Here is a 72,089-nt window from a genome sequence, read left to right as displayed (position 1 = left end):
AACATTTACCAAGCCCTGAAAGAAAATGGATGCCAACCAAGAATCTTATACCCAGCAAAACGTACTTTCAAATTTGTCGATGAGATAAAATCCTTCCACGATAAACAAAAGCTAAAGGAATTTACTAAAAGAAAGCCGGCATTACAGAACATTCTCAGCAAAATATTCCATGAGGAAGAGATGAAAAACAACAATGTAAATCAGCAACGGGAGGAACTAGCCCAAAGGAATAGCCAAATAAAGGAGAAACCAAATCATGTCAAAAAACAAAAATGAGTCAAATGACTAGGAATACAAATCATATCTCAATAATAACCCTGAATGTTAATGGCCTGAACTCATCAATCAAAAGACATAGACTGGCAGATTGGATTAAAAAGAAAAATCCAACAATATGCTGCCTGCAAGAGACCCATCTCATAGAAAGAGATACCCATAGACTAAAGGTGAAAGGATGGGAAAAAACATACCATGCACACGGACACAGCAAAAAAGCTGGAGTATCCATCCTCATTTCAGATAATGTGGACTTTAAGTCAAAACTAGTCAGAAGGGATAAAGAAGGACATTACATACTGCTTAAGGGAAGCATAAATCAGCAAGACATGACAATCATAAATATCTATGCCCCGAACATCGGCTCATCCATGTACGTCAAACAAATCCTTCTCAATTCCAGAAATCAAATAGACAACGACACAATAATACTAGGTTATTTTAACACACCTCTCTCACTGCTGGATAGATTGTCCAAACAAAAATTGAATAAAGAAACCATAGATCTCAACAACACAATCAACAATTTAGACTTAACCGACTTATATAGAATATACCATCCAACAAAGAACGAATACACTTTCTTCTCAGCAGCACATGGATCCTTCTCTAAAATAGACCATGTCTTATGCCACAAAGCTACTGTTAGCAAATACAAGAAGATAGAGATACTACCTTGTACTCTATCAGATCATAATGGATTGAAATTAGAAATAAATGACAGAATAAAAAACAGAAACTTCTCCAATACTTGGAGATTAAATAATACACTATTATACGATGAATGGATAACAGAAGACATCAGGAGGGAAATAAAAAAATTCTTAGAAGTAAATGAGAAAAAAGACACATCATATCAAAATCTCTGGGACACTATGAGAGCAGTACTGAGAGGAAGATTTATTTCATGGGGCACATTCAACAAAAGAAGTAGAAATCAACAAATAAATGACTTAACACTACAGCTCAAAGCCCTAGAAAAGGAAGAGCAGACCAACACCAAAAGTAGTAGAAGACAGGAAATAGTTAAAATCAGAGCCGAAATCAACAACATTGAAACAAAAGAAACAATCGGAAAAATTAACAAAATAAATAGTTGGTTCTTTGAAAAAATAAACAAAATTGATAAACCCTTAGCCACACTAACAAAGCGAAAGAGGGAGAAAACTCAAATTACTAAAATTTGGAATGAACAAGGAAATATCACAATAGACACGAGTGAAGTACAAAACATAATTAGAAGCTATTTTGAAAATTTATACTCCAACAAAACAGAAAACCTCGAAGACATCAACAAGTTTCTAGAGACATATGAATTACCTAAACTGAACGAGGAAGACATACACAATTTAAATAAATCAATTTCAAGCAATGAAATAAAAGAGGTCATCAAAAGCCTACCAACAAAGAAAAGTCCTGGGCCAGATGGATTCTCAGTCGAGTTCTACAAAACCTTTAAAGAAGAGCTCATTCCAATACTTCTCAAACTATTCCATAAAATAGAAGAGGAGGGAGCCCTCCCAAACTCATTCTAAGAAGCCAATATCACCCTGATACCTAAACCAGACAGAGACACATCGAGGAAAGAAAATTTCAGACCAATATCCTTAATGAACATCAACGCAAAAATTCTCAACAAAATTTTAGCAAATCGCATACAAAAATATATTAAAAAGATAGTGCACCACGATCAACTGGGTTTTATCTCAGGAATGCAAGGTTGGTTCAACATCCGGAAATCAATAAATGTCATTCACCATATCAACAGACTAAAAGTTAAGAATCACATGATTATTTCAATAGATGCAGAAAAAGCATTGGATAAAATACAGCATCCCTTCATGCTCAAAACACTAGTAAAAATTGGGGTAGTGGGATCATTCCTTAACATTGTGAAGGCCATCTATGCTAAGCCCATGGCCAATATCATTCTAAATGGTGAAAAACTGAAAGCATTCCCCATAAAAACTGGAACAAGGCAGGGATGCCCTCTTTCACCACTTCTATTCAACATTGTTCTTGAGACTCTAGCCAGAGCAATTAGACAAACCAAAGAAATTAAAGGGATACGAATTGGAAAAGAGGAACTCAAACTATCCCTGTTCGCTGATGACATGATTATATATTTAGAGGAACCTGGAAATTCCACCAGAAAACTCTTAGAACTCATAAGTGAATTCAGTAAAGTAGCAGGTTACAAATCAATGCTCATAAATCCAATGCATTTTTATACATAAGTGATGAATCTTCAGAAAGAGAAATTAGGAAAACTACCCCATTCACAATAGCATCGAAAAAAATAAAATACTTGGGAATCAATCTCACAAAAGAGGTGAAAGACCTCTACAATGAGAACACTAAAGAAAGAAATTAAAGAAAACCTTAGAAAATGGAAAGATCTCCCATGTTGTTGGATAGGAAGAATTAATATTGTCAAAATGGCCATACTACTAAAAGTGCTATATAGATTCAATGCAATTCCAATTAAAATCCCAATGATGTACCTTACAGAAATAGAGCAAGCAATTATGAAATTCATCTGGAAGAATAAGAAACCCAGAATAGCTAAAGCAATCCTCAGTAGAAAGAGCGAAGCAGGGGGTATCACAATACCAGATCTTCAACTCTATTACAAAGCAATAGTAACAAAAACGGCATGGTATAGGTAGATCAATGGTACAGAATAGAGGACACGGACACAAACCCAAATAAATACAATTTTCTCATACTAGACAAAGGGGCCAAAAATATGCAATGGAGAAAAGATAGCCTCTTCAACAAATGGGGCTGGGAAAACTGGAAAACCATATGCAACAGAATTAAATTAAACCCTTATCTCTCACCCTGCACAAAACTAAACTCAAAATGGATTAAGGACCTCGGAATCAGACCAGAGACCCTGCATCTTATAGAAGAAAAAGTAGGCCCAAACCTTCAACTTGATGGCTTAGGAGCAGACTTCCTTAACAGGACTCCCATAGCCCAAGAAATAAAAGCAAGAATCAATCACTGGGATAGATTCAAACTAAAAAGCTTTCTCTCAGCAAAGGAAACTATCAGTAATGTGAAGAGAGAGCCTACAGAGTGGGAGAATATCTTTGCCAATCATACTTCAGATAGAGCACTAATATCCCAAATCTATAAAGAACTCAAAAAACTCTACACCAAGAATACAAATAATCCAATCAACAAATGGGCTAAGGAAATGAGCAGACACTTCACAGAAGAAGATGTACAAGCAATCAACAGATATATGAAAAAATGTTCAACCTCTCTAGTAATAAGAGAAATGCAAATCAAAATTACCCTAAGATTTCATCTCACCCCAATTAGAATGGCAATTATCAAGAACATAAGCAACAATAGGTGTTGGCGAGGATGTGGGGAAAAAGGTACACTCATACATTGCTGGTGGGGTTGCAAACTAGTGCAGCCACTCTGGAAAGCAGTATGGAGATTCCTCAGAAAGCTTGGAATGGAACCACCATTTGACCCAGCTATCCCACTCCTTGGCCTATACCCAAAGGACTTAAAATCAGCATACTACAGAGATACAGCCACATCAATGTTCATAAGTGCTCAATTCACTATAGCCAGATTGTGGAACCAACCTAGATGCCCTTCAGTTGATGAAAGGATAAAGAAACTGTGGCATATATATACAATGGAATATTACTCCGCCATGAGGAATGACAAAATTATGGCATTCGCAGACAAATGGATGAAATTGGAGGGTATCATGCTAAGTGAGATAAGCCAATCTCAAAAACTAAAGGGCGAATGATCTCGCTGATAAGCGGATGAGGACATACGGGGGCGGGGTTAGGAGGGGTTAGTGTTAGGGTTAGGGTTAAGTTTAGGGTTAGGGATAAGGAGGGTGGTAAGAATGAGGAAGAAAGGAATGTATAGAGGGAAAAGAGGGGTGGGAGAGGAGGGGGGAAGGGAAAAAATAACAGAATGAATCAAACTACATTGCCCTATGTAAATTTATGATTTTTAATAAAATTTAAAAAATATTAAAAAAAAATAAAGTGTTTGTGTATCTAAAGAAAAAAATTGACAATTTTATGACAAATCAATGAGCAGTCTATTACTAAGGAAAGGCTTCTCATCTAAATGTTTAATTATATTTGCCTCAAGGGCATAACAATTGTATAAGAAATGAGAAGTGAAAGGGAAGGAATTGGTTTCTTTAAATGTTAAATTTATTTAGTAAAAAACATAAATAGTGGAATAATTATGGAAAGAATTGCTAATTCTGTCACTTCTGTTCATATTCACACAGTGATAAATGAAATACTTGCTCTCTTTTGCTTTGTGTTTATTTGATTGAAATTTATATGAGGATTCTTTTTAAGGAACCATTGCTCTGAGGCTTCTAGAAAAAAGAATTAGCTTATGAGTCCAACTCTGCAAATTTTAGGATAGACTCTAGGGGCTGGGGGCAGAGCTCAGTGATAGAGCATGTGCTTAGCATGCCCACGGCCCTGAGTTTGATCCCCAGTACTAAAACATCAACAAAAAGCCAGCCTCTGAGATAACCCTGGGCCACGCTATTCTTTATATTCACTCTGATCTTGATAACCTCTGACCTGCACAGGTTGGTAATGGCCATGAAGCTTCCGCTAAGTGCATCCATCTTCTAAAACTAGACAGAAAATGAAATGTAACTTTTCTACCAGTTCTCAGTTATCTGTGCGACTTAAGGGTACAGAACAGTTTGTCCTAATTCTCGTAATACTTGGGCTAACAATGAGCATTTTTACGAGGCTCTTTTTAAAATAGAGGATTTTTTTTTCTCTCTTTTGGCTGGAAACTGGAGCAATAAGCATCCCTAGCACCTAAATTGTGGTTTTGAAGCATCATTCCTAGTACAAGAAGGTTTTCTGTAGAATGAGGTATTCTAGGTCTAGGGCAAGAAAAGGACTAAGCAAGTCTGCAGCATCTTGTCATTCCATATAACCAGGAAGTTATCAAGGAAATCTAGGATTCATTCAAAGAACTCAGGAGTCAAACTGAAGAGGGTCTCACTGACCAAATATGGGTTAATTTGAGCTTCAAGACTAAGAAATGAAGGGCATTAAACTGCAACATGCTCAAATCAAAAAATTCACAATGATATTTTTTAAAAGAAGTAAATTGATTGGTTAGCTTCAAAGGATAACAGGGAATCTACTGTTTCAAAAACTAGAAAATAATAGGAAGTTATCAAGTATTGGTCATGTAGTTCTTACATGAACTGTACCACTGGGTAGTAAAAGAGGAAGCATCTCTATGACACTATTCAAGTAAGTAAAGGAAAGTAATTGCAACTTCCAATGAATTAATGGACCCAGGTCATGTTTATCAGTAGCTGCCAAAGGATAAACTCCAGGAATTATGTGCTTCCTGGTGAGGGGACATGCAACCACCTACAGCGTTACCATAGAAACCAACATGAGACCAATCAGGCCTTAGGATGAAGCTCCCAAGTTCAGGACCTAGTAAAGACATGGGAAAAAAAAAAGAAACTCATCTTCATGAAGAACGTGAAATCAGAAAAATCCAGAATGCATGAAATTCCATCATGTTACATGGCCTGAGTTCTTTAAACAGATAAATGTTCATTAAACAAAAGAGGATGAAGGAGAGCCTATAAAGGCATGTAAAAGATATACTGAAGTTTATAAAAATAGGCAAAACTAAAATATGTGTCTAGGTAGGCACATAGTAATAATAAAATTAATTTTAGAAAACCAAGTAATTACTGTTGCATTATCCATTATCTCCATGATAATGGATGGTTACTTTGGCAGCAGGGAGGCAAGCGGTGACTCAGATGGAATATGAGAAAGAGAGCTTCCAAGTGACTGGAAAAGTTCTACTTCTTGACTAGATTTTGCAGTCAATTTGTGCATTGTTCTAAATATACATTTTACTTAAATTTTTTATGTTAAAGAATCCTTTTGAATGGGTTTGAATGAAAAAGAAGAAAATAGTCTCCCACTCTTGGGCCATGTGTTAGATACTCTTAAGAAATACAAGTTCTCTCTTAGGACTCTACAGGCTGCATATCCAATAATCTGTCAGGTTCAAAAGATACTGAGATCCAACCTGACCCCATACGTGAAGGTGACATTCTTGAGCTGTCAGGCTATCATCAAAGATAAGGCTTAAAAACTGATTAGTGATCAAATATTCATCCTGAAAAGTGAGTATCTTTTATTCACTCATTGACTTATTCATTCATTCATTCATCTTTTTTTTTTAATTTTATAATGGTTAGTTTGTTTTATATACTGGAGATGTAAAGATGAAAATCCAATTAATTGAAAGAGACACAAATAAAGCATAACACTATTCATATATTCATACACACACACATTCATACATACAAGCATGCTGGAAGGTCTATAGGAACACAAAGTTAGAACTAGTCCCATATGAGGAACTCAGTTGTAGAAAACATTTTAGAGCTGGTGGTACTTGAGTTAAGTTTTTAAAAATGACTGATGCCTTGATTTTATTGCTAATATGGTACTTTAAATAATTTTTACTGATTGATCTCCAGTACCACAAAAAAATAATAATGATTTTAACTGATATTCTCATGCTCTCATTTATTTACTAAAGAAATCTTTTTTAAATGGGTACAAGGTAACCCAGTGTCCGAGGAGGGAAAAGAATTCCAGACAAGGGGAAACTATCCTTGTATTCAGGGTTAGACTGATCTCTCTCCCCTATTCCAAAACCCCATTTTAGTATCCTCCCTTGATTAAAGCATTTTTTAATGTCTTTAACAAGCATCATGAATAATTTTTCTTTAACAAATCAAGAGAAGTGACAATTTTAATCTCGGGAAGGTTGATGTTATTCTCAGGTTTATTTTCAGATGCCTTGGAGTGATGTCTTTAACATGATCTTGAAATTGTAAAAAGGGTGAGAAAAATATTTAAAACGTATGCAGAATCCAATCAGATGACAATTAAATATCTCAGAAGGCAAAGAAAGAAAAAAAATCATCTCTTGCAGAGAAGAAAATTAGCTGTAAATCTTGTGAGGGGTTAGCAGATACATCCTATGTGAGAATTAGGGAATCCAGGGAAAGATATTTCAAAACCACCCCATCTGAAGGGTATTAACATCAAAACTCAAGAGTCTGGACTGACAGGTGGTGGTAGCATCAAATTCAAAAATTCATCTCATATATTTACAGTACAAAGTCTCCCATACAGCCCAGATGCTTTTTGATACAGACTCTCTGTTAGCTAAAAAACTGACCCTATAAATTGCTGTGATGGTAACCCCCAAACTGTATGGATGTTGAATTATATTATCAACCTAAAGAAAAATTTAATAAGTATGAAAATATAAAACACAATATTAATATTTTTGTGTAAAGAAAAAAAACTCTACTTATCAGTTATTTTGGACTCCGGAGAGTTTTTCCTCTTTGATTAATTTTGTAGTTCTAATAGGAAATATGTTAATTATAGTAGATTTAGACTTGAGATTTCAAATTGAAATTTTACCAGGATTATAAGCAATACCAGAATATCTCAGGGAATTTAAGACTGAGTGTATGTATAAATTTTATGCATTAAATTTGTAAGAATTGATGAAGTGGTTGGGAAGGTTCTATTTGTTAGTGAGTCAAATGAAGTACTTGAAAAAGAAATCAAATAAAGAGCCAATAAAATTATATTTATAAAAAAATAAATCAAATATAGTAGAGACATAAATGTAGCTTAAAGTATTTTTTTAAATGTGGGCAATTATTTAAACAAACATGAAAGTGATTAAAATTACTATTTAATAAATATAACACTAGTTTTGTGCTCTAAACTAAAAGTCACAAAGAAACTATGGCCTCTGAACAATCTTCTCTGAGCCACCAAACTAACTATTTGGGCATCAAAAAATAAATTGCTTTGACAAAATGATGATGGTCTTTGTCATAAGAGCTATAGGAGAAGGAGCAATTAAATAAGTTGCCCCTGGGGTGTGCAGATGAAGATTATCAATATACATTTTGAAAGCAGATTTTATTTGCAGTGTTTATTCTTTTAAAAAATACACACTGAGTACCTGTTGTTTCCCCATAAGCCCTGACAATAAATAGACAAATGTGTGTGATCTGTATATTTTATTGGAGAAGAGAAATGATAACATAATAATAATTGATTGATCAAAGTATAACTGGCAGAATTAAAATAATGTGAGATAGTAGATAGTAACAAAGGACTACTGATGGAGTGTGTTAGTTTTTCATTGCTGTGACAAACTACCAAAGAAAAGCAACTCAGAGGAGGAAAGATTTATTTTGGCTCATGGTTTCAGAGGTTTCAGTCCATAGTCACTTGGTTCTTTTGATTCTGGGTCTGTGGTGAGACCCAACATCATGGCAGGGAAGATGTGGTAGAAAAAAACTGCTCACCTCACAGCAACTAGGAAGCAGAGAGAGAGAGAGAAGCAAGGGACAAGGCATACCCTGCAAAGGAACCCCATCCCAAGTGATGACCTACTTCCTATAACCGCGTCCTACCTGCTAAAGGCACCACCACATCCCAATGGGGTCACCAGTTGGGATCAAACCTTCAACACATGAACCTTTGGGGGATATTTCAGGTCCAGGACAGGAGATATGGTCCAAAGAAGGGAAAAATTACACTGAACCGCAATTATCCAAAAAGAGTCAATCTTTCCCAGTGGGAGAAAATGGTATCCTGTTCAGAGGGTAGGGCTCAGATAAAGGCCCTGCAATGGAAATAAGCTTTAATGAATCCGATATAAAATTTTAAAAAATGTCTTTGGTTGGTGCCTTATGGGTGAGGAATGGCTAGGAGATGAAGTCAAAGAGATTTGATCCTCCTGCCTCAGTCTCTCAAGTAGCTGGGATGACTGGCTGGCACCAGGGTACTCAACTTTAGTTAGTGACATTTAAATACAGCACTGAAAATGGGGAAAGCAGACAAAGTCAACAAAGGAGATACAGAAGGGATGGCCATCGAGGTAGGAGGAAAACTTGAAGCACATGAAATGATGGAAACCAAAAGGATAAATCTTTGAGACAGAAGCTCGTAGCTATCTGTGTAAAACACTGAGGAGAGGGTCAAAAAACAGGGAGCCGATCCCTGGAAGGAGTAGCATGGAGATCACTGGTTCCCTCCATGAAAGTAGTCCCTGAGTGGGTGGCCAGGCAGGGTAGCGTCCAAGCCAGACGGGCGTTAAGAAGAATGGATGCACGTTGATTCCATCAACTCCAAAACCCTCTTGCTCCTAACAACAAAAGCCACACATATGTCTGCAGCTCCACCAGCCATTTCTGCTATGAGCTTTGAGATTCACCCTCCTGCTGGTCAAGGGAGCCTACGGGGATCCCCTTCTTCCTCTCCTGAGCAGAAGGTCCTTCTCACTCTGCAGTCATATTGACTTCCTTTATTCTTCCATATCCGTTAAGAACAATGCTTTCTTCAGCCTTTCTAAAAAAAAACCAAAAAAACAAAACAAAAAAAAAAACTATATCTACAATACAGTTTACTAAAAAAACAAAGGGCTTAATGGGTGATATTTTGTCTATTTCTGGATTTAGTTCATAGTTGAAATATAAATGAAGATCACTGTAGTCTTGTACTTGGGTACTAAAAGACATTGACAGGCTGAGGAATCAGGAATTGTTTGAAAGACAGACACAATAAAGTGCCCTTTTAAAATGAAAATTGAGTAAATTGCAAAATCCCAGAGGTGGGGTGCAGAGAGGAAGAAGATCTGACTTTACCATTTAATACTATATTATTCAAGATGTATTACAAGTGATATGAAAATGCATTTATTTGAACTAACATGCTTATTTTACTCCTTATTAATGGTCATCTTAGTAGCTAATGCGTTCTTTCTAATAATGAGTTCTCAGTTGGAATGGATTTCTGCCAGACCAGAAGCTCATGGACCAAGTTGTTTGATCTAAAATCAGAATATTCTCACTTCAATTTAAACAAAAATTAAGGCAATATTAGAGTCATCTTACTGAAAATTAACTTCTGAGTCAGAAAAGAACATTTATAACTAGGACTGGACTGTTCTTATTATTCTATATAAACTCATGAGACACATTTTAGTGAATTATGTTACTTTCTTACATTTTTGTCTATCATGATTTTTTGGGTCTCAGTTATGGCCCTCTTTACCTCTCTATTTAGTGGAAGAGAGATACTGAGTGAGCATTTCAAGCCAGGAGAATTTAGGAAGGAATTTTTCTTGGGTTTTAGCCTAGATTAGTAGTATCCTATATTGCATTAAAGCATTATTCCCACCTGGTATGAAGTATAACTTTGTCTTTTTCTCTGTGTATTTATCATTCAGTGATAAGTAGTTATCATAGGTACAATCTGCTCAATTGACCAAATAACTTCATTTGGAAACGCATGTTTTTGGCCCAATAAAAGCATAATTTTTTAAATTCCTGAATTAGTTTTATGTTTAAATATCAACCACAACATTTAATCATACAGGTTATGTTAATGAACACAAACCATTGCCATGAAGTTCCTCAACAAATATCCATTTTATGTGAGTAAATGCTATATTACCTTTAAGTGTCTTTATTTTTCAAAGACTCTAAGTGAAGAAGCTAAATCCAGCACTTTCTATGATCACTTCCAAACTACTATAGGAAGAATAAGATTTAATGAGCAGTATTTTGGGAATGCCAAGTTGGTGGGGTGGAAACAGGATTTGATAAATAAATGACAACAATAAAAAGACTCATATCTTATCCCCAAGAGCTTTACATTTCCAAAGCACACTGTTATGATTTGGATGTGAAGTGTCTCCCAAAAGCTCATGTGTGAGAAATTCAGAGGTGAAATGATTGGATTATGAGAGCTTTAACCTAATCAGTGCATTAATCTGCTGCACTGATTAACTGGGTGGTGACTGTAGGCAGGTAGGCTGTGGCTGAAGGAGGTGTGTGTTTGGGGCATACCTTTTTTCTCTGGTGATCAGAGCTCTCTGCTTCCTGATTCCCACGTTCTGAAGTTTTCCTCCACCACACCTTTTGGCTATGATGTTCCACTTCACCTCAGGCCCAGAGCAATGGAGTGGACCTTCTGTGGACTGAGACTTTTGAAACCAAATAAACTTTCCTCCTCTAAAATTGTACTTGTCAGGTCTTTTGGTCACAGTGACGAAAAAGCTGACTAAAACACACACATAAAAAGTGTATTTCAAAGAAGAAAGACAAAGAAGATCAAACATTTTCTTTAGACTCAAGTTCAAAGCTGGGTTGAGAGGCCTGGGTGGCATTCCGGACTGAGATTCAGAGGTAAAATATTTTCTTTAAACTTTTCTTTTATCCAAGAAGAAGAGTATCCAGGCAAATAAATCTTCAATTACAACTAGTCCTTTTTTTTTTTTTTTTTTAAATATGAACTCAGCTTTTCCTTTTTGGTTTTAATATCTCTTAGATGCTAAGAAAAATTTGAATCAAGTAAATAGAGGGTCCTGCACACTAGACCGACATAATAAGAAGGTCCAGAGACCCTATATACATATGTGTGTATGTAACCGTATGTATGTAGACACATATATTTATAAACTTTATATCTCAAACTTTAAAATAGTAATATATGTATATGTATCTTCTCTGCATATTTGCGAGGTGATTCTACTGCACAACAGTTATTTTAAAATTACTTTTACGTTATAATTGCACAAGCTATTTAAAAAGCATGTTGGTATTTTTACTCCAATTTTTATATCTGTGGTTAGCCCATAGGTTTTGCTCAAAAAAGCTTTGCCCTCCTAACTAGTACCTCCCACAGATTCATAAGCATCCTTATTACATTCTCAGGACTGTGAAGTCTCAATATGAAAAAGAAATGATAGACCATTGTTTCTTGTTCTTTATACTTTCTTATGTTAACTCAAGTGTAGAATTCTCAGCGTTCATTCAGCCAGCCCTGGGAAATTGTACCCCAGTGAAACTTTCCTTCCCCATCACTTAGAATGGGTTTGTTCTAAAGACTCATCAATGACTTGGTTTTCATTGGGCTTGTAGGCAACACTAAACAAACAGAACCAGGGAACAAGTACGACAGCCACAATGGCTACTGGGAGCAACTATTTAGCACCTTTTGTTTGAATGGCGGCCCAGCAACAGTATCTCCCAAGTAGAGTTCCATATGTCATGTGTCAGTTTAAGTTTCTTCAGATATGCAAACACTCTCAAAGTGCTAATATTGTAGGAGACAATGTTGGAGTTTGCCTTCTACTCCCTATCTTTGAGGAATTACATGGCTCTAAATTTGTGCACTTTACCTGTCCTTTAACTAATACATGCTTCACAGTAAACTCTGGGAGCACTTACATTTTGTTTGGAAATAATTATTTATGCAAAAGCATTTGGTTCTATAAGCACAAAACAGGCTAAAATGCTGAAACTTTCATGTAAGGTTTTAGAAATAACTAAATCTGTTAGTTTTCTCTTGCTGCTGTAACAGAAGCACTTAATAGCCTAAATCAATGTAAATGTATTATCTGTACTTCAGGGTGGGAATCTGAAGCACACCTCATTAGGCTACACTTGAAGTCTTGGTAGCCTTGTATTTCCTTCTGGGGACGCTAGGGAAAATTTGTTTCCTGGACTTTTCCACCTCCTATGGGCTGCCCTGTTTCTAGATCAAGGTTCCCTTATTTCATATTCAAAGGAATCCTCACATGACATCTCTCAATCATCTCTTCTGCCTCTTTCTTTCATCTTTAAGAACCTCTGTGAGTGTATCAGACCAATCCAGATAAACCCGGAGTCAGCCTCCCTACTTTAAGGTCAGATAGTAAGCAAACTAAATTCCATCTGCTACTTTAATTCCTCTTTACAAAGTAACATTGCTCTTTCTCATTTTCTGGTATTAGGAGGCAGACATCTCTGGGAAGCCATTCTTCTATCACATGAACATAAATTATCCCAGCTTTATTGAGGTAAAATTGGCAGATTAAAATTGCATGTATTTACAGTGTACAAAATATGATGGTTTGCTATGAGTATGCCTTGTAAAATGATTAAATTGAGATAGATTGTAACCAGGGTCTCCTGAGCCTGTTTACACCTTAACATATATGATTCAGTTACTAGAGTTTTTTCTTTACAATAATCTTTATGTATATACAGTCCTGTTTTTAAAATGCAATAAACAGTCTGGGTAAACTGAGTCAACAATTTACAGATGACTCCTGAATTATTAGATGGAGAAGTAAACTAGATGACACTCATGGATTTCTTTGACTTTGTGAATGAGCTAAGGATTTATGGAGTCCTGCTCTTTCCATTTATTGCTTCCTCTCAGCCTACCATGGTGCTATAAGAGGCTTAATTATTTTAGTGTATAGATGGATATTGGTAAAAATAAAATCCTATGACTTTCATCAAAACTACAAGATTCCTACAAGCTAGCCTGGAGGTTTCTCTTCTCTGGATATGAGAATATAAATTTAACACAAAAAAGTTAAGGATAGATGGTCCTGACAAAAGAAAAATATACTTATTATTAAAATTTTAATAGATATAATTTTAAGACATACTCACTAAATAATTCAGCATTAAGAATTAGTCTTAGTTTCATGATGACCACTGATAAGATTTTTTAAAAGCAAGATTACTAACATAACTAATTTATTGAATTAAGAATAGATATACACTGCACTGCAAATAGATTTTTGCCATGAATTTTGGAGGATTAAAAATACTAAACAAGGGATCCAAGATGGCGGACTAGAGGGAGGCTGCATTCCTTGTCGCTCCGTAACTCCGGTTTCAAGCAGAGGACATCTGTTTCTTGGTGAGGCAGTTTTTGCTGCCTATCAATTCTCTGGTGTTTACCCCATTTGTCTGCTGTGATGACCTGCAGTCTGCCAGCATATCGACACCTTTTTTGAGTGCAGATTGCTCACTGTCAGGTGCCTATCATCCACCATTTGCCTGCCTCTCACCTGTCCATCACCTGCCTTACACCTATCCATCACCCAACGAACGAGGTTCACGGATCGTTCAACAACAGTCAGCAAACTGATTGCCCACCGCCAGTGGAGCACCAGCTGCCTGCTGTTGCCTGGAAGTTCTCTGTCACAGTACCTGCAGGTTTGATTACACGTGGCTGCCACCATTTTGAGACAACAGCCAGGCCCCATAGGATCCCTGGCCAGACTGATTGAGCCCTGTCTCCAGGATCCCTCAGCCCAACCAATCACTCCCTGCCTCTGGGGCCCTCACATCGACTTACTGCTCCCTGCCACCAGGACCCCCAGAAAAACTGATTGCGCCCTATCACCGGGACCCCAGACTGACTGATTGCACCCAGCCTCCAGGATCCCACCACCACACAAACACACCCGACCTCCAGGACCCCTGCTGGACCAACCCCATCCCGCCTCCAGGACATCCAGGTGACCACGTCCACACCCTGAGCTGCAGCTCCCAATTTGCCAACACATTTTGAAGCCAGAGCAGCCATCTTGGATAATCCTGGAAGCCATAGCTCTGATCTTTAGGTAGGGCAAATTCCATCCTGAGACACCTGCTGGAGGATTGAAGCTCATTGTCAGGTACCTCTCAGGCATCAGGTTACTGAAGGTTTCATTACTATATGACTGTTATACTGTAGATTTTCTTTTTTCTCCTTATAGAAAAAAATTAAGTTTTTATTTCTTTACTTTTCTTGCTCTCTTTTCCTTTCGTTTACCTGTTCCCTCAGAGTCTCTTTCTCCCTTTTTTACATGCTAACATTCAATTTCTCTTGATTACACTCTCACCCTTTCTATTATCTAGAACTTCTATATCTTTTCTTATCCCATTAACAGCCACATTCTACATCCCTCTGCATCCTCTTTGTTCTCCATTAGAAACTGCAGACCTTATTGCAAATCTGTTTGTTATACTGAAGATAATAATTGAACGCATTCTGTTTATTATGACAATATTGTTAATGTCCTCATAGGGGCTATTTGGTCTAGGATTGAATAGTGTCTGAATTGGGCACTGCTAATATTGATCTCCCCTTAAAGAAAAGGTTTTGGAAACCTATAGGGCCACTATAAGCCTATAGAGGGGAATCTGCAATACCCCAGATCAGCACTGCTAGAGGGGAAGATACAGGAACAACATGAAAAAACAAGGGAAGAAAATGATCCAAACAAATCTAGATTCCATATTAATAGAATCCAATGACAGTATGGTAGAAGAAATGTCAGAAAAGGAATTCAGATTATACATGATTAAGATGATTAGTAAAGTGAAGGATGAGATAAGAAAGCAAATGCAGGCAATGAATGATAATACCAATAAGCTGAAAGAGCACCTGCAGGAAGCAAAAGATCATTTCAACAAAGAGATAGAGATTCTCAAAAAAAAAAAAAAGAAAAAACAAATGGAATACTTGAAATGAAGGAAACAATAAACCAAATAAAAAACTCAATGGAAAGCATCACCAAAAGACTAGACCACTTGGAAGACAGAACTTCAGACAATGAAGACAATATATTGGATCTTGAAAATAACGTTGCCCAAAGAGAGAAGATGGTAAGAAATCATGAACAGAATCTACAAGAACTATGGGACATCATGAAAAGACCAAATTTAAGAATTATTGGGATTGAGGAAGGCACAGAGATACAAACCAAAGGAATGAACAACCTATTCAATGAAATAATATCAGAAAATTTCCCAAGCCTGAAGAATGAAATGGAAAATCAAATACAAGAGGCTTACAGAACCCCAAAGGCACAAAATCACAACAGGTCCACACCAAGGCACATTATAATGAAAATGCCTAACATTCAAAATAAAGATAGGCTTTTGAAGGCTGCAAGAGAAAAGCATCAGATTACATATAGGGGGAGACCAAGACGGATAGTAGCCGACTTCTCAACCCAGACTCTAAAAGCTAGAAGGGCCTGGAACAACATATTTCAAGCCCTGAAAGAACATGGTTGCCAACCAAGAATCCTATACCCAGCAAAACTAACCTTCAGATTTGAAGATGAAATAAAATCCTTCCATGATAAACAAAAGTTAAAAGAATTTACAAATAGAAAGCCTGCTCTACAGAATGTTCTCAACAAAATATTCCATGAGGAGAAAATGAAAAACAATAATGTAGGTCAGCAAAGGGAGGAACTACCTCAGAGAAAAACCACTCAAAGGAGAAACCAAACCACCTTAAAAACCAAAAATAAGCCAAATGACTGGGAATACAAATCATATCTCAATAATAACCCTGAATGTTAATGGCCTAAACTTATCAATCAAAAGACATAAACTGGCAGAATGGATTAAAAGGAAAGACCCAACAATATGCTGCCTGCAAGAGACTCATCTCATAGAAAAAGACATCCACAGACTAAAGGTGAAAGGATGGGAAAAAATCTACCATGCACATGGACTCAGTGAAAAATTGGGCTTTCCATCCTTACACCAGATAAAGTGGAGTTCAAGCCAAAGTTAGTCAGAAGGGATAAAGAAGGACATTTCATACTGCTTAAGGGAACCATAATCCAGGAAGCCAAAACGATAGTAAATATTTATGCCCCAAACAATGGTGCATCCCTGTACATCAAACAAATCCTCCTCAATTTCAGGAATCACATAGACCACAACACAATAATTTTGGGTTACTTTAACGCACCGCTGTCACCACTAGATAGATCTTCCAAACAAAAACCAAACAAAGAAACCATAGAACTCAATAGCACAATCAATAACCTAGAGTTAATAGACATATATAGAATATTCCATCCATCAATGAGCAGATTCATTTTCTTCTCAGCAGCGCATGGAACCTTCTCAAAAATAGACCATATGTTATGCCACAAAGCAGCCCTTAGGAAATGCAAAAAAATAGAGATACTGCCTTGTGTTCTACCAGATCATAATGGAATGAGAGTAGAAATCAATGACAAAATAAAAAAGAGAAATTACTCCAACACCTGGAAACTAAATAATGTGCTATTGAATGAAACATGGATAACAGAAAACATCAGGGAGGAGATAAAAAAAAATTCTTAACGGTCAATGAGAATGATATACAACATATCAAAATCTCTGGGACACTATGAAAGTGGTACTAACAGGAAAATTCATTGCATGGAGCACATTCCAGAAAAGAATGAAAAGTCAACAACTAAATGACCTAACATTACAGCTCAAAGCCCTAGAAAAAGAAGAACAGAATAACAGCAAAAGTAGTAGAAGACAGGAAATAATTAAAATCAGAACTGAAATCAATGAAATTGAAACAAGAGAAACAATTCAAAAAATTGACAAACAAAAGGTTGGTTCTTTGAGAAAGTAAACAAAATAGACAAACCTTTAGCCACACTAACAAAGAGAAGGAGAGAGAAAACTCAAATTACTAAAATCCGTGATGAAAAAGGAAATATCACAACAGACACCACTGAGATACATAACATAATGAGAAGCTACTTTGAAAATCTGTATTCCAACAAAATAGAATCTACCAAAGACATTGACAAATTTGTAGAGACATATGCTCCTCCCAAACTGAACCAGGAGGACTACACAATTTAAACAGATCAATATCAAGCAATGAAACAGAAGAAGCCATTAAAAACCTACCATCCAAGAAAAGCCCAGGACCAGACAGATTCTCAGCTGAGTTCTACAAGACCTTCAAAGAAGATCTCATTCCAATACTTCTCAAAGTATTCCAGGAAATAGAAAAGGAGGGTACCCTATCAAACTCATTCTATGAAGCTAATGTCACCCTCATACCCAAACCAGGAAAAGACACATCAAGGAAAGAAAATTTTAGACCAATATCCTTGATGAATACAGATGCAAAGATCCTTAACAAAATATTGGCAAACCGTATCCTAAAACATATTAAGAAAATTGTGCAGCACGATCAAGTGGGGTTCATCCCTGGAATGCAAGGATGGTTTAACATCCATAAATCAATAAACATAATCCATCATGTCAATAGACTTAAGGATAAGAATCATATGGTTATTTCAATTGAGGCTGAAAAAGCGTTTGACAAAATACAACACCCATTCATGCTCAAAACACTAGAAAAAATAGGAATAGTAGGAACATACCTGAACATTGTAAAGGCTACTTATGCTAAGCCCATGGCCAACATCATTCTTAATGGAGAAAAACTGAAACCATTCCCTTTAAAAACGGGAACAAGACAGGGATGTCCTCTTTCACCACTTCTATTCAACATTGTCCTCGAAACTCTAGCCAGAGCAATTAGACAGACTAAAGAAATTAAAGGGATACAAATAGGAAAAGAGGAACTTAAGCTGTCACTACTTGCTGATGACATGATTCTATATTTAGAGGATCCAAAAAACTCCTCCAGAAAACTTCTAGACCTCATCAATGAATTCAGCAAAATAGCAGGCTATAAAATCAACATGCATAAATCTAAAGCATTTTTATATGCAAGCAAAGAAACAACTGAAAGGGAAATGAGGAAAACAACTCCATTTGCCATAGCCTCAAAAAAAAAAATAAAATAAAATACTTGGGAATCAATCTAACCAAAGAGGTAAAAGATCTCTACAATGAAAACTACAAAACATTGAAGAAAGAAATTGAGGAAGACCTTAGAAGATGGAAAGATCTCCCATGTTCTTGGATAGGCAGAATTAATATTGTCAAAATGGCCATACTACCAAAAGTGCTATACAGATTCAATGCAATTCCAATTAACATCCTGATGATGTACCTTATAGAAATAGAGCAAGCAATCATAAAATTCATCTGGAAGAATAAGAAACCCAGAATAGCTAAAACAATCCTTAGCAGGAAGAATGAAGCAGGGGGTATCACAATACCAGAACTTCAACTATACTACAAAGCAATAGTAACAAAAACAGCATGGTATTGGTACCAAAATAGACAGGTAGATCAATGGTACAGAATAGAGGACACGGACACAAACCCAAATAAATACAATTTTCTCATACTAGACAAAGGTGCCAAAAATATGCAATTGAGAAAAGACAGCCTCTTCAACAAATGGTGCTGAGAAAACTGGAAATCTATATGCAACAGAATGAAACTAAACCCCTATCTCTCACCCTGCACAAAAATCAACTCACAATGGATCAAGGACCTTGAAATCAGACCAGACACCTTGCATCTTATAGAAGAAAAATTAGGTCCAAATCTTCAACTTGTTGGCTTAGGATCAGACTTCCTTAACAGGACTTCCACAGCACAAGAAATAAAAGCAAGAATCAATAACTGGGACAGATTCAAACTAAATAGCTCTCTCTCAGCAAAGGAAACTATCAGCAATGCGAAGAGAGAGCCTACAGAGTGGGAGAATATCTTTGTCACTCATACTTCAGATAGAGCACTAATTTTCAGAATATATAAAGAACTCAAAAACCTCTACACAAAGAATACAAATAATCCAATCAACAAATGGGCTAAGGATATGAACAGACGCTTCACAGAAGATGATCTACAAGCAATCAACAAACATATGAAAAAATGTTCACCATCTTTAGTAATAAGAGAAATGCATATCAAAACTACCCAATTAGAATGGCGATTATCAAGAATACTAGCAACAATAGGTGTTAGAGAGGATGTGGGGGAAAAAGGTACACTCATACATTGCTGGTGGGGCTGCAAATTAGTGCAGCCACTCTGGAAAGCAGTATGGAGATTCCTTAGGAAACTTGGAATGGACCCACCATTTGACCCAACTATCCCACTCCTCGGCCTATACCCAAAGGACTTAAGATCAGCACACTACAGAGATACAGCCACATCAATGTTCATAGCGGCTCAATTCACAATACCCAGACTATGGAACCAACCTAGATGTCCTTCAATTGATGAATGGATAAACTGTGGTATATATATACAATATTACTCAGCTATAAAGAATAATAAAATATGGCATTTGCAGGCAAATGGATGAAATTGGAGAATATCATGCTAAGTGAGATAAACCAATCTCAAAAATCCAAAAGGTGAATGATCTCACTGATAAGCAGATGATGACACATAATGAGGGGTGAGAGGGGGGCAAGACTGGAGGAAGGAGGGACTGTATAGAGGGAAAAGAGGAGTGGGAGGGGTGGGGGGAAGGAAAAAGTAACAGAATGAATCAAACATTATTACCCTATGTAAATGTATGATTATGCAAATGGTATGCTATTACTCCATGTACAAATAGAAACAACATGTATCCCATTTGTTTACAATAAAAATAAATTAAAATTTTAAAAAATACTAAGCAATACCAAGACACTATTTATAAATGTACATATGAATAATATGCCAAATGAGAGTCAGTTCTGGAGGATCTGTTTCTATGTATTAAAATATGTCTAGATTGACATATTCCCCACAGTCAGAATGGAGTAGTAATGGCAAGAGAACTCTCCCACCTGAGAGACACAAAAAAGCACGTGAAAGTTATGAAATAATTCTCAAGACACTAAATATCAGGTAATAAAGGGGACAATGATTCCTAAGAGAGGTAAAACAAATAAGGTGAGTATTGCAATTACCCCAACTCATCACCTTAAGAGATTCCACAGTCTATGGTTCAGGGAAAGAGAAATCACTTGCAAAGAATCCTGGGGAAATCCCCAAGGTGTGGACAAAGAACAGAGAAGGTAGGTGGATTTGCAGCTGGACTTCTTAATGTATTATGAGGTTATGACATGCAAAAGCAAAAGCTATCATAGCTGAAAAATTTAGAAGGGAGAAATGGGGGAGAAAATTGATTGTAAATGGGCTCTTACACCACACACGAAGTGGTAAGGCAAGACTCAAAGACAGGCTATGCTGAGCACGGGATATATAACATGGAATCATAAAAATTCAATTAATCCAAAAGAACCAGAAAAAGAGGAGAGCATAGGGAAACAGATGAGATGGGATAAACAGAAAACAATGGCAGGATGATAAATATAAATCTAACTACATGATAATCATATTATATGTAGTTGATCAAAACACTCCAGTTAAAAATCAGATTTTTAGACTGGATGAAAATGCAAAAGCCAACAAGAAGCTCACTTTAAATATGTAGGCACAATAGATTAAAAGTAAGAGATTGGGGTGGGGTGTAGCTCAGTGGTAGAGCATTTGCCTCATGTGTGTAAGGCCCTAGGCTCAATCTCCAGCACTGAAAAGACAATAGTAAAAGATTTCTTTAATTAAAAACAATAGACCTTGCTAAAACTAATCAAAAGAAAATGGGAGTGCTACAATAATCAGAGAAAAGATAAATTTCAAAACAAAGAATATTACTGTGGATAAAGGAGATCATTTTAAAACAATTGATTTTTCTCAATTCTCAACCACAAAAATGGAAAGTTATACTCCATAATATATCAAAATACATTCTACTGTCATGTATAACTAAAAAGGTCAAATAAAAATTTTTTTAAAATGTTTTCAATCAATAACATGAAAGTTAATGTGCCTAAAAACATACACATTTGAGTGGCTCAGAAGAAAAAGGTTGCATACCAAGTGTTGGTGAGGATAAGGAGGAGTTATCTAGAAATGTAAAATGGTCCAACCATTTTGAAAAACAGTCTGGCAGTTTCTTAATATGGCCTAACCCTTCTATAGCTAAGCAATAAGTCAAGAGAAATGAAAGCAGATGATTATACAGAGACAGGAACATAAATGTGCATAGAGGTTTTTTTTTTTTGTAACTACCAAAGCCTGGAAACAACCCCAAATGTCCAGGAACGAGGGAATGGATAAATGCATTGTGGATTTTCCATGCAACAGAATGGCACTCCTCCATAAAGGGGAATGGACTGCAAAATAATTAAGCTGAGTGAAAGAGGTAAAATTCAAAAGACAAGGAAATGAGTGCGCCCAGCATGATTCCATTCATATAAAATTGGAGGAAATATAAACTACAGAGGCAAAACGCAGGTGAATGTTTGCCCGAGGGGAGTGGGTGAGTAGAGGAGGACTCATGAAAGCTCCAGGATTGATGTATGTGGTTGGTTGGTGGCTTCGTGGACATAAACTTGTGCTAAAAGCTTCTCATATCAGACATTTTAAATATGGGAGTTGACTATGTCAATTATGCCTCAATATAGCTCTTTTCTCTTAAAAGGTCACGAATTATTTTAGTGGATCACAAAGGTTACTGTAATTGAGCGACCCGACAGTCCAAGAATATATGTGGAGGACTGGGTTTATAACTCAGTTGGTAGAATGCTTGCCTAGCATGAAAAAGGTCCTGGGTTCAATCCCCAGCACCACCTAAAAAAGAAAAAAAAGAATATATGTGGAAAGGAAAAACATCCAAACCATTGCTCTCTTGGAAATGCACCACAAACACAATGGCCCAGCGTCCATGTGCATTAAGGGCACAGGTGCTCAGTTGAGGGAGGTGAGTTGTGCCACCCTAAGGGTTAGATCATTACCCACACCACACACCCTTACACGGCATGTGTTAGCTGACTGGCCAAGATCTAGTTTGCCATGTTAAAGGTTTAACTCCACTCTTCCACACGTTGTGCCTAGAAGACAACTGGAGAACTGAGATGCAGTTATCTCATTTATTGAATCACCAAAATAGCTTTAGATTACCCCTTCTTTACAGACTTGATAACAGGAAATGTTTTAACTTTAAGTGAAGAACCTGGGATTTGAAACAATATTTGATCCCCAAATTAAAAATGAATCAGCAAAATACATGTAAACATAACAGTAATTTCATATTGAAAATGTCTGTTGCTCATTTGAAATCAGGTTGGAACAGGACTCATTGTAAAGGTGGTGAGAACAGCTTTAATAATCCTCTTTCATAATTCTACACAGATATCTTCAAAAGATTAGACATCTGGATTCTTCAGACATTCCTAAATTTAATCTCTGGACAAGACAAGAATTGTTTGGAGCCAGCAGTGCTAAGCCAAGACAGTCATATCAGTTTTAAATCAAAATTGTAATAATGCTTAGAAAATTCAAACGGCTTCTTAAAAGAACTGGAAACCTCAAGTATCACAAAAAAAAAGTTGTGGTCCCAGAGGTTATTTATTTACTTGTTTATTTACTAGCTTAAAGAACACATTGTAGATTTGTTTAAAATCTATTTTATTTGTCTAGTGCAGTTCTTTGTCCTTCTTCACACGGATTTTCCTTAAATCTTTCTACAGTTACCCTAGCTCATATTTCTACCTTTCTGTATCCTACTTCTTGTACTTTTCTTGAGCATACATTTAGCTGGGTATTAATAACTTCTGCTTGCTTTAGCCCAGTCTCTTCAATACTTTATTCAATGTGTGGTCCCAGAGTGGATGAAAGAGAGGCGGAGTGGAGAGAAACCTCACTGAGGGTTCCTGAGGGGCCAGAGCCAGTGACAAGCTCATTTCTTGGTTTCATAGAGTGTCCTCAGGGAGAACAGTGGAAGTTCCTGTGAAGCGAGGGAAGGGCATATTTACCCACTGGTTCCTGTCTTCCCTTAGCTGGAGTTCACTCCCACGGGGCTTTAACGTTCTGCACTTCTCAGCTACTCAAAAGTGGACCCGAAGCAAGTCTAGCTGCATCTCATGCCTCAATGGCAACTGAACAGTCCCAGGACACATGGAGAAATGTGCCATCGCGTTGCAACCACAAGTGCCCAGAGACAGTGGTAGCAACTGCTACTGTGGATCCTTCAGTTTACAGTGGCTGCAGCAGCAATGCTCTGCTCTGATTCCGTGGCTACAGAAGCAACACAGCAGTTTGCCACTAAGTCTGCTCCATTGGAGAGCATGGAAAGCAGATCACTCTGGCTGACCTTGGGAGCTAAGACCAGGGCCACCGCCACTGCTGTAACAAAACTCAAGGAGCTCATGCCAGTAGAGTAACTTGGAGGTACAAAAACACAGAGCGAACATTAGCTACTATTAGCCTTGCACAACTTCTTATTTTCTCTAATAAAATTCATGCTTTAAAGGACTTAAATAATCCCTTGTTTATCTTTAAACCTTTCTTTTGTCATATTATTCTTGTATGTTGACAGCAAGCTTGTGGCAAATGCTAGCTGAATTTTTACCTTGATTTAAGGTAAAAATGCAATTCGGTAAATAAGTTGAATTATGCAAGTTAGTAAATCCTAGTTAGCATATTATTTTGCCTTCACACAGAAGTTCTGAGTCAATAATGCCTTTGACTCTATGTACATTGTGTTTTAACTTTGATTCCTCATTAAGAATGCCTCAATTCTTAATTGAGAATCATTGTACTCTGTCTGATTCCACAAAATATGATTAGGGCCTAATATATTAAGTTTCATCCTTTGAATTGTTCCCATTAGGAAAATAAGTAACCTGGGTCACTCTGTGAAGCCCAGGTGTGCATGCAATATGGCCTATTCGCTTTCTGAAATGGACTAATACATTCTGCATGAGCAGAAGCTTGTAGGTGACTTACAAAAGTCACCCTCCCACACATTCTTAAATATTCCAGCAGAGTTTGCCAAACCATGACAGAAATTCAGAGAAGGAAAATATATTTATCCCATGTTCTTAAGTGTTAGCAATTAAATCCCATGTAGTGATGTTAACTAAATAGCTGTCTGTTACAGTTGAGCCAAAACAGCCAAACAAGTCGCCCCATCACCAGATGCCTGCTCAGTCAAGAGGATTCTCTGTAGCTGAGGCAGAACCAGAAGCTGCCTCTTAGCTCACCTCTGCTCGTCTTGGTAGGCTCACCTGGCAGCATGACCCTGACCCTCATCTCAAGGGGTCTTAGCACTTCGCTTTTCACAGGCTGAGGATGTTGAGCATGTTCATTTACAGTGAAGAAGCATTTAGAAAACCCAAGTGAATTGCTTGGAATCCATTCAGATTCCTCCCAGTCTCCATCTTATAAAAGTAGTCCCATCTCCTTCTGGTGTCAGCTGACATTTCTCACTTGCCTTTTGGTACCTGGACATTAAAACAAACAAACAAACAAACAAACAAAATCCAAGATGGCAGACACAGCTAATAATTCAACAGGGCACTTATTGCGTCCCCTGAAGTGACTCCACTGAAGACACAGACTTGAGGCACAGAATTCTAAGGCATCTAGAACCCAGAGCCATAGGGATGGAAGCAACATGTGCTCCAGAGAACCAAGAGTGATGGGCAGCCCCTGCTTCCACCCTTAGTTTACATATTAGTTTGCATATTAGTTTCCTAGGGCTGCTGTGAACTACTTACCACAAACTAGGTGACTTAAACAAAAATTTATTTTCTCACAGTTCAGAAGTCTAGAAGTTCAAAATTAAGGTGTTGGCAGTTTGTTCCTTCTGTATGCTCTGAGGGACAATATTTCTATTTCTCTCCCAGCTTCTGAAGGTTGCAGTCAATTCTTGGCATTTTTGGCTTGTAGCTGTCTTACTCCATTCTTACCCCATCTCCTGATGGCCTTCTTCCCTGTGTGTGCTCTTCAAAGGACACCAGTATTTAGACCTTAGACACTAACCCAGTGTGATCTCCACAACTAATTAAATCTTCAAAGACCCTACTTCCAAATAAGATCACACTCTGAGGTTCCAGGTGAACATGAAATTTGGGGGTAACATTATTTGATCTATCACATGTACTTTGCCTCTCAGGAACACAGTGGAATAGAAATATCTTCGGTCCCAAGCATATGGATGCCTTGGGTCAAATCCTGGCAGAGTATTGCCTCTTAGCTTACTCCAGTTGTATCCTCAGCACACCATGGCAAAACACCACAAGGCAGGAAGTTCCTGGGAGTGTAGTACATGATATGACCAGTGGATCCCATAGTTACAAGCCTATTGTACCTCCTTTACTTCAAGGATACCCTGATCCAGAACACATTATGTAGGATCTCAGATAAGCAAATTATATACTCCATAAGCCTTTAGGTGCTGATGCTGGTTAAGGCCCCAGGTTGGGCAGGCTCAAAATGGCTATTGTTAAGTTTCCTTGCTGAGGCTTCCAGCGGGCTTTTTAGTACATATTCAAGGTCAACACTCTGATTCGGAGTATATGCGCAAGGTTATAAATATTTGCTTGTGAGCATGCATCCACTTATGTAATTTGTTGGCAATGTGCCTTCTTTTCTGGCTTGCATATAAAAAAATGCCTGTGTAAGGACTCGGGGCTAAATGAGCTGAGGCTAGAGCTGGGGGCTGGTTAGGGGCTATTGCCACCTCCAGATAAAGAATGTCTACTATCCCAATTATGCCTTGCATCTCTTCAACTGCTGGAGCCTCGAACCTTGCCTCCTGGGTTTGAGCTTCCCACAGGACACCCGGTAAGAAGGCAGGCAAGTCCATTCCCAGAATGTGGGTCTGCTCCATTAAAAAATGAACCACAGTTTTTTCTAGAATGATTGGTCTGATCTGTCTCCCAAAAAAACAAAGCCCCATCAAGCATTCTCCTCTGTTGCTAACAGTAGACATTCAGCCGCAACGCTAACTAGATCTAGGTCAGCCTAGGTACATGGAGACAGTGCCGACCTAGCCCAGGAGACGTATGTCTCTAAACACGGACAGTTCAGCTTTCTTTAGAAACCCAGGGGCCTGCATTGTTGTTTTCCTTCGGTTCTGCCATCGCTCTAGGCAGCAATGGTGCTGTTTAATACTTCTGGCTGGAGTGAGGAGACGCGATAGTTCTATAGTTTGGATTTTTATCACAAGCCCCCCAAAGGCTTATGTGATAAAGTCTTGACCTCCAGGGTGGCACTACCGGGAGTGGCGGAACCTTTAAGAGGTAGGGCCTTGGGGGATGACTTTTAAGTCAGTAAAAGAGTGACCTTGAAAGAGACAGTGGGACTCGGAACTCCTGCTCTTTTGCAGTTTTGCTCTACCACACACCCTCACCTGTAGGCTGCCTGGCCACAGGCCCAAAGCAACAGGACCGAGTAATCGTGGACTGGAACCTCCAAAACAGTAAGGCAAAATAAGCCCTTTCTCACATGGTCCTCAGGTATTTTGTAATAGTGACAAGAAACTAACACGGGTAACGTTTTTCAGAGGTTCCACTTGGCCTTTCACAAATTCAGTGAAACCACTGGAAGCTAAAATTTGGTGAGGACTCCTTTCATTACTAAGGAAAAAAATGTTGGTTGAGATTCCACGTCCAATAGTCTTTGAAATGCCTAATGTTCCCCCTTTCCAAGGGTAGAATTACCAGAGTAAATGGCTGTAGGCTTTTTGGTAAAAAGTAAGGGACTCTGCAGGTTAGGTCCTTTTGGGCTGCCATTCCCACTGATTCACGGCCATTAGGCCCCTGACTTAGGGCAATTAGGCATTACCACTCGGTCACCTTTTTTGGGTCTATTCACACAGCGTCAGGAGCGAGCTACACACTGTAACGGTTCTTCCCTAGCAGCAGAACTGGTTTAGTTACCTACCCTAAACATTTTAGTGACACTAATCTTACCAGTGCATGTCTCTGTGGCCTTGTTACATGTCCACCGAGCCTTCTCATGCAACTTTCTCCTGGAACAGATCTTCCGGGTGGACTACCCATCTGTCCTAGTGTACCCACTTGCCTCAACCTTTTAAATCCTTTCCTCCATTTGTCACAGCAACCCTGGATGCGAATAAGCCATTGATTTCTGCACTTCTAGAAGTCATTATGGTAATGAATTCACAACACCTCCCAGGATCCTACCTACGGTGTTAAAACTTGTAATTTATTAAGATAGCTCCTTTCTTGCAATCCAAGAGAGCTGCCATCATGCTCTCCCCTGATTTTCTATCCTGATCTTAAGCATGCTAGCTTACTCCTATTTTTCCCAGTACATTCTACAAGAATTAACCAGCTCGCTCCTTTAGAGTATATTCATTTTCTTGGGTGCAGCACAATCTTAATTATTGTGACTTAAACCTAATTTAAGGTCTGGAGATTATATTAACTAATAATGGCCTGAAGATAAAGCAAGGGCTAAAAGGGGCACATGTTGCCTGAGTAAATAAACCTCTGCATTGTCATCCATCTTGGAAATAGGGTAGGAAAAGCTTGTCCTTAACTCAAAGGCACAGGCTATGAATAGACTCAAAGGTCAAGTCTGGGGAGTAAAAATCTTCAGTAACATCCATTCAGACATCTCCATATTACTTGCTGGGTGGGGCTTAGGTTTTCCTAAGCAGTGCTCTGAAAATTAGCATAACAGGTATCTTGGTTGCGAACTACCCTTGAATTACCCAGACTGTCAAGTTTTCAGCTTGGTCCTATTTCCTCAGCCCTTCTGTTTCGAGACATGAAAAGCTTTTCTCCAGCAAGCACAGGCCCTGTGGCTTTCCCACCTGGCTTTCCATTACCTGTTACTGCCTAGAGCTGTTCATTATGTTTCTCTAGAACAAGAATGGCAGAACAACAGCCATCCAAATTTGCTCCATACATCCACAATATCAGCCAGTGAGACACGACTTTCCCTTCTACCACTGCATCATCCAAATTCATTGTAAAACTGAACTTGTGCCATGGATTGTCAGTTCTCTACCTACCTCCAGTGACACAGCTATCACATAATTAGTCTCTGCTACAATTTTTCATTAGGTAAAAACTGAAGTAGTTTATAGAAAAATATTGGAATGTTTTCCAAAGTAAATTGAAAAAAACTGAGAAGAAATAAAGTATCAAAAGTTCTAAAGTGAAATATTAGATTTATTCCAAAAATGAAATTTCCTGGGTAAAGCATGTGTAATTCTACTTCTGGTATTATATTTCTGAAAAATGGCTAGGCATTCACCTTTGTCAATACATTTAGGTATTAAAACAGGGATTGTTCAAAATATATATTATGAAGAGAGATAAATGGGCCAATTGCTGAACATGCATGACTACTTACAATAACATAAGCATTTAAAGAAAATTTAGAATATAACATGACTTTCATTCTGTGGAAAGACATAAAAGGAAAAAATAACAGTCATCCATTTAACCCATTCCACTTTATAAAACCAGACACAGTGATTTTATAAGCAATGCTCCTTTAATAAAAACAGTAATTTAATTTCAAATAAATATATTACCATTTTATTCCTTTGTCCTATATATGTATGTGATTGGCAGAAACTATGAAATTATTGAAATCAGTAGCAATCTAATCCATGATACTTCATTTGCCTGGATCAATAAATGTCTTACATTTGAAACTCATTTCTCTCATACTAAAAGCCTGATTATCCGTTCCTATAAAAACGCTGTGCCCTACTCCTTAGCCTTGTGGTACTAGTAATGGAACAAGGTCAAGTGCCGGTGCTTCTGAACACCCACATGACTGCCCACGACTCGTGCCCCTGGCTCGTGTCATACACACCCACCAATGGGCAAGCAGCTCCCCTAGTTCTCTTGTTCCTCATAGTGAGCATAGCCACTGGCATAGGTCCTTCCTAAATTCAAATTAGAAAACAAATCAGATGATTCAGCATCTGAATCCTTTCCACCTTCATCGTCTTCCTCGTCATCGTCCTCTGCTTCATACTCATCATCGTCCTCGTCACGGTAGCCTGCGTCGCTGTACTTGTCAGACGAAAGGTTCTTCCAATAGGCATCATAACCAGAAGCTCCATCCCCCTCTTCAACTCCAGTCTGCCGGCCAAATCTGAGTGAGCGTGCTACAAAGGACAAATATGCATTGGCATTTCAGTTCTGAGATTCTCTACATCTATACTTTTTTCAATAAAGTATAAAACTATATGACTTTACTGCTTATTACCAAATAAGAAAGCAGTCCATATTTTCCTAATTTCATACAATACAAAATGAGTCTACAACACACAACAAATAACAAAGATTACTGTTATCATTTCATTAAATCTGGAAAAAGAAAATAAAATCAGACTAAAAGAATTCTGATATGGTAAATTAAAAATTAATGTACCCTTCATTTAGATAATCAAGTTCATCTCTGAATCATATTAATCACAGAAAACTTTGATTTTATGTCATTATGTTTTTCTTAAGAGCTATTTTATAATGCAGATACACTAGAAAACAACTTTTCTATCACAATCGGCAAAATCATCACTTTCACCTGTGTACGACTACATCTTTGATTAAACAGTGTCAGAGTCACTTAGAATTATGGTTCCATTCTGACATACTTAGTAAAGTCAAACTTGTCTTTAACAAAACATGAGCTCCTTTATTGTCAGCATGTTAGACTAGAATTGTAAGCAGTAGATTACTTTTTTACTTGTAATAGCCTTATTCCTTCATTAAAATTTTCTATAAAAACCATAATGATTATTGTATGATGTATCATGCAGTAAGCACTGTACTCAAGTACTACACACCAAAGAATAACTTCAGAATGAGTCTGACTTTCAAGAAATGAAGGTTTAAGGATTTATAGCTATCAATTATTTAATAAGGAAGCCTTAGAAAAACAGAAGTCATTCTTTTTGATCTTAAATTCCAGTATTTCTTATTGATGATGGAGGAAATCACCAAAGAGAATGTGGGTATTTTTCTTACATTAAATTAAAAAATCATACCCATCTATTTTACAAAGCTATAAAATCCCATTTGCAAGGCTGGAGGTGAGCTCAGTGGTAGAGCAATTGCCAAGTATGTGTGAGGCCCTGAGGTCTAGCCCTAGGATCCTGACCACCCCCCATCCGCCCCATGCACAAAAAAGCAAACAAACAAAAAGAAACAATTACAAGAGAAACTTACTTCCTTAAGAGAAGACAAGGGAGAAACAGCGATTTGAAAAATAAGAGAAAAAACATAAATTTTGCCTAAGCAAGAAAGTAAAACATTCCCTAAGTATCCTGAGAAGCTTACTTGACATGCTAAGATCCTTTGTTTCCTGAGTTTCATGTCCACATTTAGGGCAAGGAGGCTGTTTTCCTTTTTCCTGCTTAAACACCTTACTCCTTGTATGTTCATCGCAGAAACAAGCCTATGTAGGGAAAGTAAAAATAAGTAAATACATATAAAACGATATCACTCAGTATTACAAGGGAATTTTATTTTTGCACTTAAAAATTTTTATTAGTTCTTTTTAGTTATACATAACATTAGGATTCATTGTGTCATAATTATAAAAGCATGGAATGTAATTTGCTCTAATTCAGTCCCTAGTTCTTCCCTCTAGGGAATTTAGATACAGTTTGGTTAAGACAGAAAGATTTGAGAATTTTGTTAGGACTAGTCACACTCCTGATTTAACTTTCTAAAGGAAATGGTTTTGCCAGGACTTGTGAACCATGACGACACAATGGTGAACAATCTGTCCACCCTCACTCTACAGTCTAACTGGGGACAGTGGAGAAGCAGTTACACGACACTAAGCACTGAAAGAGAAGTGCACAGGAGGGGTACTAAGCCAGACACAGGATTCAGAAAGGCTTGCCAGTGGGCACGAAGTCTTAGCTGAGTGGATGCCTAGGTAAATGGGGGTGCAACAGGGGAAGCAAATGGAGAAGAGTGTTCCAGACAAAGGAAACTGCACAGACATCACCTAAAAGCTTGACAGTATGAAAGCTTTCAATGAACTGAACGCCTTGCTAAAACTGGAGCATAGTTGAGAGAGAAAGAGCAGGAATAAGAAATACCAGAAAAACCCTTTTTGCTGCTGTCGTTCTTACTGGTGATTGAACCCAGGGGCGCTTTACCACTGAGTTACACACAGAAACGCTGGAGACAGCGCAAGGAAACAACGCTACGATAACCGCACTTCAGTTAAACTCTTCTAAGCAGGTGCAGTTAACATTACTTAAAATACACTCCCAACCCTGGGGTTACAATGTTCTTCATAAACATAAGGTATAAAACACTGAGCCAGGACCTGGGGGACTTGTGTACCAGGGGCAATGATACTACAAGCCAAATGGATCACTATTGGAAATTCATTTAGGCCCTTTTCAACTTCAATTTCAAAATCTCAAAAATAAAAGAAACTAATTTTTATGTCATATATAGATTATTTACCATATAAATAATCCAAGGACTGGTGGAGGTATATAGGAACTACAAACAAAACCTACACTGGCTGGGTGTGGTGCACACCGTAATCACAGAGACTTAGGAAGCTCAGGCAGGAAGATTGGAAATTCAAGGCCAGTCTTAGCAACTTAGTGAGGCCCTAAACAGCTTAGAAAGACCGTTTCAAAATAAGAAATAAAAGAGGCTGGGGATGTGGCTCAATAGTTAAGCACTCCTGGGTTCAATCCCCTGTACCAAAAATAACAACAAAATCTAAATAGAAAAATCCATAAATATACCTTACAACGGAGACATGAATGCTGACCAAGACGATTGCATGAGACACCTGTGAGAGACAGATTCATCTTAAAACCCTGTCCATTATTCAGTTTTCTTCTTTTGTTCTTTATTGAATTACTACTGCTCTCACCGTACCACTCGCAGTTGCCTGTCTTTTGGATTCAAAGGCTATAACTATGTAGAGTTCCCAAGCCCCAAATAAAATAAGTCAATGTTCCCATTATACACTCTACAAAAGATGAGGATAGCTTCAAACATGCTATACACTTTAAGATGCTTTTAATCTTTGAGAGTTTCTACATACTTACAGAATTTCATACATACATACACATACATGTATACATGCACATATACATATTGTGTGTGTACTTAGATCAATGATTTATCAATCACAATTTAATAAATGTGAAATTAGCATTTCATAGCAGAATAAGACCCAAATTAAAAGAAGTGACTATTGGGAAATTTTAGTCTTTTTCTTATGATGGTAACTATGATTTAATGAGGGGGTTAAGTGCTAGGCAGCAGAGACTAATCATTTATTTGGATTTTCATTTCAATTAATCTTTCAAGATAGAAATTATCTGTGAAGATGATAACATTGGTAACCCAATCAGTAATACTGATTCTTAACTGGAAAATGCATGAGAACTATATGTGAAGGTTCAATACAGATGCCCTGGCACCCACTATACGCTTAAAAAGAGACTCCCAGGGATAACACCCGGGCACCTGTATTTTTAAAACCCCTGCAGGTACTTCTGACACACTCTGCTTCTAACAACACTGCACTCAACAGCAGGAAGAAAGTAGGGGTGGTAACCCTTGAGGCCATCCAGAAATGGCAGAGGGAGGTGGGCTGTGGTTGTTATAACCTGAAGGTGAAAATGACATTGGTATGCAAGACCAGGATTACTATAATCCTACAATGCCTGGTCAAGTCCACGAAATGAAGAACCTACTCAATCAATATGCCACTGGCATCCCTGCTGAAAATTTCAGAACTCTTTTAGTTTTTCTTCTAGGAAAAAAGCAGATACATGAATTAAAGATGGTAATAAGCAGAACAAAAACCTGACTGCCTTTCCATTAAGTTTAACATTTACACCACTCAGACTCTCAGGTATAAAGAACATCTAACATCAAAAAAAAAAGTTAAACTTACATTTAAATGTTTCCGCCTCTAAAACCTGGCAGCTGGCCTGATGCTCAAATTGATCATCTTCACACAGAAAGTTATGGCAAAAAGAACAACTAAATATCCTGCCTCCTATTGGATTAAAAAAAAGAAAACCATTGATATGAATATGATAAACTAATTTTTAAAAATTTTATCCATAAAACTTCACAGAAAAGATGGCAAGTGATTTCAGAGGTACACTAAAATTGCACAGCAATCTTTGTTCTGGTAAAAACTACAACAAAAACCAAGTACTTGAAATTGAACCATAAACATAAGCTCATATTACCTCCTGGCTACTTACATAATGCTCAAAGACACCATCTGCTCTCCTCGACTCCCCTCCCTGACTGCTTACATAAACAATACTGTTACTATTGGTATATACCACTTTTCTAATTAAATAGTAATTAGAATTTACAGTACCCTGAAAAAAAATCTTGAAAATAGCATTCTGAATGTCTAAAAATCAACCTTATTTACAACCACGCTCAGTGCCTGTACTAAGCACTCACCATGGTCCCATACACCTCGTTCACATTCAACACACTCGGCATCAGTCAGAGGGCAGGCGCAGGCATGGGTACTGAGACACTTCCTACCATGGCAAACCCAAGCTTCACAGAAGTCACATATCGCACCCTACAACCAAGGAACAAGAAAACATAATCACTGTCCTTGACCAGCTGCAACGGTTGTTTAACTAATGGCAACCATCACAACTGTACACATTTAGCATTTTATTAACCCTCAAAGATAGTGGGAAGCTTCACTAAAGAAAATATTTTACTGTTCACACCAAGTCAAAATTAAGAGTTCTCTGAAAAATTACTTCACCAACAACTACTTGCAATACACAAAACTCAGCTATAAGTCAAAAGAAAAAGAAGCAATGAGGAAACTATATACTTACCCTCATATTATTAATTAGGTAAAATGAGTTCTAATTCAAACGAAGTTGAGATCACAATTCAAGCTTTCTTGTCTATACCAAATTCCTATAACTAAATTGAATTTTTAAATACTACCAGTTCTGATCTAAGAAAAAATATTTTATCTGTATGTCATAAAATAATCCTGTAGCTTTTCTAAAATAACTGAGAAAATATTAAACCTCATTTTCTTCTATTTTTTTAAAGATAACTTACGAATTAAGACATTATAACATTTCTCTGTGGGGGAAAAATTGAAGTAAACTACATGACACTAAATTACAGTGTAAGACTCTCCAATTATATTGCAAGATAACCAATAAAAGTGTTTCAATGATATACTGACACCTACAAAATATTGAAAGCTAGAAAGAATCTTAGAATCTTAACAGAGTAGGGTCAGATGATCTTTCCTTTATTAACGAGAAATGTGAGGCCCAAGACTAAATCCAAATACCAGATCTGGGTTACAGATGATCTAAGATTTAATTCAGGTCTCCTAAACCTCAACATAATATTCTGCTATTCAAGGCTCTATAACAAAACAAAAACAAAAACAAAAACAAAACAACAAAAACAAAACAAAATAGTAACTAGTAAACAGTAAACATGAAGAATGCTTGTTGACTTATAAAACTGGATTATCAATATAGTTTTGTAAAACCTTAAAGATATGTCTTGAATCAGTCAGGGTTGTAGCAAGAAAGAGAAGGCACTTCCAAATTAGAAAACCTATGATTTTTAAAACAGATGACTTACAAATAACAGGGAAAGGTTTTGGAAAAGAAAACACCAAGGGATGATGTAGTTACCACCTCTACACCTAAATGGACAAATGAAGGGGAGGAAATGGTTACCAGAACCTGGAGAGAAAGCTCAAGGACCAGACTGCCAGGCAATAAGGAAAATGGTCTGCTTCATAGTAGAAAATTATATATTTTTGGAGAATTACCATAAATACTATAAATTTCCATAAAATTTTTCTCTGGACATGAAAATATTATTACTTTCATCACAGATTAGAATTTAAACCTAAAGCATAAAATAAAAAAACAGAATATACTAACATATTAAAAAGGAAAACATGTTTTAGTGAAAGAAAACAAAATATACCACAAAATCCATTGTTAATTAAAACAGTAAATTTCTTTACAAAATCGTATATGCAATGAAGATATTTCATGTTAAACATATGCACTTTTTTGAAATGTAATGTTTAAAAAAAAATTATCGTGGGGCTGGGGCTGTGGCTCAGCGGTAGAGCGCTTGCCTTGCATGTGTGAGGCCCTGGGTTCGATCCTCAGCACCATATAAAAATAAAATAAAGGTATTGTATCCACCTACAACTAAAAAATATATTTAAAAAAAAAATCATCGTAAATTCTTTTAGAACTCAGTTGTTATTTAACTAAAGGCTTGAACACTGGCTAAGAAAGTCTTTCAGTATAGTAAATGATATTTGTGAAGCCTGAGTAAAACCCCTTAGAAAGATACCACTGAGAAATAACTGATGGAAAACACAAGAGACAAAGCACTGCTATTTAGGAAAAAAATAACTCTCAGTCAGAATGACTTTTTCTTATTCTTAGAAACCTCCCAGTGTCAAAAGTAACAAGCAGCTTACCACCATGGCAAGGCCAGTACTGTATACGCCAGCATGCTTTATGACACAGTCTGAAGACTTCATCATGCACTTTGTTTTTCCTAGTAGGAAAAAAAACTTGCACTATTAGGACTACATAGTACATGCAATTACTCACTAATTCTTTTGATTCAGACTAATTCCCATGCAAATAATTTTAAAGCAAATGAAATGCTCATATAACTAAAAAGGTAAAATGGACACAACTGCGATCTCATTACCTGAGTTAAATCTTTTGAGATTAGAAAGGCATTAATAAATCTATAAAAATGTACTGCATGATAAATTGATTTATATAATAAATCATGCTTGTATAAAAAACTAAAATTGCAGGTTATGCTTGATAATTTAATGATCATTTTAACATTTTAAAATCTTATGAATTCTCAGATAAATGAAAACATTTTAAAAAGTCAAATCTTAAAATTAATTTTGCATTTCATAATTCACAATTTTGTTATCTTGATTTCCTGGGAAACAAAGTTAGACAATGGGACATGGGTAGAAAGAGAAACTAGAAATGAGGCAGGCAGCGGCTGCCCAACTTTTCCATGTCTAACAATAAGAATCAATAAGGGGAAAATGCACCTAAATATAGCTGTTACCCAATTCAAGCCCAGAGACACTGAAAATATGGGGAGACTTTACCTCTTAACCTTCTACAAAATATATTTTCTTCTTCCACATTAATTTGTCCTTTATGAAGTAAGGATAAAAAACCAGGCAGGAGAGTGTTCCATCTAGGCCAGTTTTCTGTTTTTCACTAATTGCAGAACTGAAGGGATGTCTTCTGCGATAGCCAGAACTGCACTTGAAATTTTCAGAGTTGTAGCCAAAGCACTACCAACTTTCTGCAGTATTATCAAATTTAAACACACATGGGGGCACATCTCAAATTGTCCCAGCATCTCATTAATGAAAGGATAGTCTTCAAATAAAGTTGGAGGGGTAAATCTAAAGTTAATAAAGTTAATCAGGTTTCTTTATTGTGGATCTTCAGAACTTTTAACATAAATATCCAATTTTATTCTAATAATTATTTCATGGTAAAAGTTTCCACCTATAATTGGAAACAGTATGTGACTTAAGAACTCTATTTCAGACATTTGGGAAAACGTGAGGAAACTGAAGAATCACATATAAATATCAAACAGAAAAAGAACTGATCAAATTAAGAACCAGGTACATGGAATAAAATTATTCCCAATAGTTTAAGAGACCAGAGAGATTTCAGGAGGAATGAGAATTCACAAAAGTGAAAAAAATGGGCACTGATGAGACTATGGTTGGTATAATTAAAAATTTAGGATCATCAGATATTACATTAAGCTAAAATCTGATCTTTTAATTTTTAAAACTTGTTGGTAACCTATTGTCTAGATTTTACCTTCACTGTTTTCTGACATTATCAAAGAAGAAAAACTAAGATGTGAAGTTTTTTGGTAGATCAAATAACCACTTTAGTTATTAATGGTAAGGTATTTACATTTTTGTAAACAATAATGATGAACCCATGGGTTCAAGCTGATTAACTGTCAACAAATATTTGATAAAAGATAGGCATTCTCAGTTATATACTTACCACACTGTGCACATATTGGTAACTTCTGTACAGAATTACAAAAATAGCAAAAGGCTCTATTCTTCTGCCGCCTTGTCATGTAAAATAAAAAATTTTAAATATATAAATTTCAGGTAAAATATCAGAGCAAATATTTTATTACATGTAGATAGAAAAGTAAATAAAATTTACCTCTGACACTTGTCACATTCCTATAAAATGTAAAAACATAACATTAATTTTTCTGCTGGCTGAAAAGTGCACATTTACTTACATTATAAAGAATCTCATTTTCCATGTTAAAACTTCAGTGGCACTACCCCAAATCCTCCAATTCCACCCTAGGTATACAAGCATCTATGCACACTCAAACAACACAGATGTGCAACAAAGGTATATTCTGGGCTACCACACTGGAAGAGGAAGTGGCATTATCACTAAAAAGGCTAAATACTATGGTGGTTTGTATTTTGATTGTTTTTAAGAAATCAAATACTACAGAATGGACACAAGAAAGAGAGAATGCAAAATAATAAAGATCACAGAATACCTACGTTTTAACTTGGCTTTAAATGCTCACCCTAACCACTTTTCAGGCCTGTTCTCTTAACAGTCAAGTCAAGTTACTATCGACCAGCCTTTCCCCAAATATGTCTTATATTCTCCCTTCTCCAGGGCTTTATTTATTCAAATACTACTCATTAAATCTCTACTTGTTGGAAGTTCTGGTGATAACCCCACCTTATCTGTGAAATGTACCCCATGCACACATAATTTTAAGTCCTAAAAACTACACTGCTACCTTTACTAAACCATTATCCAGATTTCTTTCTCTCATTATGTGTATTTCTATATGCTAGTCACTTACTGTTTTGCTCTGGAAAGGAAGTGGACACTCAGAAAGGAATCCCACTGTCACACCTGTGCTATGTAATCCTGCTCCTAACTCCTATCCCCACCCCATAAATGTTAGTCCTGGGAAGGGCACTGGCTCAGGACCAACTTATAATTTCCTACAATTTCTATTTCCTATAATAAAGAGTTCTTTCCCTCTGAGCTCAACAAAACATGGTATAACATATGAAACCTACCAATAACTGTGAAGTCAAAAAAATAAACAATGTGTGAGAAAATGGAATAAGCAAAAAGAAGGAAATGCAGAAGTTGGAATTACAAGTTGCCCTAGATTTCAGTTGTCCCTGAGTCCCAGCTGTATCGTTCTCCTTTGTAGCTACATTAACTATTCCATTATCTATTCAATAAACTATTTTTCAAAGGTTATTTAAGTCATATTTGTTATTTATAAGTAAACAAGTCCTGAGTAGCACACATCTGAACTATAAGTTAGTGGTAACAGGAAACATGTCATTCACCTATGTATCCCCACAGAATATAAAACAGTACTGGGCACAAAATAAACATTTGCTAAATTAAGTCATATGAAGCCCTTCATGTATGTTTGATGGAACAACAGAAGGGGGAAAAGAATAACAGGAACAGGAAAAGTAGAGAAGTGTAGAAGTGAGGAGAAATGGAATAACTCAGAGAAACCTGATCAAAGAAAGAAAAAAGGTAATGATGACATAATCTTTTGTTTTTTTCACAACTTTCACCATTCAAAGCAGCCAGAATTACCAAGATGCAGCACAACTAATAAAGCTGCAGAACAAGAACACAAAAGAGATGTTGAAAAGTCGTTGACAGAAAAAAGAAATCAAATGCATTAAAAATAGCTAAGTGAAAAAGCTGAAAATCCATCTAAGACAAACTTAGTTATGGCCTGTAAGGCTAGAGAAATTGGAAATGTCACACAGCTCTGGTTATCCATTCTTACTCAATGTCTACTTATCACCCACAATATCTGAGGCAATACGCTAAGTTTTATAATATAAAATAAAATTTTAAAAAAAATCACTGCTACTCAGTGTTTGTGAAAACAAGGAAACATGCCTCTATCATGAGTTTCAGACTCAGTAATAAAATAAACGGGGGAACACTATTAAATTTTTTTCAGGTGTATTTCAGATAAAATATGATATAGTTTAGGGGAAAAAAGTGTTACCATTGAAGCATTACATGGGTGTTTAGCTAAATCTACAGTGCCTCTTGATGCTCTTAGTTGTTTTTCACGTTCTCGGCGATTTTCAGCCTTCTTCCTTGCACCAGTCTTTTTTTTAGGCATCTTCTTCTCTTTCTACACAAGAGAACAGAAAAGATGTAATTGCCTGGTTGCATTTACTGTTTTAACAAACTGAGAAACAGTAAAACAAAGTGTTATTTCTGTTAAATTTTAAACTAAACTCTTATTTTGATGACCACGAAATATTAAGCACACATTATTCCCCAATATAGTGTCTTTGAAATAAGGCTCTTAGTTGCATTACCAAATAATTCTAAAATATGGAAACATCAAAAGAATTTATCCTAAAACTCAAATAACTTCATTGCCCACTAAGAAAAAACATTGCTCTGATATTAAATAACCCTCATTAAAAAAAAAAAATATATTAACTGGGATATAGAACAAGAAATCATTTAAAATCACATTTTAACCCAATTTAAATCACCTTTTGAGCTACAGTCAGATGATCTAAGGATGCCAAGACATGAAGCATAATAATCTATTATTTCCTGATATCTAAATAAATATCAAATTAAATGCCACCGTTAAACTATAAATTCAAACTGTTCTCTCTGAAAAGATATTAAACGTATGTACCACAATTGCTTTGACAGTTGTTCTAGTTGATTTTCTCTCTATAAACAGTGGACATATAATTTTAATAGGGTTTAAATGTTTTAACACTACAAATATTCACCAACTATATCAAAAACGACTTCAAAACTGGCTTTCCTCACTCGGTAGGAAAGAACTAGTTTTCAGAATGGAACATCCAATTAAACCCAAGTAGTAAGCAAGATGGTATTGACTCCCAACTATGGGCAGACCAGCCAAAGAGGTAATTGGTGGTTACTTAAATAATGTTCAGGCCACTAGGGCACTTTTCCAATATAAAATTTAAAAAAAGAAATCTAGACGGTGCACTGTCCTGCCCAGAGGAGCTCAGAAAGTAACCACGCGGTGATCATGAGGATGAATGTTCTGCGTGCCCAGACAGACAGGTCTTCTGAACTCAATGACAACCCCGAGCCTCAGGTTTATTTTCCTCCAACTTGTTTTGGCCACTCCACGGCCAATGCCTCGTCACAGCCTTACACGGGTCCACGCCCTCTCCACTAACGCACTAACTTCCGCACTCCGCCGTGTCACCCAGGGAGGCCACCGGCGCTGGCGCCCCGCGGCTCGGCGAGCAAGGCCTGGAGCAGGAGCACCGGGCGGGTGGAGGCGGCGTCCAGAGACTGCCGAGGCGCCACGAGGCTCGGGAACCGCCGACCGCCACCCGCGCGGGACACCCAACCTCACGCGCCCGGCCTGCTTCGCTCACCCTCGCGGGGAGGCCGGTGCTCTCCGGGGGCCGAGGGACGGGGAACGGCGGGAGGCTGGCTCGCGGCGGCAGCAAATCAACTCGTGGACCAGGACTCAGGGGAAAAGGGCACGGAGACCCTGGAAGGCGGAGACTGCCGGTTTAGGACACTAGGGGGAAGACCGGATGTCCTCTTACGTCACAGCGTCCTTACGGCTCGCGTCGACGCGAAAGGGCCCGCCCACTTCTGTTTGCTCCGCCCCGGCACCGCCCACTCCGGTGAGGGGCGGCGCTCCCATTCTCAAACCGGGTTCTGTAAGAAACCGGGGATGGAAGGGAGAAGAGGGACTTTAGGCAAAGCAGAAAGCGGGGAGCAGGACAGAAGACCTCCTTAATTTTATTTTTTTCAGAAAAAAGAAAAATCTAGAAGGAAGGGACAAGCAGGAAGAGAAAAACGAACTTACAGAAAAAGTCTAAGAGAAAAACGATTTTGCTCAAACAGCAAATCCTTGCTTAATTCTTTTGGAAACCTTTCTTTTATTGAAATCTTCCACACCCCACCATATCCCCCATCTATAGGTAGCTGCACAACCTTTGCCTTCAGTTGCTTGAAGAAGTTCTGACTGACCCTCCTTGGTCTCTTATTTACATTGTCCTCTGGATTCCATTCCTTTGAGAACAAATTCTCTCCCACTCTTTGCTTCTGGTGTGTTCTGCCCCGTCCTTAACCCATTAAGTCCCATCGTCCTATAGAGAATCCAACCCTTGGGACTTAACACTCTCCCAGCAAAGACTGTTACTTTAAACTTCACAGCCAGAAAGATGGCTGTTTTTACACACTTTGCCTTATCTCTTAGAATAGGACTTGGTCAGCGTTATCACGCCTGCATTACCACACTCAATTACAGCTTTCTGCCTGGCAGTGCCACCTCTGATTCTTCAGTATTTTGTACTTGCCTCTTACTGATGGAAAACTGTGGAACCTGACTGCCAACTTCTGCTATCACTCCTGGTCACACTCATAGCTTTGATGGAAGACCTATCCTCTTGGATCTGTAATTTCTTTATCTCCAGTAGCCATTACCTACTCTACTTTGCACCAGTCCACTTTCATGATTACAACTTGGGCCTTGTCATCAAATGGAACTGTTTCAGAATTCAAAGGCTTAACTATACGACTTCCCATCTTGCCAACTCCCTTACTCATTTTTTCCTTCTAACAGAGACTTCAAATCTCTTGGTCCCTCTTATTTTCTCTCTGTTGATCAACTTACCAGATTTCTTCCAATCTTCTCTTCATTTACTCCCACTTTATTTAACAGAGTTCACCACTTCATTCAGTTTATCATGCTTTCTTTCTGATCAAACCAAGGGTAAGATTCTCAGTTCTGGTAATTCAACAGCTTTCCTTGTCTTTTCTGCGTTGAATTTCTGAGTGTTAATGGGGGAAAAAAATCACACAATCATGATTCTAAATTCATGGTCACCAGACTCAACAAGTCTCTCAGAACTGACTTCCAATCCTTCTATATAATCAGCTCTAGCATTTCCGTTAGCCACAATGGCTTTATCAAATTTATCAAATTTTCCTTTCCTCAACCTTCCACATCTTCTTTTGTCAATTCCAGCAGTAATTACCACTCCTTGTTTCACAGAGAGAATAGATTGATAGGACTAACAATTAGCATGTAACAACTTTTTGTTCCTGGTATTCTAAGCACTTTTTAAGTATAACATTAACTCCTAATTTTACTCATAAGGAAATTCAGGCAGAGATACTATGGAACTTGCCCCAAGATTAAACTACTAGTTTGGCTTGTTTCATCACCTAGCACAGAAGTTTCCAAACTTTTCCGTCTCAGGAACCCTTAAAAACTTTTTAGGACTCTAAAAAGCTATTATTTAAATAGATTATATGTATTTATATTTACCATATAAGAAACTTAAATTGATAAAATTTAAAAATATTTCCTAATAAAATATTTCCTATAAAAATAATACTGATAAGTGTATTACATGTTAATATAAATAAAAGTTACATGAAAAAATAACTATTTTCCTAGAAAAATACATAGAATAGTGAAACTATTTTAAAGTTTTCCAAATCTCCAGTGTAATGCTTAAGATAGATGGATTTCTATGTTTGTCACTATATAACAATATTTTGATCCTCCCCCTTTCCCAAGATATAGGTAACCAGAGAAATTGCAAAGGACCACTTGAGGAAAAACTGGGGAAATTGTTACCCTGCACACCTTTATGGTATTTCAATGCCTTCTCCTTGGAACCTGGATTTTTCTCTTTTGATATGTTCTAGATTCAAAAACTGGCTCAGACCTAAAAACTGGACAAGGAATTGGGACTTCTTGGGGTATTGCCCTTATCTTGCTGATAATACCCTCCCTTGATTTCTTTTCTTGGGACTGTTAGAGCAGTATTCTTATTTACTGCCAATCTGTCTTGTTCCTGGGAGCATCATATTTTATTATCCATCTCCTTAATCTTCCAAGGATCAGGGCTCCTTTGTTGCCACACAGTTCTTGCCACTCAGGACAATATTTTTGGTAGGCTATGTTGTAACCAACTCTAACTACTCGACCCATAGAACTAGTGGCCCTGAGGAGAACTTGGGCAGACTCTGAAAGAGGCATAGTTCATATTATAAGGAGGAGGCTTCTGCATGATTTTCTAGCAGGGGGACAGGGGACACTAGCTATTAATCAGAAATGTTGGACCATGTTCAGGCCCAAAGAGTTCAGAGATTTTCAGGTTTTACAACCCAGCCAACTGCACTGAAGTCTTTGTCTCTCTTGTCCAACACCCTGAGCTTGGCGTAGCCCACCTAGCTGTATTTCACGGTTAATCTCCCTTGGAGCTCTGCCATGCTTATGATTATACATTAGGCCCATCCTCATTTTTTTTCTGCTTTCCCACTGCAGGGTAAAGGCCTCTTTATGTGCTACCCAACAGGCCTTCACCAGTTTACTCTTAGATTTTAATAAGGAATCAACCACTCTCAGCTTTTCCCTACTTCCAAAGAATCCATTTTACTTAACAATAGTCAATGCCACTATCTCTGAGGTTACTATTTCCCTCGTATTTCTCAAATGCCTGATACATTATACTCACTAGGATGTTACTTGCATTAGAACACCCTCCCAGTTCTTTATTCACAAAAGTGTCAACTATAGCAGTGCTGCCTTGTTCTGGGGTCTATTAGTCTGAACACCTGTCACAGTGAGCAAGTCCTCAGTGACAGTCAGGTGCTATGATTCCAGTCATAAATCCCATCTGAATTCCTGCTTTCTCAGATCAGTCCTGGCCCTGGTTGACTTAGGTTGACTTTCTCAGGAAGCATAGTCTTAGAGATAGGTCTAGGGAGTGTGTTAGGGAAGGCATTTGGGAATAACACCAGTGGAAGGGATGGTAGCAGGAATAGAGACAGGAGTTCACCTGCGATGCATCTCAGCAAAGGACTCAGCTTTCCAACTGAGATGTCCCTTTATAATTGTCTTAATTTACGAAGATGAATGAGATCTTTGTATACCTGTGACAGTCATTGGATGAGGACCACCAAAGGAAAAGGAAGGATGAGACCCCAGGGCTAGACTGCTCCCAGAGCAGGCTGACAGCTGAGTGGTGACAGTTTGCTCTACTCCCAGCACCTCAGGAAGTAAGTCCTTCATCACTGAAGAGGCCTGGGTACAAACTGCAAAGAGTGATGGCAAAATAATATTCAGACAAAACAAAGAATCCGAATTATTATTCATAATAATCCCTGAAAGAATTCCAAAAGAAGATGAAAATGTGATTGGAAGGAGGAAACATAAAAAGCAGAAGTGTGTAATTAGTTCATGTAATGTATAGGATGAATCTGAAAATATTATACATATAAAACAATAAAACTATAGTAATCAGTTTGGGAATGGAAACTACACATTACTTAGATACTCCTTAAATCTAATGGATTTAAATACTCCATAATCTAATTCAAGTGAAATGGTGATAGGTTTTTAAAATGGAATTTGATTAATGGATCCTAAAATTCATAAGGACAACTTAAGAGCCATGAAAAGTTCAGACTGTTTTTAACACAAGTAGAAGGATATTTTATTTTAAATATCCAATAATTAAGACAATTTTGTATAGTGCCACATGTCAACAAATACACAAATGCAAGTAAATCAAAATTCTAGCTAGCACCATGGCACATGCTTGTAATCTCAGCTACTTGGGAGGCTGAAGCAGGAGGATGGCAAGTTTGAAGCCAGCTTGGGCAACTTAGTGAGACTATCATCAAACAAAAGATGTTTCAAAAAGGACTGCAGATATAGGTTAGTGGCAGAGTACTCTTGGGTTCAATCAGTTCTCAATACTGAAACCAAAAATCCCAAATACAAACTCATGTACATTTGGGTACTTGGTAAGTGCTGTAGGTTGCAGTGAAAAGAGATGTATTATTAAATAGCAGAAGCAGATACTGCTGACTATTCATAAGGAGGAGAAAAATAGAAACCTGCTTCATGGCATAGATAAAAATAAATTCCAGATGAATGAAAGACTAAATATACAAAGCAAAATTGGAAACTAGTATAAGAAAATAAAGAATGCTTTATGATATGGAGGAAGGAATAATTTCTTAAATAAAATACAAAAAATAAAACAAATAATAAATTTAACAGAAAAATTAAAACTTTGGCATGACTATAGATATCACAGATGCAAAAAGGCAGATAAAATATGAGAGGGACAGGTTTTGACACAGGTAACCGAAAAAGATTTATATACCAAATAAAATATATCATTCAGTGAGATAACCATAAACAATGCAAAAGAATTATAGGCAAAAGATTGAAACATTTTTTAAATTTTTTTTATTTTTACAGACTGCATTTTGATTCATTATACACAAGGAAATCTAATAACACTTAAAATATCCAAATAAATACCATAATGAGATACCATTTTATACCCATTAGATTACCCAAGATTTAAAGGCCTGCCAATTCCTATTTGGAAAAGGCAGAGAAACAAATTGTAAGTAATTATGGTGAGAGTATAAGTTCTAGGGTGTCATTTGGTGGTGTAGAATAGGAGTTAAATATTGGCATAACCAAAGATTCAGCAATTCCATTTCTAGGTCACTACCATATGACTTTTGTGCAGAATTATATAAAGATATAAAACCATTACTTAATACTAAAATTTTTAACCAACCTATCTTTTATTAAGGAAAGAAGTAAATATATGCTATCTATATAGCAATTAGAATTCATGAACTTAATCTAAAATATCCACATAGGAAATCTCAAAACTTTAAGTTTAGTGAAAAAAAATCCAATTGAAATACTGCAGGTTTAAAATGGTAAAGCAAAAAACTAATTGCAAGCACCATTAATGACACACAACATACCAAAACATACCTAGAAATATTAACTTCAGATTTTGATTCTTTGACAAGAGAATGACACAGGGCATTAGGTATACTTTTAGTTGTCAGAGGAATATAATTTTTAAAAAATGTAGTACCTCAACATCCAACAGAAAAGCTAAAATTAAAAAGACTAATAATACCTAGTGTTGGTGAAGATGCAGAGCAACTTGTTTGGGGAAAAATCTCATTCAGTTTTAGGGATAATAGGGATTATCTCTTTGAAATTTCTTTATTTTACCATGTATTAAATTGTGTGTGTGTGTGTGTGTGTGTGTGTGTGTGTGTGTGTGTGTGTGTGTATCCCATAAATTCATGCCGGAACTTTCTAAAAAATGTGTAGAAGAATGTTGTAGTGGCACTATTTCTAGCCCCCAAATACAAGACAACCCTGTTGAATCATGACATAGTCATATAACAAAGTGTGATAAACCAACAGGAATGGACAGTTACCCCATGTAACAATATTAATAAATCTCACCAAAATAATGTTTATTGCCTCAGAACAAGAAAAAATAAAAGGAAAATAATGCAACCATGTTGTTTCAACACTTGTCAAAACAGAGTTGGAGGTCAGGACAGTGACTTCCCTTGGTAGAAGGCGGTGATGGGAATGAGCTCCTGAAGTCCTGGATGTGCTCTGTCTCCGATGGCTGTTTCCCACCTGTGACCATTCATCAACCTGCAAACTCGTAATTCATGTGATTTACATGTATATCTTGTTACATGTGTTTTAAAGGAATATGAATCAAAAACAGAGGTGGAAAATCTGAGTGAAATGTTTAAAAGAAGCCATCTATAGCAGTCCTTCCCAAACATTTACTTGCTGTGACAAAAGAAGGAACATTTAAGGGCACCCAGGGATACGCTGGCTAACTCTGTTTGTTGGGAGAGGTAACTTTTGTGGCATTTTTTTTCCCCTTCTCATTTTCATTCTCTGGTAAGAAGGTAAAAAGTCCCTGTTCATTTGTCTTCCTGGGAAGTATCCATTGCATTTACGTGACAGGCACACGTCAAACTTACTGCGTTTAGAAGAAAGGGACGTTTTCTTTTCTGTGCCTGACTCAGGACTCAGGGCTAGGCACACTTGTGACCTTTTTCTGCACATGAATGTCCTGGATCAGGTCAATGAAGAGCTCCTGAATACAGGGCTCCTTTACCCATTTAAAAGCTTTTTAATTTAGCCTCCTTCAAGGAATTAGAGTTTTTAATTAGGCAAATAAAGAATGCTTTCCTAATGTGAATTTCTAATGTGATGTGTGCACACAATGAAACACTATTTAGCTTTTTAAAATAAGGAAATCTTGTCAACGTAACTGTTATGGGGCGCAAATTAAGAACAGACCGATCACCACTGAGAAGTCCAAATTTGAGAGTCTTTATTAAGCTGGCCAGCTGACTGTCTCACACAATGCCCCAAAAAATGGCTATTGGGAGAACAGCCCCGACTACAGGGTTGTAGGGGTTCTTATACCAAAAAATCACATCAATCATAAGTGTCTGTTGGTATGATTCAAAATTACAAACTAACATCATGAGATCATCAACAGAGGGGGAAGTGGGTCAAAATGACCCTTACCTAGGTACAAATTAAAGAATGGTTGCTAACATCCACAGAATCACTGTTCACATGGTACATTGGTTAAGAGCAATAGGAATCAAAAGACAGCAATTCTTTACTACATAGGAGTTGCCATTGTATATTATTAAACATGTCACACCAAGTAACTGATGATGGGCACAGAGGCAGGGTGTTCCCATGGGAGAAGCTTATTTCCTACATAACATGGAGTCTCAGAGCGAAATGGAGTCTGTTCAGTCATTTCCCTTAGAGTCTGGCCTATAACATTCTCATGGAGCCAGATCTGTCAGTCCATCACAGTAACCACATGGTTGAGCCGTGGGAACATTATGTTAAGTGAAATAAGCCAGCTAATGAAGGACAGCTACTGTTCACATCTATGTGACTGTCTTGTTCATTTTTCTTTACTTTTTTCTTTCTTATTTATTTTTCCGTGGTACTGGATGACTTAACCATTATTATTGCCTTCTTTTTTTATATATAGCTCAGTGGTAGATCTTGTTAAGCACTGAGCTGTACCCTAATAAACCCTGAATCCTCTATACGTAGATATCAACAATAGTCAAACACATAGGGGCAGAAAGTAGAATGGTAGTTGCCGAGGGCTTGGACAAAGGGAAATTGTTAATTGGGCAATAGAAAGTCTCAGTAATGCAAGCTGAGTAAGTTCTAGAGCTCTGTTGTGCTACATTGAGTCTGGGGATAGTAATACTGCACTATTCACTTACAGAGAGGATCTCATGTTAAGTGTTCTTACCACAATAAAATATATTTAAATGAATTCATTTTATAGCTCATAAAATTACTTCCTTCCCAAATCCAGTCACCTGTGTTGTCCATCTTTTGTGCATACCACTACCTTTAAGGGACAGATGGGAAGTGATTGTGGCTCACACAGTGACCACACTTTTAAAGCATTACCATTTTCAGCTGGGTTGGTAAATGATCCTTTTACAAGTGGTTTGTGTGTTATGGAAAAGTTTTACACTGTTCACAACTTTTTAGCAACTTTCGCCTCCCTTTTACTAATTATCACACCTTATTACCCACTGACTCCATGCATCATAAATAAAACGCTTAAGTTTCACCAACTAGCTTTGGGGAGAGGGGCAGAGTTTCTATGTATCATCCTACATATAGCTCTTAGTGTTTAGTAAGATTTTCACATTCATTCTTATATTTGATACCCATAAAAATCTGCTGTAAAATAGATATTATCTCCTGTTTCCTAATAGAAAGTTAAAGTTTGTTGTATCTGGAGTGACAGATGATATGCGTTCAAAATTGAATTCATCACCTTTCCCTGCAAGCAGGTGCAGCTTGGTGTCTTAATGAGTACAGGGCACTGATTCATCTGTGTAAGCCAGAAATCTGGACATCAACTCAGACACTCCCATCTCCCTAACCCTTCAACCTAATCACTAAGGCTTTGTCATATGGCCTCCAAATTTTCTGTCAAGCACATCCTCTCAGTAAAGTCCAGATTTCTACTTCTGGCAAGATGTCTGGAGAAACTCTGTAAGAACAGAGTGCACAAAATTCTGGATGCAACAAAGCAAAATAAACTAAAATTCCCTCCAGTGTTTGACTCAACTTGCAGGGAATTAATACAAGTTCAAGGAGACCAGGAGAATTGAGAAACTGGGAATCCAGAGTGTGAGAAAGTTCTGCATCTGGCATTTGGCTGGAACCCTCTGAGAATCCCCAGTGACCTAGAACTTGAACATAAATGAGTAACTTGGACACTGATGTTTTAGTCAGCCTTTATATCACTGTGATCAAAAGATCTGAAAAGAACAATTAGAGAAAGAAAGTTTATTTAGGGCTCACAATTTCTGAAGTCTTAGTTCATAGATGGCAAACTCCACTGCTCCAAGACTGAGATGCGACAGAACATCAACGCAAAAGGGCATGGCAGAGAAAAACAGATCAGTACATGACATCAAGCAAGCACAGACTTCTCTGCTCACCAGAGACAACATATGAACCCCAAAGATAGACCTGCACTAACCCACCTCCTCCAGCCATAGCCTGCCTGCCTTAGCTACCACCCTGTTAAGCTCCGCAAATGGATTAATGCAGCCATGGGTTAAGGCTCTCATAATCCAATCATTTCACCTCTAAACACAATGAGCTTTTGGGGGGTCACCTCATTCTAAACCATAACAACTAGAGATGGAGGCCCTGTGACCAAGACAAGTAGGAAGTTGGATCAGAGAGCCTTTCACAAAGCCGGGACCCACAAAGCACAATAATAACCTCAGTGCCACACGTGCCTCGTATACCACAAAGAGGAAGATCATAAGGGCAATTCCCTTTATCATCTTTGTCTCAGTGGAGTAGAAAAAAATTCTAAGAAGTACACAGGAATTCCTAACCACAAGTCCACCTTTCAGCATTGTACATTTTGTTTGATTTTAAGGTTTTTACAGTAAAGTAAGGATAATAAATATGAAGAAGCTGAAGAGACTCAAGATCATTCAAAAAGTTTGAGGCCCCTGTTCTGCAGTTACTAAGGCCCCTCTTCCCAGTCCTACTTGGTATTGTGATAATGTATGCAGGACACTTAGCACTGTGGACCTTAAGTGCTAAGCTCCCTCGCTCCCTCTGCCTTCACTACCGGGCTCTGGAGAGTCCAGCCTCCTGCTCGTGACTTAGCCTGGACTCACATCTCAGTCCTGCATCCCTGACCTTTGGGGCTGTAGTATTCCAGTGGTGTCCAGTGGGTCCTCTAAATTACCCGGTGAGGTATTGTCTTTGTGTAATACATGGGACTCTGGGACAACAAAGTGAAGCATTTAAATCAGAAAGAGAGGGACTGAGGTTGTGGCTCAAGGGTAGAGCACTTGTCTAGCATGTGTGAGGCACTGGGTTTGATTCTGAGCACCATATATCAATAGATGAATAAAATTAAGGTCCATCAACATCTAAGAAATTATTTAAAAAATATAAATCAGATGGAGAGCTGACAGACACACTGTGTAGACCCAATTCACAGTGGGGAAAGCATCTGCTTTTTCCTAGTTTCCTTTCCTATTCATTTCTTCCCTTCAATTTAGGAATGCTCACTATTACAGCCTGTCAGGAGCAGGGACTGAATCATGGTCCTTGAGCTGTGCAGCAACAGACTCGATGCCTCTTCAGGGAATTTCCAGTGTGAAGGCGTCTAATGATTGCCCAGTTGCTATGGTGACCTCCTTTTCAAAAGGAGGTTCTGTGCCAGCCACACAACTATCAGTTTTTTGACCTTGAAATTCAGATACCAGCTGCTCCAGGGGTAAAAAATTAAGGGTGCAAGCTGATAATAATAATTGGGCTGCTCCAACCTATGACCTTGGTTCTACTTATCTGAAGAAACTGCCTCACAGTAACACTTTTGATGTTAAAACTTATGTAATAAACATGCCAAGCTGGTTCTGGGTCACTGTCTCCTTACCAGGATTTAGTGATCCACCAAGCCCCAGCTTTTTCTCTATTTGTGTGTCTGTTTGTCTTTTCTTCATCCCCTCAGCATCCCTGTGTGGTACCTGAGTTAACAGCAATGCAGGTTATGGCAACAGCTCTGCCTGAGTAAGGAACTTCATTGAGATGGAATGATTTTTGTAAAATGAATTAAAATATTGACAATAAAGATTATACAGAAAAGTCAAAGTTCCCTATCTTCCAAACCTGAAAAGTCATTTACTATTAATTTTAAACATAGAAGGTGACTTTTATCCAATACAACCATCTGAATGAAAATAGCTACCAGAAGTCTAACAAAAATTAAGGTTAGGTTCAAATAAACAAAAATAGTGGAAAGATAGTCAAGTCTATTACTTTCCTGTGTGAGGACTAGTGGAATCACAAAGCACAAATAACTTGTACTGCCTTTGAAATAGACTTATTATGTAAAAGTTGAAATACGTTAATGATTGTACTTGGAAGAAATAAGAACATTGCTATAAATGAATCACATCATGTTCTCAGTGTAAAATGTGTTGATCATGATAAATAACTAATATCAGATAATAACTATTGACTTAAATTATGATATTATTTTTCCTTGAATGGTTTCAAATTTTAATTTCAATAAGGATTTCTTGAAATTGCAAACATGGGTGCATAGAACCTCCCACTGTTTCTCTAATTAACCATAAGGAACCAAAATATTTCAAATCACCAGACATAAAATAACTGATTGTTTAATGTGATTTGTTTCTAAAGCCTGATACTTAAAGATGATAACAAGTAAAAGTTATATCAAAATCAGTTTCCAAATATATCATGTGGTAACCACATTCAACTACATTAACTGGAAACCTAAATAAAGATGGATTTTACAGTTAGTTTATTGTTCTTTCATGTCACAGGAAATCTAGAACAGGTACAGTGGCTTAAGAACTTTGTTGCTGAAGTTTTTTTGATTCCTTTGGCCCTGCTTTCAAAGATAATCACCACCAAGCAACTTTTTGGGCAGGAAAATTGAAAAAGGAGATGGAGAGATCAAAAGGTCCTGCAACTGAGTCAACCTCCATCAACAAGTTTTTCTAAAATCTTGACCAAATGACTCTGGCTTCAGACAGAGTCACAGGAACATGTCTAGGTCTCTGAAAGACTCACAAAAAAAGTTGTTCAGGTTTTCAAGATGGCGGCCTAGAGGGTGGCGGCATTTCATGTTGCTCCAGGACTCAGGATTCAAAAGAGGAGATATTGAGACACTTGGGACCACCTCAAAGCAGCCAGGTGACTCTCTCCCATTGGGGAGGCGTCCCGGATGGGACAGTAGTCCCGGAATGCAGGAAACTTTGTGAAGTAGAGCTGCTGGCGAGACGCCCCTCCCCCCGCTGGAGCAGTGAACTCGGACAACTGGGAGCGCCATAAAGGAGGCCGCTTGACACAGCGCTGGGACTCGGAGCAACCACTCGGGCTCCGGCGGCTGCCCAGGGGAGGAGTGGCGAGGAGAGCTGTGTGGACTCAGAACACTGGGGCCTGCCCAGAGGACGAGGAGGAGGAAGAGGAGTGCGGCCGCTTGGATTCAGAGTGACTACACCAGAGCTACAGGCGGTTGCCAGAGGAGGGGCTGCGTGGCGAGCTGTTTGGATTCAGACCACTTCTGAACACCAGGGCCTGCCCGGAGGAGTAGGAGGAGGAGGAGGAGGAGCGCGGCGGGTCGTTTGGACTCGCAGTGACTGCATTAGCACTCCAGGCGGCTGCTCAGAGGAGAAGGCGAGTGGTGAGTTGTTTGGACTTAAAGTGACAGCTCCTGAGCACAGGGGGGCTGCCTGGAGGAGAAGCGTGGTGGGTCGCTTGGTCTTGAGTGGCCGCACCAGAGTTCCGGGCGGTTGCCCAGAGGACCCGTGAAGCGGGTCACGTGGATTCAGAGCCACTCAGAGCGACCGCTCCTGAACACCTGGGGGGTTATCTGGAGAAGGAGGAGGAACGGGGAGGGTCACTTCGACTCGGAGTGATTGATTGCCCAGGGCTACGGGTGGTTGGTGGGAGGAGGCACGCAGTGAGTTGCTTGGACTCCTAGTCACCGCACTGGAATACTGGGCGGCTGTCTGGAGGAAGAGGCGTGTGGCGGGTCTCTGGGATTCAGAGCGATTGTACGGGGCCCCAGGTGGCTGCTCAGAGGAGGGGCCGCATAGCCAGGCGATTAGGTGCAGAGCAGGGTCCCAGGATCTAGGAGGCTTCTTGGCGGAAGAGCCGCACAGAGACAGGCTTAGGGCGGAGCGAAGGTTCCAGGCCTGCGGGCAGATTCTCTGAGGAGGGGCAGCCTAAGGAGATTCATCTGCGAAGGGTGAGGCTCGCAGGCCCAGGAGGTAGGGCCGGGCCCCTGGGAACTTTGCAGAGGAAGGCAGCCCAGCCCAGGCGGTAGCTTTAAATTGAGGGGAACCTCTAGGACGGAACTGACCAGCGAGACCTCCCCACCGGGTGAGTCTTCCCTGCCAGGTGAGGTTTCCCCACAAGGACGGTAAAACCAGAGACTCAGGCCCAAACAGGCCTCGTCTCAGCCCGCAGCCTAGTTCCCCTTTGGATGACGATTGGTCAACAAGTGGAGGCACCTCTGCCCACTAGCAGGGATTATACCCCACCTGAAGGCCACCACTCCTAGAGAGGCAGATTCCTTGTGGAGCACCGCATTATCAACTTCCTCCAAGACTTCAGCCTACTGAAGGCTAAGGGGGGATATATATAGAAATCTTCAGGGACATTGTAAGTCAATAGAGGAAATCTGCAATATCTCAGTGGTCCACTGATACCTGAACAATTGAGAAAACAAGGAAAGAAAATGCTGCAAACAAATCTAGATGTTACATCAATAAAACCCAATGACAGCATGGCAGAAGAAATGACAGAAAAGGAGTTCAGAATGTACATAATTAAAATGATCAGAGAAGCAAACGATGAGATGAAAGAGCAAATGCACGCACTGAATGATGAGATGAAAGAGCAAATGCAAGCATTGAATGATCACACCAATCGACAATTAAAAGAGCAAATACAGGAAGCAAAAGATCATTTCAATTAAAGAGTTAGAGATATTGAAAAAAAACCAAACAGAAATCCTTGAAATGAAGGAAACAATAAACCAAATTAAGAACTCCATAGAAAGCATATCCAATAGAATAGAACACCCGGAAGACAGAACCTCAGACATTGAAGACAAAATATTTAACCTTGAAAACAAAGTTGAACAAACAGAGAAGATGGTAAGAAATCATGAACAGAATCTACAAGAACTATGGGATATCATGAAAAGGCCAAATTTAAGAATTATTGGGATTGAGGAAGGCCTAGAGAAACAAACCAAAGGAATGAACAATTTATTCAATGAAATAATATCAGAAAATTTCCCAAATCTGAAGAATGAAATGGAAAATCAAGTTCAAGAGGCTTATAGGACTCCAAATACACAAAATTACAACAGACCCACACCAAGGCACATTATAATGAAAATACCTAACATACAAAATACAGACAGAATTTTAAAGGCTGTGAGAGAAAAGAACCAAATTACATTCAGGGGGAAACCAATACGCATATCAGCAGATTTTTCAATCCAGACCCTAAAAGCTAGAAGGGCCTGGAACAACATTTTTCAAGCCCTGAAAGAAAATGGATGCCAACCAAGAATCTTATACCCAGCAAAACTTCGCTTCAAATTTGACGATGAAATAAAATCCTTCCACGATAAACAAAAGCTAAAGGAATTTACTAAAAGAAAGCCAGCATTACAGAACATTCTCAGCAAAATATTCCATGAGGAAGAGAAGAAAAACAAATAAGCAAATCAGCAAAGGGAGGAATTATCCTAAAGGAATTGTCAAATAAAGGAGGAAACAAGTTGTGTCAAACAAATAAATAAATAAAATTTCAAAAATGAACCAAATGACCGGGAAACCAAATCATATCTCTATAATAACCCAGAATGTTAATGGCCTGAATTCATCAATCAAAAGACATAGACTGGCAGATTGGATTAAAAAGAAAGATCCAACAATATGTTGCCTGCAAGAGACTCACCTCATAGAAAAAGATACCCATAGACTAAAGGTGAAAGGATGGGGAAAAACATACCATGCACATGGACTCAGCAAAAAAGCTGGAGTATCCATCCTCATTTCAGATAATGTGGACTTCAAGCCAAAGTTAGTCAGAAGGGATAAAGAAGGTCATTTCATACTGCTTAAGGGAAGCATAAATCAGCAAGATATAACAATCATAAACATCTATGCCCCAAACAGTGGCTCATCCATGTATGTCAAACAAATCCTTCTCAATTTCAGAAACCAAATAGACCATAACACAATAATACTAGGTGATTTTAACACGCCTCTCTCACCACTGGACAGATCTTCCAGACAAAAATTGAACAAAGAAACCATAGATCTCAATAACACAATCAATAATTTAGACTTAACGGACATTTATAGAATATACCATCCAACCAAGAGCGAATACACTTTCTTCTCAGCAGCACAAGGATCCTTCTCTAAAATAGACCATATATTATGCCAGAAAGCTAATGTTAGCAAATACAAGAAGATAGAGACACTACCATGTATTCTATCAGATCATAATGGATTGAAGTTAGAAATAAATGAAAGAGTAAAACATAGAAACTATTCCATCATCTGGAGATTAAACAATATGCTATTATATGATGAATGGATAACAGAAGATATTAGGAAGGAAATTAAAAAATTCTTAGAGGTAAATGAGAACAAAGAAACATCATATCAAAATCTCTGGGACACTATGAAAGCAGTACTTAGAGGGAAATTTATTTCATGAAGTGCATTTAATAAAAGAAGTAAAACTCAACAAATAAACGACCTAACACTACAGCTCAAAGCCCTAGAAAAAGAAGAACAGACCAGCAGCAAAAGTAGTAGAAGACAGGAAATAGTTAAACTCAGAGCTGAAATCAATGAAATTGAAACAAAAGAAACAATACAAAAAAATTGACAAAATAAATAGTTGGTTCTTCGAAAAAATGAACAAAATTGATAAACCTTTAGCCACACTAACAAAGAGAAGACGAGAGAAAACCCAAATCACTAAAATTCGGAATGAACAAGGAAATATCACAACAGACACGATTGAAATACAAAACATAATTAGAAGCTATTTTGAAAATCTATACTCCAACAAAATAGAAAATTTTGAAGACATCAACAGGTTTCTAGAGACATATGAATTGCCTAAACTGAACGAGGAGGACATAAACAATTTAAATAGACCAATTTCAAGTACTGAAATAGAAGAAGTCATCAAAAGCCTACCAACAAAGAAAAGTTGGGACCAGATGGGTTCTCAGCCGAGTTCTACAAAACCTTTAAAGAAGAGCTCATTCCAATACTTCTCAAAGTATTCCATAAAATAGAAGAGGAGGGAACCCTTCCAAACTCATTCTATGAAGCCAATATCACACTGATACCTAAACCAGACAGAGACTCATCAAGGAACGAAAATTTCAGACCAATATCCTTAATGAACATCAACGCAAAAATTCTCAACAAAATTTTAGCAAATCACATACAAAAACATATTAAAAAGATAGTGCACCATGATCAAGTGGGTTTCATCCCAGGGATGCAAGGTTAGTTCAACATCAGGAAATCAATAAATGTCATTCACCATATTAATAGACTTAAAGTCAAGAATCACATGATTATTTCAATAGATGCAGAAAAAGCATTTGATAAAATACAGCACCCCTTCATGCTCAAAACACTAGAAAAAATAGGGATAGTGGGAACATTCCTTAACATTGTAAAGGCCATTTATGCTAAGCCCATGGCTAATATCATTCTAAATGGTGAAAAACTGAAAGCATTCCCCCTAAAAACTGGAACAAGGCAGGGATGCCCTCTTTCACCACTTCTATTCAACATGGTTCTTGAGACTCTAGCCAGAGCAATTAGACAAACCAAAGAAATTAAAGGGATACGAATTGGAAAAGAAGAACTCAAACTATCCCTGTTTGCTGATGACATGATTATATATTTAGAGGAACCTGGAAATTCCACCAGAAAACTCCTAGAACTCATAAGTGAATTCAGTAAAGTAGCAGGTTACAAGATCAATGCCCATAAATCCAACGCATTTTTATACATAAGTGATGAATCTTCAGAAAGAGAAATTAGGAAAACTACCCCAATCACAATAGCCTCGAAAAAAATAAAATACTTGGGAATGAATCTCACAAAAGAGGTGAAAGACCTCTACAATGAGAACTATACAACACTAAAGAAAGAAATTAAAGAACACCTTAGAAGATGGAAAGATCTTCCATGTTCTTGGATAGGAAGAATTAATATTGTCAAAATGGCCATACTACCTAAAGTGCTATACAAATTCAGTGCAATTCCAATTAAAATCCCAATGATGTACCTTACAGAAATAGAGCAAGCAATTATGAAATTCATCTGGAAGAATAAGAAACCCAGAATAGCTAAAGCAATCCTTAGCAGGAAGAGTGAAACAGGGGGTATTGCAAAACCAGATCTTCAACTCTACTACAAAGCAATAGTAACAAAAACAGCATGGTATTGGTACCAAAATAGACAGGTAGATCAATGGTACAGAATAGAGGACACGGACACAAACCCAAATAAATACAATTTTCTCATACTAGACAAAGGTGCCAAAAATATGCAATGGAGAAAAGATAGCCTCTTCAACAAATGGTGCTGGGAGAATTGGAAATCCATATGCAACAGAATGAAACTAAACCCATATCTCTCACCATGCACGAAACTAAACTCAAAATGGATTAAGGACCTCAGAATCAGACCAGAGACCCTGCAGATTATAGAAGAAAAAGTAGGTCCAGATCTTCACCTTGTTGGTCTAGGATCAGACTTCCTTAATAGAACTCCCATAGCACAAGAAATAAAAGCTAGAATCAACCACTGGGATAGATTCAAACTAAAAAGCTTTCTCTCAGCAAAGGAAACTATCAGCAATGCGAAGAAAGAGCCTACAGAGTGGGAGAATATCTTTGCCAATCATACTTAAGATAGAGCACTAATCTCCAGAATCTATAAAGAACTCAAAAAACTCTACTCCAAGAATTCAAATAATCCAGTCGACAAATGGGCTAAGGAAATGAATAAACACTTCACAGAAGAAGATCTACAAGCAATCAACAAACATATGGAAAAATGTTCAACATCTCTAGTAATAAGAGAAATGCAAATCAAAACCACCCTAAGATTCCATCTCACCCCAATTAGAATGGTGATTATCAAGAATAGGAGCAACAACAGGTGTTGGCGAGGATATGGGGAGAAAGGTACACTCATACATTGCTGGTGGGGCTGCAAATTAGTGCAGCCACTCTGGAAAGCAGTGTAGAGATTCCTTAGAAAACTTGGAATGGACCCTCCATTTGACCCAGCTATCCCACTCCTTGGCCTATACCCAAAGGACTTAAAATCAGCATACTACAGAGATACAGCCACATCAATGTTCATAGCTGCTCAATTCACAATAACCAGACTGTGGAACCAACCTAGATGCCCTTCAATTGATGAGTGGATAAAGAAACTGTGGTATATATATATACAATGGAATATTACTCAGCCATAAAGAATGATAAAATTATGGCATTTGCAGGCAAATGGATGAAATTGGAGAATATCATGCTAAGTGAGATAAGCCAATCTCAAAAAGCCAAAGGACGAATGATATTGCTAATAAGTGGAGGATGACACATAATGGGGGGGAGGGAAGAGTTAGTGTTAGGGTTAGAGTTAGGGTTAGGGAGGGGGGCAAGTATGGAGGAAGGAAGTACTGTATAGAGGGTAAAGAGGAGTGGGAGGGGTGGGGGGAAGGAAAAAAATAACAGAATGAATCAAACAACATTACTCTATGTAAATTTATGATTACACAAATGGTATGCCTTTACGCCATGTACAAACAGAAACAACATGTATCCCATTTGTTTACAATAAAAAAAAAAAGTTGTTCAGATGGACACATTGCAACTCTGAATAAAACTGTGGTTCTGTTATTAAGGGAGAAATACACAAAAAATATCAAGTAGGAAACTAGCAGTCTTGTCCACACCTTGATTTTTGATATTCAATGAGACAAGAAATTTGAGGCTATAAAGATGGCTTTAAAAAAAATAGTGAGTCCAAATGGGGTGCAGAGTGTTAAGAATCCCTTCCAGTACAAAGCAATTTGATGCTGCATGAAACATTTTTAATGTGCTGAGGAGCTCACAGGAAGTAAGAAAAATCTCACTGCCAGCCCCTCTCCCAAAAGAACAAACTGGAATTGCAACCAGCATGTTAAATGTACCCATGTCAGCATGACGCACAGAACACCAGGTCACTTGTCACCAGCCAGTTGCAGGAGCTCCTTCAGAGGATCAGAAGTCAGGGTCCAACCTGGGACCTGGAAAGCAGTTTAGGTGAGTGGCACTTCTTGACTCCAACAAGAAGCAAGTAAGACACTCCCTGGAGGGAAAAAAAAAAAAATCAACTTAGACCTCCAAGTTCTCCACAGATTGAAATCAGCCAACCATGAGATCATAATAGAAGATCATCAAGTATACTGAGAATGGGTCAAATACTAAAACAACGAAACAAAAACCTTTAAATGTGATTCATCACATTAACAGCTTAAGGACAGAAAAGTACATCTTCATCTCAGTAGTTACAGAAAAACATTGTACTCATAACTCGTTTATGATTCTAGACATACTCTATGATGCCTGAATACTCTTTCCATAATAATTTTTCTGCACATACTTTCAGCTTTTCCACAGACAATTATATCATCTTTGACTAGTGGCCATTTTCTTTCTGACATTCCATCTCCTTATATCATATTTCCTTTCCTTGCCTGATTGATCTGAGCAGGATTTCTTTGTGATGTTAATAGAAGCCATGGTAGAAAGCATTCTTGTCTCTTTAAAGAGAATGATTTCATTAGTTTGCATTAAAATGATGTTGGAAATTATAGGTTTTAATATTCCCTTTGTAAGGCAGATAGGCATTAAAAGTGTTTCTTTCTATTACTAAGAAATTCAGTTTTAAGTGTGAATCAATGACAAAATCGTAAACTCTTACTAAATTTAAAAAGACGAGCCACCCAGTAGAAAAATGGAAAAAGAACATGAACAAGGCAATTCACAAACAAGAAAACATACAGTGTGAATAGATCTATGAAGTTATTTTTGCTTTATTTTATTTCTGGCACTGGGGATTGATTTCAGGGACACATTACCACTGAGCTACATCCCAGCCCTTTTTATCTTTTATTTTGAGAGAGGCTCTCACTAAGTTGCTTAGGGCCTTGCCAATTTGCTGAGTCTAGTCTTGAACTTGCAATCCTCCTGCCTCAGCCTCTCAGGTTGCTGGGATTACAAGTATGCATCAATGCTACCAGCCTGAAGTTATTTTTACCCTCATTAATTCTCAAGTAATTTCATACATAGTCAAATACTCGGGAAAAATTTCTTCACATGTGTAGCAGGAAATGCATATAAGAGTATTCATAACAGCATTGTGGAAAAATAGTGCAGATTGCTCAAATTTTTCAACAGAAAAATGATTAACAAATTGTTTCTTATTCACCCAATGAAATGTAATATGGGAATGAAAATTAATGAGCTGAAGCAATTTGCAAAATTGGGAACAAATTTAAGAAATAGAATCTGAACATACTACACATATTGTTTTACATGTGGGAAATAGTAAATGTTTTAAATGATAAATGTTAACTACATGTATGTCTCATAGTACTCCCTGCCTTGGAAGGTATTGGGGGATACAATTTGACGTGGTACCTCAACTGCATATTTTTGATGGGGTGCTCAGAATGCAAAGCCCTTTAAACCATTTCTTAGGATTTTATTTGGAGTGAGCAACCTTGAGGCCAGGAAGAGAGCATGCTTACCTCTACTTGATGGTAGGGGAGGTAGGACAATTAATCCCTCAAATCAGTGTTCTTTGAATAATTCAAACCTACCATGTGAATAATGTCTCTGCATCATTTCTATGAGATCTGAGAATCAAGGGCAACCAGTAAAACCATGCTGACTCTCCAACCACTGTTGTACCATGAACACTAAGGTTCTTGGTCTCTGACCCAAAAGTCTGTGTCCTCTGCCAATATCCATAAAATAATAACTGGCCAACTCAGAAAACTAAGTAGAAGTCATTCCCAGATTCTTCATAGACCTTGACAGTAAGTTGGGAGACTAGAAAAACTTCAAAAAACCTTGACCCTGATTAGTTACTAACTAGCTACATTGACTGGACATTTGACAACCTTTATAAACTTCCCAGATGTTCTATGAGAAAGGAGAAAATTAGAGAATCTCTGACATTCATTCCATGATTCTATATTTTGTGAGCACAGAAAGAAAAAAATAATCCTGAGGACTAACGCCATGGTACCAATCCAGATGTGTCATGCTAGAAGAATTGACACTCTTAAGTTTTCATTTTGTTTTCTTTTATTTTCTTTTAATTACTTTTTTTATTTTTAAAGACCGCATTTTGATTCATTGTATGCAAATGGGTACATCTTTTTGTTTCTGTGGTTATGCACGATGTAAATTCATACCATTCATGTAATCATGTGTGTTCATAGGGTAACGATGTCTGTCTCATTCCACCATTTTTCATACACCCCCCCATTTTCCTCTACATAATAAATGTCTGTATCTTAAGCCATAAAGTGCTTCCATTGGAGGTATTCCTTTCCTCTTCCTGTCCTCTTCTTTTTTTCTCCTTCTGTGCTCTTCCTGCTCTTCTCTGAAGGGCAGGGGCTAGCACCTGGGCTCTGAGTTAAATCTCAAAAGAGACAGGCATTCACATGACATCTGGAAAGCAGAACAGAGGCCAAAGCCATTGCTCTTCCTGCACCAGAGACAGACAAACTCCAGCTCTAGCAGAGGAGTCTCACCAGGGGCTTCCAGATGCTCCTCGAGGACCACTGATTTTAATGCCACCATAACTGAGGTGGTGGTGTTTCCCATGATACCTCCACATTCCATATTCCATGAGAAGTGGATTTCCTGACTTTTGATCCCTCAATCCTTTTTGTTTTTGATTTTTGGCTTAAAAAATGTGTTAAAGCCTTCCTACTTGAAATATCTACAATGGTTTCTCTTGCTCTGATTGAACATTCCTGATGAAAGAAGATAAAAGTTGAGTAAAAAAACTACCCAAGATGGGTTTAATCCCCCCCCCCTTTGATTGTCAAAATTCTTATGGTAAAAATAGAACTGTAGACTCTATCAAAATCTATATTCGTATGTGTTAGTTTTCTATTGCTATCATGACAAATTACTGTAAATTTAATAGCTTAAAACAACACAATTTTTTTTTTTTTAACTTCACAGCTTCTGTCAGTCAGCAGTCTGTGTGGGTTTACTCTACTTCAAGTTTCACAAGGCCAAAATTAAAGGGTCAATAGCTCTGATTTCCTTATTGGGGCCATGGGAAAGAAATCCCTTCCAAGCTCATTCATGGTGTTGGTTCAATTCCAATCCTTATGGTTGTAGGACTGAGGTGCTCATTTTTGTGCTCTTATCCAGTAGCTGGTTTTTGCATTCAAAGGCTGCCCAGGTTCCCTCTCCTACATTCTATCTGGGCCCTGCAATGGCAGATTCATGAGTTTAAGCCTCTCCTACATTTCTCACCTCTCTGACATCCCCTTTTGTTTCATCTTTTGACTGTAGTCAGGGAAATTTCTCTGCTCTTAAGGATTTGCACAATTAGATTGGGCCCACCCAAATAATCCAAAATGATCTATCTATTTTAATGTATCTTTAATGACATCAGCAAAGTCCCTTTTGCCATTTAACATATTCACGGGTTCCTGGGAAAAGGGCAATTGCAGGATTGGAGAGGTCCTTCTACCCCACAGATCATCTATAAAATTTTGAATCTAATCTACCTGTTTTATTTTCTTCACCCGACATCCTCATTGAAATCTTTATGACCTGCCCCTGAGGGAGGCAATCTTTTTTATTAACCAGGAATTTTGGTTTGGAGACAATCCATTAAGTAGCAGAAAGAGGGAAAGGTGAGAGGATCTGCCCTGTGCATGGAAAGAATGACAATGAAGCAGACCCCAGGGGGTCTTTAGACAGGGAGTTCTGCAACAGTGATCTGAGTGGATTTGGGAGAAGTGGACCATCTGACAGAGCTAACACCAGAGCTATTTCATTTTTTAAAAATGAGGCTGCCAGGGCCACTCTGTCCCCATCAAGCAATTACACATGTTGATTCTTGCTAACTTCCCTTCAAACTGCATGAACTCACCAAAGGACTAACATTGGGAAATAAAGTTGTTTCTCAAAATGAATTTTAGCTGAAAAGCCTTTTATGAAATGCAAAGATAATTTTAGATTACTCTTTCAGACCTAGAAATTAAGAAGTTATTCACTGGAATATGACAACTATCTTTAAACAAGCAGATTACGCGTCTGGCTTCATCGTAGCATGAGGTTTGTTTCCTCATATTTGGCACCCAGGAAGAGATGCATACCCCTTGTCATAATGCATACCCCCTTCCACAAAACCAGGCATATATTTGTGCTTTGATGTGGAACAAAACTATGCATTAGAAGGATGCCTGTGTCTTTTGTCCTGCCTCTGTAAGTCCATCATTTATCTCAATAAGAGAAACCATTTTCCTCTCTAATTTTATCTTTCCTGATCCTATTCGCATTCTTTTGTTTCCTCTATTGTCTATGAAGCATAGCACAGAAAAAAAAAGAGAGAGAGAAACGAAATTTGCAGAGATAAATGATAGCTCGAAGACATCTGTTTTATCACCTCATATCCTTAGGGTTTTGTGCATTTATTTAAAAAATGGAACATGGAAAACACTTGATGAACATTGTCTGTGAGTAACCTGTGTACCTTTACTAGACACTTAGGGCATGACAGGGTCTACAGAAACTCAAACTAAGTTAATATGACTTCTTAATCCTGGACAAATACATGCCTGGTTTTGTGGAAGGGGGTTTGCATTATTTTTTTAAATAGAGTGAATTTCAATTCCATTCATTGGTGAAAACACATGCATCAAATCTAACATCCTGTTAATATTCGAGTCTTGTGTCAAATGACCTTTAGAAAGCATATCAATATTTATTTGATGTAAAATCATTTTATTTTAAGGATGTTTATCCCAAATGGGTTAACCATGCACAGAAAATGACCCAAAGGCATGCATTTATAGGAATATACCAGATGACCTTACCAACATTTCACACTGGGTTTTGCTTATATGGAAAATGTCCTTCAAAATAGTAGTCTTAGTGTGGTCATGGTGAGACTAGAATGCTCATACCCCTGACCCTAAAAACTCTGACTGAGGACCATCTCAGCAAGTGCAAAAGGTGTCAAAGAGGATAATACTCATCTTTATATTGGTTTTGAAATTTATTACTTGTTGAGAATTTTTTCTTTGTTATCTTCTTTAGATATGTGTCAAGGTGGGCACTGAGTCCCAAGGGCTGCTTCCAGCCCTGCCATTGACAGTCTCCTTAGTTTTTCTTCTTCAAAATCTCTCTCTACCCTCAGGGGACAAAAGGGATCAATTTAAATGTTGTACACTCATAAAACATAGAGAAAGGGGCTGGGGGTATAGCTCAGTTGGTAGAGTGCCTGCCTCGCAAGCACAAGGCCCTGGGTTCAATCCCCAGCACCCCCCCAAAAAAAAAAATAGAGAAAGAAAGGATGCAGAATTTTTGTATTATTTGTAAGTATACAGCCATATGAATATATCAGTATATGGGTAAGGAATTTTATCTTTCTTGTCTAAAAATAACCAGCCAATGAAAAAGCATTTTAAGCAAGGTGAGTGAACACATTGTAACTTTTTGCAAAGACTTTCTGAGGATAGTATGTAGAATAACTCCCCTCTCTCAGTTCTCAGTCCAATAGATGATGACAACTTAGGCTGTCCTTGTTACCCATTGAGCATCTCTCCTCTTTCCTACTCTAAAGGTTCCGGCAGAAGCTCAGGTTTCTAGTTATTCTCTTGTGGAATATTCTTCTAGCTGTCATCCCTGCTTCTAATAGCATCTCCCTCCCTCCATCCTCTGGCTACAGCAAGACTGATTCTTCAAAACTGCATCCTGCTCATATTGATTCTCTATTTCAAACAGACCCCATAATTTATCTAATGAGATCCAAAGTCCTTCTCTGCTGCTGAGTCCCATAAATCCTTCCAAATTTCTTAATAGAAATGCCCCCCCCCCCCCGCCTTGAGGAGGTCTAGAGAAGAACTACAGTGGGCCCTCCACATCTAGGGTTTCATAGTCACAGGATCAACCAGCCTTGAGCTGAAAATATTTGGGTGGGGGGATGTATTTGTACTGAATGTGTACCAACCTTGCTTCTTGTCATTATTCCCTGAACAATATAGTATAACAACTATTTACTTAGCATTTATATTATTTCAAGGTATTCTAAGTAATCTGGAGACATTTTAAAGTATATAGGAGGATGCACACAGGGTATATTCAAGTGCTATGCCATTTTATATGAAGGACCTGAGCAACCATGAGTTGTCAGGTCTCCTTAAGGTCCTGGAAGTAATCCCCCATGAATACCAAGAAACGACTATTTTTGTTTTGCCGTACATGGAAAAGCCCTTCCAGTATTCCCATAATTAAAAATCAAGAAGACATGAGCTAATTCATTGTTGTTATTGTAAAACAAACAAACAAAGTCACACACTTTCCATTTCAATGGACTTTGTCTCTATCCAGCTCAGAATCCAAATAGTATCTCCAGCAAGAGCAATGGCAAAGCATAGCATCTCTCTTGAAGGTGGTCCCAAGTGGATGAGCAAAAGACATTAAGAAATGACCCCAAATGTTGGAGGTGGGTCTCTTTAGAAGGGTCTTGGATCAACATTCCCAGGCCTGGGGCATTTTAAATCTGAAATAAATTAAATCAAAGTCATTCTTAACTAAGCAAAGCCCTACTAAAGAAGTAGAAAATGGAGACCAGGTCACGATGGCTCCTAGGCAATCACACTGAAGGAGCAGAGTCCACCCTTCATTATAATCACTTGGTTATTTTTATTTTCTATTACAAAAAGAAACATTTCTGAAGACAGATCCACCTGAGTGATCATGTAGTCAAAATACATCTCATGAAACAAAACTGGAAATAAATCTGCCAGCCTTTCCAAAACCAAAACAAAATCATAAATTCCATTCTTAAGCACATGTCAAAGTACATTCTTATATTTTTAGAATTTATTGCCATAGTATTCTCTACAGCCAATTTTCCATTTATGGAATGGTTTGTAGTTATGGAGTAAAAATATCATTTGTTAATTTTGTAGAGACCTGTCCCCTAAAGACTCTTGAAATTATTTTTCCTTCACTTATATACTTAATAACTTTCAGAGATTTTTCTTGTTAAGAGAAATGTTAAATTTTCTTTTATAACTTGTATGTTGGTTTTCAAAGTATTTTCACACAAACTTCCAAGTCTTTGCAGAATATTTTAAGTTAAGAATATAACTTTCTCTCCCTCGAAAAAACTAATTTGAAAAATAGTCTATATTAATTTGGTATGACATTTTTACACAAAAATTTTACAGTAATCTCACACCTAGTGAAACATGAAAAGAGTATCTTTTTAAAATTCATTCTAATTAATTATACATGACAGTGGAATGCATTTTGACACATCATACATAAATGGAGTATAATTTCTCATTTGTCTAGTTGTACATGATGTAGCATTACACGGGTCATGTAATCATATATTCCCATAGGGTAATAATGTCCGAATCATTCTACTATCTTTCCTACCCCCTTACTCTCTCCCTTCCCTTCACTCCCTTTTGTTTAGTCCAAAGTACCAATATTCTCCCCACCCCCTTATTGTGAATTAGCCTCCACATATCAGAGAAAACATTCAGTCTTTGGTCCTTTTGGATTGGCTTATTTTGCTTAGAAAAATATTCTCCAGTTCCATCCGTTTACTGGCAAATGCCATAATTTCAATCTTCTTTAAGGTTGAGTAATATTCCATTGTGTATATGTACCACAGTTTCTTTATCCATCCATCTGTTGAAGGGCACTCAGGTTGGCTCTGTAGTTTAGCTATTGAGTTGGCTGCGTCACTGTAGTATGCTGATTTTGAGTCCTTTGTATAAACCTAGGAGTGGGATAGCTGGGTCAAATGGTGGTTCCATTTCAAGTGTTCTGAGGAATCTCCATACTGCTTTCCATAGTGAACGCATATCATTTTGATCAGCCTAGGAGTTCTTTCTTTCTCTTTGTTGCCAACAGTGCTGCTCTTCTGACTTCACTTGTTCTGGAACTTCTTTCTTAACACCAATAAGATATCACAAGTGAGCTAAATGGGGAATATCTAAGTTTTCCCTATTTTCTATTTCTTGGCATTTTAGCCTGTTTGGCTGCTATAACCTGATACGTAATCAGACTGAGTAATTTACAAACAGGAGAAATGTATTTCAAACAGTTTTGAAAGCTGGGGCGTCCAAGGTTAAGGCGCAAGTTTTATTGTTTGGTGAGGGCCTGTTCCTCACAATGGCGCCTTCTCGCTGGATCCTCACACGGCTCAAGGGCCAAACAAGTGCCATCAAGCCCTTTCCTAAGGGCACTAATCCCAGACATGAGGATGAAGCCCCAAAGTCCCCACCTCTTAATCCCATCCCACTAGGGTCTAGGTCCCAACACATGACGTTTGGCAGGACACCAACACTCAGCCCATAGCACAGGGGTTTGAGAAAATCAAGCTGATTATTGACAGCCTTCTTCAAACTATAAGGAAAGAACCTATCTGCAAAAGGAAGGCAAGCAGAGAATGAGAAACAGAGAGATGACAGAGAGAAAACCAAGAAATCGTTCCCCAGGTCGAGTCCCTCATTTTAGAAGTCTCCGGAGCTTTGTTTCCAAGTAGGGATGGCACAACACTGGTCCTCTTCTCTCACTTTCCTGAGGACACTGAGACGATGGCAGCTCCAGGAAAGAAATATAAAATCAAATCAAATAAAAAAATGAAATAGGCAACCTGGCCAAATCTCCCTGGAAACCTTTGAGGGACTGAGCTTCTGGCAAACACAGCAGTGACGCTTACCAGGAGGAGACTTCATCTACATGAAGCCTTGTGAAGGCTGCCCCTGGGCTGTATAGGATCATAATAAACGGATCATCATAAGCAGATCATAACCTATGGGTTTATGGTACATGGCTCCCCAGAACAACTCATGTACTATGTGGCTCTTTGAGTACCAGGGAGAAACACTTCATAATCCAGTATTCTTTGGGGTGAGAACTGTGGCCTCATGCACATTTTATAGAACTCATATGTCATTCTGGGTCACAGCGCATCCAGATGTGTGTGGTAAGGACATATGAACCTGTACTTGTGTCCTGAACATTTCCCTGCTTCATGTTACTTGGATCTTTGAATTTATTGGGAAAGCTTAGCAGAATAAGATGTCTAGTTTGTGTCAGTTTGATGTGACAATCTGATCTTTGGAATTATCTCAGTTTCATGTAGCTTTTTCTTTCATCCTCTGAGTCCTAAAGTGGGCCAATGAATTACCCTCCTGCTTAATCTAGATGGGTTCTGTTGCTTGCAACAGATGAATCCTATACAGTCCAACAGATCTGATTTGGGGAGAATTCCCAATACTCATGGTACGAGAACTTTTAGGTGCCTACTTTTTCCAATTTCTTTTAGGGACAGTGGTAGACCAGAATGTAAAAGAGAGATGCCCCTATAAAACAAAGATCGATTCTGTCACCAGTCCTAGATTTTCCTCTCTACCTTGCGTGTATGACCTTCTTTGTTTTCATGGACTTTGATAAAGAAGGCTGTGATAGACAAATGTCATGTGTCTCTGAAAAGTCATATGTTGAAATCCTGACCCATGTGATGGGATTGGAGAGGGATCCTTGGGAGGCAGTTGGGTCCTGAAGGCGGATCCCTGGTAGACAGCATTAGTACCCTTATGAAAGAGTCCTTAGGGATCTCTCTCAGCCCTCCATGGTGTGAAAACACAGCGAGAGGATGGTGGTCTCAACCTAGAGGAGGACCCTCACTAAAATCCAACCAGGCTGGGATTCTGACCTCAGACTTCCTGCTTCCAGAACTGTGAGAAATAAATTTCTGTTGTTCATAAGCCATCCAGTCTACTGTGTCCTTTTGTTACAGAGCTGGGGCCTTCTGGGAAAATAAGGCAGTGCGAAGGACCCCTGCCCACCACCGCTGACTCTTCAAATCCGGATTCTTGTGATCAAGTTAGAAAGATTTCAGACAGGTTCAGAGTAACAGGAATGAACTTATTGAAAGAATAGGAAAAGGGAAAGGGGAGACTCTCAACTGAGAGAGTGGGTCCTCTTAAAAGGAGAGGGACAATGGGCCTCTTCTGCACTCCATTTTATTACGAATCTGGAGAAGTTTCCACAGAGTCCCTCCCAGGTCCACCTCTAGACAATGGACTGACAGCAAAATAACATCAAACTTTCAAGAAAGCACTGCCATGACAATTCTAGGTCACCTTGGCCCTTGCTGAGCGGGTCTGATTGAATTCTTAGCCATATATTCTTCCAGATTTTATGGTTAGGAGGACTTACCTGTATCTCCTTGAGTTTCAGGATCTGGTCACAAAAGTCTCCTGGGTTCCTCCCATCAACATTATCTCAGACCTGCATTTCTCCTGCAGATAACAGGGAGTTTTCTGAGGAATCTGACATATCCTGTCCTCTTGGGCCAGGCAGGGCTGCAGGTAAATGACTTCTTGGAAAAGAAAGCATGTGGGGGTCAGTGCAGTGGTCCCATTTTATAGAATCATTCTCTTAACCTCTTGTTCCCACCATCCTCGTCTGTCTGTCCCCTAACACTTTGATGGTGGCAAAAACTGATTAAGACAAAGCTTTATCAGGAATATAATAGTCTTCAAATGCATTTTCTCTGTCCATCCTTTTATATATCAAACAGTTGACCTACATTTATGGATCTGTTAGTTTGACTATTAAGTGGATATACCTTTGCTCACCCACTATCAATACTGAGGATTTACTGAAAATTGAATCTATTTGTATCTCCTTGCTTCATAATTTTGGGCAAGAGTCTGGAAAGTAGAAGGTCTACCTTCTTCATTTTTAAATTTTATAGAGAGCAAAGTTCATTATCTGTGGTATGCATTTCTAGGGTTTTGACAAAAGCACAGTCATATTTGCCACCACAGACATGCTACAAAAAACAGTAGTATCACCCTGAAAACTTCCCTCTTGCTGCCCTTGTCAGTCAATCCCCTGCCCATCCCCAGCACCTGCTACCATTGACCTATTCTCTGTGCCTACAGTTCTGTTTTCCTAGAATGTCATTTAAATGAGATCACACATTATGTAGCTTTGGGGTCTACCTTTCTACACTTAGGAAAACGGATTTGGGGTTCATTTGCATCCTCGAGCACAGCGGTAGTACTGCTATCATAGGGGAGTACACCACTACCTGGACACTTCACAGTTGGCTTGTTCATTAGCTGAAGGACATTTGGATAGTTTCCATTTTTTAAAGATTGTGAATCAATTCCATAACCATTCATGTGAAGGCTTTTATGTACATGTAAGTTTTCATTCTCTTGGATAAAAAGTAGAGTGCTACGTCATGTGGTAAGTGCATGTTTTTAAGAAACTGACAAGTTTTTCAAAAATAGTTGTCGAGTTTTGCCATTCCATCACCAAAGTATGAAAGTTGTAGCTGTTCTGTCTTCATGTTATCCCTCAGTCTTGTCGGACTGTTTTCTACAGATGTTGACCTTTCTAATGGATGTGTAACAGTGTATTGTGTTTTAACTTGCCTTTCTCTAAAAGACTGATGATGTTGATCATCTTTTCTTGAGTTTATTTGCCACCCATGTGTGTTCTTTGGTGAAGCATCTATTCCAATCTTTTGTTCATTTTCTCATTTTTATTGGGATCTTTGTTTCCTTATTGTTGATTTTTTGAGAGTTTCTTTGTGTCTTCTGGATAAAAGAATCTGAGTAAGACACTGTGATTTGCAAATATTTTCTCACAGTTTGTGACTTGTCTTTTCATTCTCTTCCTGCTATAATTTGGAACTGGAATGTTCCCCAAAAGTCATATGTTAAAGGTTTGATCCCCAGCTTGAAGCTATTGGGATAGTTGAACCTTGAAGAGATGGGGTCTCTTGGGAGGATTTTGGTCAGTGGATGGCGCTCTCAAAAGGGCTTGTGAGATGCCAGTGGCTCCTTTTTCTCTTTGCTTCCCGGCTGCTAGGAGGTAAGTGACTTCACATCTCCACCTGTTTCCCACCCTGATGTTTCACTGCCTCCCACAGGCCCAACAGCCAATAGCACCAATTGACCAGGGACTGAAACTTTAAAAA

At 38.0% G+C, this 72,089-nt stretch overlaps 1 protein-coding gene across 2 annotated transcripts; it reads right to left on the bottom strand.

Moving 5' to 3' along the window:
• Positions 1–28,865: 28,865 nt before the first annotated feature.
• On the bottom strand, positions 28,866–41,393 carry ZNF330 (zinc finger protein 330). Of its 2 annotated transcripts, XM_079154120.1 has the most exons (10): positions 41,222–41,393; positions 39,838–39,969; positions 37,968–37,987; positions 37,797–37,867; positions 36,197–36,276; positions 34,156–34,282; positions 33,626–33,730; positions 32,460–32,506; positions 31,018–31,135; positions 28,869–29,843 (listed from the first exon to the last, which is right to left on the bottom strand). In XM_079154120.1, the coding sequence occupies exons 2-10, from the start codon at positions 39,955–39,957 to the stop codon at positions 29,569–29,571; spliced, it is 963 nt and encodes a 320-aa protein (XP_079010246.1). In that variant the 5' UTR covers positions 39,958–39,969; positions 41,222–41,393; the 3' UTR covers positions 28,869–29,568. The 2 variants fall into 2 exon arrangements, with proteins under 2 accessions (XP_079010247.1, XP_079010246.1); XM_079154121.1 differs by lacking the exon at positions 36,197–36,276 and having other exon boundaries at positions 28,866–29,843; positions 41,222–41,239.
• Between the last annotated feature and the right edge of the window lie 30,696 nt (positions 41,394–72,089).

This window comes from Sciurus vulgaris (genome assembly GCF_902686455.1).
Source record: "Sciurus vulgaris genome assembly, chromosome: 9".
In the NCBI taxonomy this organism is placed as follows: Eukaryota; Metazoa; Chordata; class Mammalia; order Rodentia; family Sciuridae; genus Sciurus; species Sciurus vulgaris.
Note: the sequence above shows the minus strand (reverse complement) of the source record. Positions and strands in the feature narration are given on the sequence as shown.

What these genes read in the sequence shown, in the direction of transcription:
- ZNF330 (XM_079154120.1), bottom strand. Translation starts at nt 39,957, where the DNA reads ATGCCTAAAAAAAAGACTGGTGCAAGGAAGAAGGCTGAAAATCGCCGA. An exon ending in ACCAATATGTGCACAGTGTG is followed by an intron (nt 36,277 to 37,796) that starts GTAAGTATATAA and finishes TTTTCCTACTAG; the next exon opens with GAAAAACAAAGTGCATGATG. An exon ending in ACGAGGTGTATGGGACCATG is followed by an intron (nt 33,731 to 34,155) that starts GTGAGTGCTTAG and finishes TTAATCCAATAG; the next exon opens with GAGGCAGGATATTTAGTTGT.